Source organism: Leptosomus discolor, chromosome Z, assembly GCF_034619465.1.
Source record: "Leptosomus discolor isolate bLepDis1 chromosome Z, bLepDis1.hap2, whole genome shotgun sequence".
Classification (NCBI taxonomy): Eukaryota; Metazoa; Chordata; class Aves; order Leptosomiformes; family Leptosomidae; genus Leptosomus; species Leptosomus discolor.
Window position 1 is genome coordinate 2,254,137 of NC_141419.1, and position 70,996 is coordinate 2,325,132.

The window sequence follows — 70,996 nt, forward strand, 5'->3', positions numbered from 1 at the left end:
ATTTTTGTAGGACAAAGCTGCACCCTGCTTCAGATCCCTCCTCTCCCTGTATACCTCACTTGCTGGACACCACCTGCCTGAAGCAGCATTTGTGCTGACATTTGCCATCTGGGATGTGCAAGCAGTCAAAGATCTGTTAGAAAAGCAACACAATTTTGCTTTCCTTATTATTGAGAAATCAAAGACCTCATGTGACTTTGTAGATGACTTAACACATTTATAGACCAGGAAGGAAGTTGAGCTGCACTGCTCGCTTCGCTTTTCAGTGGGGCGGCTGCTGCAAGTTCAACCTCATTAACTCACAGCCGTGCAGAGGGATCAGAAAATGACTGCCCAAACGACCACCGAACCCCCCAAATGTTGCTTCTTCAACATCAAGACAGCAACAGTCGCTCTAGGGATCTTCCACGTGGTAAGTCGCAGGACTGAAAGGGGGGACAGGGAGTGGGAGACAAGAAAAGAGAGACGGAGGTGTAATCTTTACAGAAGGAGCAATCATTGCAGATCAGAAGGTTTCATGACTATTGACTTTTCCGTGTTCCCAAAAGAGAAAAACCAATGATTTAAGAGGGATGGACAAAAGAGGAGAAAGTGGTGGGGGAAGGGGGGGGGCAAGAAGAAATTTCTTATACTGGGAGGGGTTTTTAACTATTTTTTTCCCTGTCTCTACCAATTGGAGCTCATGCAAACTCACTCTGCTTTCCCTTGCAGCTTAATGCAGGAGCTCCTACCCATGCAGGGATGCGTAGCTTGGCCAGGGCTCAGCATGGCTACCTGGACATGTTGGTTAGAAACTGGGCAGCCCATTGGCAATGGAAACCGTGGGAGTGTTGAAATTATGGGTCACTGGAGGGAGGAGGGATTGGGGCCCCAGGCAAGCAAAGGGCGGGTGGGCCAAGCTGCCTCATTGCTCTCTTCACGGCCAGTTGGACACTATACGCACCGTTTCGGTTTCCGTTTGGATCTGTGGCTGCGTTCAGCTGCCAGGCAGCTGGCGTAACTGCTCGGGGGTGGGCACAGATGGCAGCGAGCAGAGGCAGCAGAGGCCAGAGGAGCAGTTCTTCCACGCCACCCAGCTGCACAGAGGTGCTTTCAGGTGGCTTTGGGTCACACTGAGGATGTGGTTCCTTGCACAGCGCAGGCACTTGAAATAATCCCATCTGTTGGACTCGGTGTGCACCGTCACGGGTTGGGAGCCTGCAGGGTGGTAACGGTTAACGGGGGCTCTTAACCCGCTCCTTGCACAGAAGTGGAGCGAGGGGAGTTGTAGCCTGCGAACACGTGCTGGGCATGGCAGCTGGGGCAGCCGTGCCACGCATGGGAAGGACGTGCCGTGGTCCCCCTGCAGCACTGGTCTGCTTTCCTGGGGCAGTGGGAGCAATCCAAGACGCCTCAGCAAACCCTCACTGTGCCACAGCCCCCTCCTCACTCACACAAAGCCAAGACAGCGGTCTGACGTGCTGGCTTAGTGGTCTTGACTTCCACGATGCTATGCCTGCACACGTTGGTGGAGGATTCAACTCAGGAAACGAAAGGCAAAGAAATCTGGAGATCGGCTTAGTTGCTTTTTTGGATAGTAAGATAGAGGGGAAAGCATCCAGTGAATGACAGGATTTTATAATCATGCCAGGAGTCAGCAGCGATGTGGGTTGCTGGAGGCAGTGAGCAAGGGGGGTGGCTGTGCTTGGGTGCAGGGCAGCATCTCTGCACCTCCCTGGTTTGGAACAGAAGATGGTCCCGTGCCAGCCCAGAGCAGGAGAGCAGAGAAACTTGGGTCTACACCATATCTTCACGCAATGTAACTGCCAACATCCTTCCCCGGCATTACTTGAAAGCCAGTAGTGGCGTTTCCATGCCCTATTTTAATCATTTAGGGACCTCAAAAACATTATGAGATTGGTTAAAAGAACCATGCAATTTTATAACCCTTTTTGCCTTCTGCTTTTTGAGCATGCAAATTACACCCTGGGCAGGCTACTCTGATTTTGCCACAAGATCAAAGCTTATAATCTTGCTTTAAAGCAAAAGACATTGCTCATAATCCCAAGACACAAAAATTGGAACCTATCAAAGCTGAGAGTTTGCAGCAGAACGTAAGTGATTTCTGACAACAATTAAACATACAGCCATTACAGAGGGTTGGTCATGAACTGTTTAGAAATGGGACCCTGGTAGGAAGCATAGCCAAGATCTGAAGAGGAGCTGTCAAAATTAAAGGTCTGTGCAAGGGTGGGAAGCACAAGACAGGGAACTTCAACACGTTTTCTCCAGAGAGCTACAAGCACGTCATGTGATGTGAGCTATCTGTTATCAATGGTGAAATGGAGGTGCAGAAAATGGATTATTTTTTCCTAGCTGGGAGGGTGAATCATAAAAACCCCTCCTTTGTCTTTCTCAGAAGTCAGCAAATGCTTTGAACTGAGGTGCATTTTTCTTGTAAGTGTTTCACCGTGATGCCACTAACGACAACAGAGATTGTTGATTTGCACCAGTGCGTGATGGAGGAGAGGAAGACCTTACCTTTCAGTGCCGGAGGCTAACAGGGAAAACTTAGTTACCGGTGACATCACATGACAGACATGCAAGGCCAAAAAAGTTTTGTGGGTCTGTTGAAGACACCAACTGAATTTCGAACAGCGAAAGGCAGAAAGCCTTCACAGCGCTCATGAGGAAGAGTTTGCAGAAGAGGTTCAAAGGTCCACCCAGGGCAGGCAAGAGGAGCTGCTTTTCTTTGCAAGCCAGCAAAGGCAGAAGTCATAAGACACATGTCCTGAGTCAGCCCCGAAGCCTGGCAGCCTCCCAGCCTACCTCCAAGTGCAGCCAGCAGCAGCTGAAGAAGGTGTTGGAAGCAGGACAGGTACCAAGTGATCCCTGCCCTGTGCACCCTCTGCAGTCAGTACATCAGAGACTCCTTGAGCTTGAGGCTACACAAAACCTATCATGTTTACTAGCTGTAATGTTTAATAATCTCCAGCTCTGTTGTGCTCACATTTCCTTTTCAATCATTTCTTTTCCATGTTTGACAAATTCTAGTGTAACAGGGCTCTCTATGAGAAGAGCCTGTTTCAGAGTCTTTTATTGCTGTGAAAGTTATCCCTCTCCTGACTGTTAGCAGTGGAGACATGGTTCAAGTCAGAAATTATGTGTGGTATACTTAGTGGTGCTTTATACCTTATCTTCTATAAATAAAAGGGTAGGTATCTGAGACAAAACTCATCGATTATCTGCATTGCTAACTAAAAGAGGGTAAAGGACTGATCCTGGGCCCAGAAGCCCAGGGATGCTCCCTGGCTTGGGATCAGCCCCTTCTGGAGCAGATTTGTCTCAAAAAAAAGTGGTTGGAGTGGTTCAAACCAAATCTGGGAGCAAGCTAAGTATGGCAGCATGGGCAATCATAGTGCTGGAGCTGCCCATTGACCCTCTTTTATGTGGGACAAGTCTGCACTGAGTGTGAATGTGACCCTGACACCATTTTTAAAACAGACTGCTCTTAAGCACATTCACAGGAAAGGACTTAGCAGCAATAACTCGGCCTGATATTTTAATGAGGACCAAACTGTCACATTGCAGTCACAGCCAGCTGCATGCATCCCCTTTCTTCTCTGCCAGGGCATAATTTGGCCTCACCCCGACAACTTAGCTTGGGATCTCACCTTGCTTTTGCAGCGGATGCTGCAGAGCCACAGCTGGGTCCTTGCTCTGCTCTCCCTTTGCCTACCTTGGTAGTCCCCAGGGCCAGGGCTCCCTGGATGGGAAGCAGCCCCTTGTCTCTAAATGACCATTCTCGTGCAGTTCAGCCACCGTTGCAGCGACCAGCTGGATGTGGCTGGTGGTCAGGAGGGTGTGGGGTCATCCTCTGAAACTGTGACGTGTCACTGCAAAACCAGAAGGGTGACTGCTGTAAGATATGCACAAGCATGATGTAGAAGATCAGCGCAGGGCATGTGGTGCCAGGGAGCATCAGCAGCTAACATGCGACTTGGGTTTAGACCAAGGAGCCAGAGATGCTTTTGAAGACCAGGGCTGGTCCAGTAAAGGATATGGGGAAGGGGCAGGGGCAGCCTGAGCCCTCAGCTCTTCAACCCTGCTGCTGGCTCCTGACAGACTGACCATCACCGCAACACCAGAGCATGTAACTCTGCAAGTCTCTGCGGGTCCTACTGTGTCTGTACCTACTGTATCATCTCAGTGGGTTTCTTTTACACAGAACCCCTTGGAAAACAGTTTAATTTCCAGAGAAGGTTGTCTTGTCTTACTTCTGTAAGAGATAACACAGAATAGCAACCATTTTTCCCATACCTCTTCTCCACCTTTTTGATCATGTAGCTGCACCTGGGCAGAGAAAGGGAAAAAGAAAAGGGGATTTATAAATTGGCAGTGACTTGTATGATTTGCTACATCAATACCGTTGGTTTGTATCAATATAAATCATTGCTGTGGGTCCTAGTGATGAATCATAGTGATGCTGAGTGATAGTAAAGCCATCAAACACAAGCTCTCATGTTTTGTGGCGATGTCTTGGCCTCCTGTAAATCAGATTTGTCTCGCTGCTGATCTCTGCATAGACAGTTGAAATAAATCGTGGGCATTCTCAAACAAGTGCAGAAGGAGGAGGAGGGGACAGAGCTGCGTGATTAGCAAAGCTTCATTCATTGCGAGGCGACTTGCAGGTGACTTTCAAGGAAAGCATGGAGGAATTCATCTTTCTGCTGATTGGCTCCTCCCAGGAATGAACAGACCTCGAGTTATTCGACATCAGATTCAAGAACAAGGCTGTAAAGGTGTTTCCACGCATACAGAACGGGCAGAAATCCTACAATTCCTTTGCTACTCATCCTCGATTAGAGCCAAATACGTCTTAGGAAGCAGCATGTCTGTACCTTGGTCTGGCCTCAGTTGCAGACGAGCTCTCCACTTCGGCAGCTCTTTAACTGAAGGAGCAGAGTCTCATCTCTGGGACCTTCCCCAGGTCCAGTCCTCACCTGTGGATGTGACTTGTGTTGGCACAGAGCTGCGAGTCATTGTGCTTTCACCAGGCTGTGGCTGACCCAAGATGTTCAGCAGACCTTGTGCTGCTCTCTCGTCCTCCTGGAGCATCTCTGTTGCACAAACAAGAGGGGGAGAAGGAGGCAGCAGGAAGAGAAAGATAAAATGTTTTGAAAGGAAACCAAATGGGAACTAAAACCACTTCTCCCTTCATCCTACCCTGCCACAACAACCACTTTTATATTAAAATAAGAAAAGGCAAAGCTCTGAAAATACAGCATTTCTATGTGGTGCTATTTGCCTTCAAAGTGCCGGGTGTCACCTGCTTGCATGCACCGCTCTCAGAAACCTTCACAGCACCCCAACGCACTGTCAGAGCAGCATGTCGCTGTCCCCAGTGACCCCGGTTCACTATGGCTTCAAGCTCTTCTTGCAGAAACCCTCAGTGTGAAAAAAAAAAAAAAAAAAAAAAAAAAATGAGCAGCCGTCACACCGAGGCCATGTGCATAAAGATAAATTATTTGGAGATTAGTCAAGCTGCACATATTTCAGAAAAAAGAAGGCACATGACACAATCTCTAACAGCAGTTTAACCCTACTGCAGTAAAATTATGCACCAGAAAATGCGGGCTGCGTGCGTCATGCTGTTAAGATTCTGCCTTGCGAGACACCCCCAATTTAGCTGCCTTGATTTAAAGACTGGCTCTACCTCAGTCCTACACTATTTGGCTAAGCCACTTCATTTCCTGGCATTACAGGTCTTTTACCAAGAAATTCGAAGCACTCCTTTTAAACAGAGACAGCAACAACGTGAGAGGTGGTCTCCAAAAGTTGTAGCCGTAGGAGATAAAGTAAGAAGGGCTGGCTGGATGGGAGACTGCAGCACACCAAGCAAGCTGCAAATGGAGTGCTGGGAGGTGAAATTTCCTATTTTAAGCCTGCTTCTCTCCTGTCGTGACATGGTAATAAGAAAGGGAACTGGATGCTTGTCTAAGCAGTCCTGTCTCTCTGAAATGGGAACTTTTTGGTTTCTTCTGGAGCTGAACGGTGGATCTCAAGTGAGAACATACACAACCTTGTGGAACAAGGGGTGCTGGGCAGTCATCACATCAATCTTCTTCTACCTTCTTCTCAAATTGAGGCAAGGAGCCCACTGTAGAGGTTTCATCACCTTGTATGTATATTGTCTACAGGAATAAATAAGGTTGCCTCATGCCAGGCAGCAGCATGTCCAAGCCAAAGTCAGGTGATGGAGAGGTACCCTAGTCCTCATGTGGCACTTGTGACGAAAAGCCAAGGGAAAGGCCCAGAGATCGTTGTCTGTTTTATCTTGCTGCAGTTCAGTGGCTCATTCTTTCGATGCTAAAGTCCTTCTAAACGGAAAATTTAAGCCAACTTTCACTTTAGAAGTCTTCTTCTTAGACTTTCAGGTTGGGCTTGAGTTTCCTATCTGATGCACGCTTATTTTATGTGACTGCAGTTGGCCTGGTTGTGTGGCTCATTTCGACACCTGCAAGGAAACCAGGACATCTTTTGGTCTACTGTTCCCCTCTTTGATAGACAGTAGAGATGGGTCTTCATACTGAAGTCTAGCCTCTGCCTCTGCTCTGGTTGTAAATCCATCTGGGATGGGAGCATTTGGGATTTGACGTCCTGCTTTCACTCACTTGTCGTTCAGGACTGCAACTGATATTTAAGCTCAGGTCACTCATTTTGCTCAGGCCTCCATTTAACAGAAAAAGCAATTTCTTCCTATATTTCCTGTGTTGACGTTTGAGGGGTTTGACCAACAGTATCAATAAGGGAAGTGAAGTCTCTTCATGAGCATGTACATGAAACCTCTCAGACAAGTTAGGGTGCTTGAAGTCAGCATGTGATCTTCTGGAAACTGCATTTGCAGTTTGTGGCACAGAAAGTTGATGAATTCAGTTTCGAAAAGTTTCTAGGTCTTCTGCAGCTAACACAGAGGCAGTGGGAGAGTCTGCATTCAGTTCCTGTCTCAGCCACCGGCCATCGCTCCCAGCCACGCTTCCCCATTTCTGGGGCAATGCAAAGCTTTTCTTTCTATGCCTCTTCCTTTCGTTTGCTTGCAACCTCAGCCCGCACAGCTGACTATATGTTACTCCTGCCTGAAGTCTGCCTGGATCTCATCCGGCACCTCCTGCCACTGCTCTGCAAAAGACAGCAAATATTCTCTCTTCTGCTGACTTAAACAGCTGGGTTTGCCTCACCTCCCTGCAGTTGCTGGTTTTGTGCTGTTTCCCATACATAAAGTTCGCAAACATGAGCACAGACCACAACGGTTCCGGTTCCTCCTTGCCTGCATCACTTCTCGAAATGAAGTTGTTGAAACGGAAGGCTGCTATAGCTATTGTGGAAAAGTTGTTTCAGCTTTCAGCTCTACAGTACCTGAGTTTGTGTTGATCCTGGTGGCAGATACAGATTTGCTTCCTGCATCAGCGTGGGGTTCAGATGGCTCACAGACAGAGGTTGTGCAGTCCGGGTAAAATGGCTTCTCCCATTCAGCTCTTCACGACAACCTCTTCTCGGCTGATGGCTCCTGTCCCTGGTAGTCTGCAGAATGGGTGCTCCCAATGCTGGACCTGGTGCTGGTGGGGTGGAGGTGGAGAGGCCTGTTGGCACAGGTTTCCCCATTTGTTTGCACACCCTGGGATTTCCTCTCCTGCAGGCTCAGTTCCCACGTCTCCAAGGAGAAAATACACAGAGCATGATGGTCCGTGCGGTTCTCCTGGTCTGACTCCTTCTCTCTGCTCTTGGGCTGTGCCCTGTTGTTGTGGCAAAAGGTCCTCCTGGACAGGGGTAAGGCTCAGGCAGAGAAGAAGTGGCAGCTCTTGGCGCAGCAGCAGAGAGATCAGAGAGCTTGTCCAGACAGTGAGACGTAGCTGTGGGGTAATAAGCCCACGTTTCTCTCATCCTCGGGGAACGCAGCAGCAGGCTGCCTCCCCAGCCACCCACACCGTTAAGCCAGTTTTAAAACAACACAGCACACACTGTGCTGCTTTTGGAAAGCGCGGCTGTAGGTATAGGGCTGGCAGACCGTGCTGTGCTCCAGCTTGCTACAGCCTAAAAATGCTGAAGAAATGAAAGACATACCAAGCATGAGGGAGGACAGCAGAGATTGGAGAACCAGGAAGAAAGTGATGAACAAGATGGGACACATGGTGCAGTCAGAAATATGCCATCTCTCTACATAGTGCTGAAACTGTCAGTAAGGTGATGGAGGAGCAATAAATGGCATCAGAGTAGTCCTTTACCCCAAGAGGTGTTATCTGCTGTGACAAGCATGGGCAGTGACTGATGCTCCATTGTGGCCTTGGATGTCTTGGTTTTGGATCCACAATGTTTGGTCTCCTTGGCATGTGCTGTCTGTAGCCTACACACTGGGGTGGGATTGTCCCCAGGAGCGATGTGGCGGGGTGTCCAGCCTTGTGGCTACTTGTTTCCTGGTTCTACTTGCACGGAAATACCCTGGGCCTGCTGTCTGAGGTGCTCCATGTTGAGGTCTCCAGCCTTATGGAAGTCTTCTGCAGCCCCTGACTGCCCAGCGCCCCAATGCAACAGGAACGCTCCCTAGCCTGGGGGTTAGAAATTGATTTTTCGCTGCAGATCAGCACTGTTTGCACATAGAAGTTCAGCGTTAGGACTGAGACCAAAGCTCCAAACCTCACTCCACCTCGCAGCTTGCTAAACTCAGAACGGAATGAACCCTGGAGTCTGGGGTTTGATAGTCCAATTTGGAAACTTGGAGAAAATCATTTTAGTTCAATGTGAAAAAACATTTGGAGATTTTTCTCAAATAAATAAAAGAAGAAAACATACATTTTTGTCAATGAAGTAGTATAGCTAGACTTACAGAGAACTCTTTAACCTTTTGTGTTTCTTTTTACACTTTAAAATACTATCGTTACATTTAGCCCAATTCTGAAGCAAAATACCATTTCAAAATGTAAATCCAGGACTTTTTGGATAAAAAAATGTTGAAACAAAGCTCATGAGCTTTGTAATCTCTCCATCCTCCTTCAAAAGCTGGCAGAAAAAGACAGTTAAACCCAAACCATTAATAAACTTGTAACTTTTGCCTCAATATTTCCTGGTATGGAATTTTAAACCCTTCATGACTGTCTCACTTGGAGACCCATCCTGCATTTATGACTGTGGCCACTGCGTGCTCCCTGGAGACAAATTTGTTGATAGGAAGTTGGCCCAAGGCCCATTGAATTGTGTCTTTTGCTTTTGTTCTCCTAGGTTATGAGCGTTTTGCTGCTGATCGAGTACTCCCTGGAGGTCGCAGGTGGGAAAGGCTTTTGCAAAGACCTGGACAAGGATTACTACAGAATCGGTAGGTCACCACGACGCTGGAAAGCAGCAACGGTTTGTGGGGTGAGAGGGAGCCCAAGGTCCCACATGGGTCCCTTTTTCTTTTTCATCAAAGAAAATTGGAAACTGGTATTCAGAGCAGATGGGCCAAAAGCTCAGACCCAGAGACAAAATCTAGGCTCTAAAGATTTGGATCTTGGTTTAGGCCATGGCTATGTTGACTTTTTGGAGACCAGTGTGGAGCCCAGAGAAGTTTTCTTTATTTCAGTGGATCAGGCCCTCAGCCCAGACTCTGCAGTACCCTCATATTCCTTCAGCCTTCCCACTCCCTCTGCAATACCCTTCGCATTAATCTGACAATCCTGGTTTCCCCTTCTCTTTCTTTGCACCAACCGTAGATCATTTAAGCCTTACACACGCTGTTAACTTCCTTCACGTGTTGGGCATTTTCCAGGAAAATGCTGAAGTGTCTGACCAGCTCCTCAACGGACCTAGTCTGTCCAGTGACCTTGGGGTCCCAGAGTGGGGAGAAATTTTAGCCCCACACTACATCCCATGAATGCGTGGGCTACCTGACATTGCCACCAATACCCTGCCCTCTTTGCCATGGAACCAACCTCTTCTCGTCATCCGTCATGTCACGCAGGAGTCTCCTACCTCACAGCTGCAGGCATTTCAGAGTGCCACACCAGCCTACCTCACTTTTCCCCCTGTTCCTTTGGTCCCCATCCCCAGATTTTCCCAACTCCTGGTGTTTTCTGCAGAACAGTGGTTGTTTGGAAGAAGCAGCCAGGCTGTTTCATATCCCACAAATAGTCACAAGCATCACATTTTGGAAGCAACAGATGCAGGGTGCTTTTTCCTTTTATTAGTCACTTTTCAATATAAAACCAAAAGTTGAGATAACCTTTTTCTGCTGCGTGCAGAAAGATGGAAACTAGGCTCCCACACCCTACATTGTCTCTACCTACAGAGAAGGCTCGTAGTCAGAGAAAAATGCAACTCACAGCAACAAGGACTTGACTGTTCCCTGCTTTTCCAGTATGTCCTTCCCCAGGCTGCAAGCATGCACACAGAGACCCCCCTGGAAGTGGAGGAAAAGGAAACCAAGTACAGCAGGTTCCTGCACATCCCAGACTCATTTGTCCCCAGGGTAGGAGTCAGACATAGTGGAAAGCACCAAAACAGGCATAGTCACTGTCTGGGTGAAGTTATTGCTAACAGATGAGTTCACATTTTTCCAAACATCCAGCTGATGTTTAGGAGGCACCACTGCGATCCACCAAAGCTGTTTTGAAAGGCACCAACAGTGAGTGGAAAATGGAAATTTTGGACGAGTCCTGCTAACAGGACACCAAACAAGAGTCTGCCGTCATGGTTCACCTCTTTCACACGGGGCATTATTTCCAAAGGAGTCAACTCTGGGTGGGTTGGAGGCTACTTTGCTTAGCTGTGGTCCAGAGAGGTCCCTCTGCAGCTGTGGTTCAGCTCAACACCCAGTGTAGACTTGCATGATGACTGCTTTGGAAAATACTTTCTGCAGAACTTTCCCATTAGGGCAACAGGCAGTGCATCCAACAGGAGCTAAAACCTGGCTGTTTTCTGGGATCAGCACCACATGGGTAGGAGGAGCCAGTTTTCCATTTCTGTAATACATCTTTCTAGTTTCAGTTTTACAGATGAAAACTGAAGAACATGATCTAAGTGTGACCTTAAGGTCTTCCTCCTTTTTTGGATTTGGTTTTTTTTTTTTGTTTTTGTTGGGGTTTTTTTGTATTTTGTTTTGTTTTCATGTACCAGGCTTGGATGTGGGCATAGTTGGAAATGTTTTTCCCTGGTGGCGGAGAGTGCACATGTATTCTCACTAATACAGTGATCTGAACTGCTGAAAACTGAACATGACATTTGCAGATCAGAATACTTTCCCACAGATAGTTATGTAAAAATGACAATTGTTTTTCATTATCTTTTGCAGAAATATCATCCAAGGCCAATAATTTTTACTTTTCTTTAAGTATCTAAGCAAAATATTCTTTAAAGAAAAAGAAATAAAGCATTGAGACAGATTTTTCAGATAATTTCCATAGGAAACCACTACATGCTTTCTAAGACAGACACGCATTTCTGGAAATCTGGAGGGGTTTCTTTAAGAATAGAACTGTTCTGAGCTAAATTGGCCCCATTTTTAACAGCCCCCCCTCTTCTCACACAATCAAAATGACAGGTCTTCCCCCTCCCCCCTCTTCCACGGCCTCCTACACAAAAAGGAACATTTTATAATGAAATCCCCAGCACTTCCACTTGGCTTCTCTTCCCAAGCATTTCAAAGGGCTCTGCTTGGGAGATTGTGTTTTCTGATTATAGTTGGAATAAACACAGTGCAACCTTCTATTTCCAGAAACTAGCAGGGAAGCAATACAGCAGAGCAGCACAAAAAGTTCAATTTGACTTCAAAACCCAGATGGAAGAGTTGGAGAACAATTCGAGGAGAGGTTCTGTCAATGCCCTCAGCATCTGCTGCTCTATTTGTAGATCCTGCCAGATTAAAGCACGTCTCAGAATGTATAATGCTAATGCTGTAGTCATGGCCCAAGAATATAAACAAGGCAAAGTTTATGGGAAAACGCTTTTCACATGGTACAGTAGGAAAAAAATACATATAGGAGTTTTTTATAAGGCATCAGAGCTCCCTCAAAATTTCCTAGCAGTATGTTTTGCTGCCTTAAAAAGAGGGTATGGGACGGGCTTGGACTTCCACTGGGGTGGTCAAGGAGGGGAAGGAGAGTTGGGATTGTTGTCGGTTTTTTGCAATTGCCAGGGTAATGGGAAGGGTGACTGGGTCAGCTGCCCTTAGAAGAGGGGTGCTCTGTGCCTTGCAGCCTGCTACTCCTTGCTGTCTTGGCTTACAAGAAGCCCCAGGCAGCACAGGACTGAGAGGGCTCCTCTGAAATTTGTTTTTCAGTGAAAGTTGACCATATAAGACCTGCTGAAAATGTAGGATTAGAATGGGAAGAAGACCCAGGTTCCTCTCTGTCTTTGGGAGCCTTGAAGATGATTTTCCCATCCCTAGTGGGGCCAATGCCAGGATGTTGGCCAATCTAAAGTAGATCTAAATTTACTACCTAGATAATATTTAAGAAATAACACAAGATTAATTTGGCCAGGCAGAGGAAACAGGAGAGCACCTGCTGCCTGGTGATTCGGGGCATTCAGCTGCTGTTTGGAAGAATTAGGTTCACATCTTTATGCTCTATCTCGTGTACAGCAGAAATTCGGATGTGCATTTCCCATGCAGCCTCTCCTATTTCCACTCTACTAGAAATCTTATATTGGAGCTGAGAAGCTTTTCTTGCAAAAGTCTTATTGGCAGTGCTTCATCTCTGAAAGCACATGAGCTTTGGCAGACTTGCTTTTCCTGCTGGAAAAATAAAACCAAAAATCAATCCCCCCCCCCAACATTTCAATTAAAACCTCCTTACCAGTTCTGAGCTGCTAACATGAATGGTTTTCTGTCTTGAAAAGATTACACCTCACTGCTTGCCGTAAGTCAGATCTTTAGGATGTCTTCAATTCATGCCTGTGTACAGGCTGAGTGTTAATCACTTTTCTTTTTCATTAATGACCATAAAAATTGAGGCTGTGGACAAAGTACAACTGGAAAAGTTGTTTCAATTTCTGTCCAGTCAGCCAAGAAAAATACCTCAGTTATGCCTGAAGATCTGTATGCACAGCATATACCATATCCTACGCATACCATTTCCTAGGCAGAAAATATTCCCTCTTTCTCTGATGAGAAGCGAATCCGGCTAAAGGGACTGGGATTCATCTTTCCCTTGCTGGTTCTGCCCAGCCTTTGAATGTGGCTGTCCAGAAACAACTCCCTGCAGCTTTTCAGTGACACCAAATCAGACACTGCATCCTTGACTCTCTGTGTGTGCAACTGTCAAACCGCAGCTTTACGGGCCCTGTTTATACTCCCCATGCCAGTTTATTGGTCCATAAAACAGGAAGGGGTTTCTCTACATTCATGGGAATTATTAGGACTCGTTCAATGTCCATCCTGGCTACATTCAGGGCAAAAACCCCGATGTGAAGTCAATAAAAATTAGACAGTTTGCAACTAAATGCTCTCTCTTCCTGTGGGGAGGGTGGGGTTTCTGGGCACTACTTGCTAGCAATGCAAACGTCTAGTGCAGCTCTGCGGAGGCTCTGTCACATGCCCCTACTCTGGTTACACCACCTCCCCCAGGAGAATGGCTTTTACTTCACAGAACATATATATACCTTACTATTAAATTCCCTGGGATCTCTGGGAGACTCAGGTAGTCTCAGAGAATTTAAGTTAAGAAAAACTGTAAGAAAGAGCACATTTATTGATTTGTTGCTGCTGTTTTTTTCCTGTGTGCTTTTGGAAAAAGGTGCACCTCAGAGGGGGGCAAGCTCTCACCACGCTCTCTGCCAGCAATAAAGTACCTCTGCAGCCATGGAGGGGGCTGCAGAAATGGAATATTCTTGCAGGCAGGATATTCTAGGGCTACAGGAGTGAAGCAGGCTTTGTGAGGAGCAACATCCCTACCCCTTTCTGATTTTGTAATCATTGAATCAGAGGAAAAGTACAGTGGATCCCCATGCTTAGAATTCCACAACCTCTCTGCACCCCTGTTCAAGACTGTATCACTTACTGTAAGATTTTTCTTCCTTTTCTCTGGAATTTCCTTTATTGTAACAATTGCCTCTTGTCTTGCATTAACAGCCCTCAAAGAGCCAACACACCTTCTACAGGGACAAACGCTGTTGTTCTCTGAATGCTCTTGTATTTTTAAGGTGCTGTAGAGGAAAACAGGTTATTCCTGAGACAGGCACCCAGACAAACATGTGGGAGGAGCAGAGGGGAAAACTGTGGAATGATGCCCCGATGATGGAGATTATACAGGTGCACAAGTTTGGTTCAAAAGTCCTATTTTCTGCCCTTTTCTCAGAGTTTTTAAGTACAAAAGAGATAAATATTCATCCTACAAAGGCCAGCTAAGCACAATGGGAAATATTGAAGAGACTTAAAAATTAATATCTTATATTTTCAGAGAACAGATGCATGAAAAGAGCCTCACAGTAATCCAGTCTCTAGGGTCTGCTGTGGCTGCAAGTGCCTCAAACCCCAGGGATCCCCAGGGATCTACTGCTGGTTCTGGAAGGTAACTTGCCACTCTGCCAGCCCTTGCGAAGTATTCCAGGGGGCATTTGGCCTCTCTATGACATGCACCACCTTCCCATCTCACAGAGTTTTTGCACAGACAGGGCTAAGAGCCAGCAGTTACCCCTATCCAGGGGGGGCACTCCTTAACCCATCTGCTAAATGTGCTCCCACAAAGGAAGAAGACACTTTGTTTAAGTAAAATCTTTGATTACTGAGATCAAATCCGTTGGTACTAAAACATCCCTGGAATGGAGAGATCTGCTGCCAGCAGAAAGGATGACTGCATTTGCTGTGAACAAACAGGAGGCAGACAGTGCGTAGAAAGTTGTTTTCTCTTAGTTTTTCTTTTCTTTCCATCCCTTTGTGCCTGTAGGGTTGCAGGCTTTTTGTTTCTTTTTTATTTTGTTTAGGGATTTTTTGATCTAGGTTCCGTTTGGAAAATTCAGCTGAGTTCTGCCAGCAATTAGCCTGCAGAAGCAACGGCCAGTTGCCCAATTAATTAGCAAGCCTGCCGAGAGCTGGAGCATGAGACCATGTAGAGAGAGGCAGAAAAACACAGCTGTCTTGAGTCTGAGGAAACATCGTGCTAAAGAGATAAATCCTCTCTGGGGTAAACTTCTGATGGTTGGTTCTGGGAGGAAAACCAGGGAAAATGGCTTCAGGCAGTTTAGGGTTTAATGGGACTGGGACTGTCTCCTTTTATGGCTGTTCCTACAAAGGCTGAGTTGGTTTCTTTGTTAAGCTCTTTTTTGTTTTGAGTTTCTTCTGTCCTCATGTTAATCTTTGGTTCTCTCTGCATCGGATCACAGCCTTGCCTCTACTCCCCTGCTTCTGAAACTTGGGTTTGGGTTTCTGCCTTGAAAGGATCTTCTCATGACCCTTGTGAGCTGCAAAGCTGTGAGCAGCCTCTTCTGCAGTAAAGCCCTTTCTCCATTGCCCTCTCTGTTCTCATTTGGGGTTTGCTGGATGTGGGTTTTCTTTCTTTGCTGTTTCCTAAGACTTCTTCCTCTTCTGCATTTCAATTCTCATTACTTTGTGGTAAATAGATCCTGCATTGTTTTGTTTTTTTTTTAAATCAGGTTATAAGTCAAAGCTACTTTCTTGTTTTGTGCCATCAAAACTCTTTTTCCTGATGTAGGTTAAGTGTTTGTTGGGTACTTTTGATCACTCCCTTAGGTCTTGAATGTCTCACACCTCCATGTGCAGCCACTCATGTAGTGCTGCTCCCTCTCTTGAGATCAGCTATTTTTGCTTCTTTGAGGGATGCAGTCTCCTCAAAGGGTTTTTCCCTATGTGCCCCAGAAAGGAAGAGGCTTCTGATCCTCAGGGAAGGAAGTACTGGTCAGAACTTCTTTTAACAAAATCACAGAATGGTAGGGGTTGGAAGGAACCTCTGGAGATCATCTAGTCCAACCCCCCCGCTAAAGTAGGATCACTAGAGCAGGTCACACATGACCACATCCCATCCAGGTGGGTTTTGGATATCTCCAGGGAAGAAAAATCCACAACCTCCCTGGGCACCCTGTTCCAGTCACCCACAGAGTGAAGAAGTTTTTCCTCATGTTTCACACTAAAGGTTCCTCATCAGCAAATATCATTTCTAGAGGAGACTCAAGTGTGTTGCTAATTCTTGAGAAGATAGTAAGGGAAGTTAAAATATCTTCTGTATTAATGCATTTAAAAGAAATAAAGTGTACTGCCTGCTAGGTGTGAGGAGTGTTGCTGTTGGTGACACCTGCCCTTGCTGCCAGATGTGGCTCAGCCCAGCTGTCAGGTAGCTCCTCCACAACCCTGGAAAGGCTCCAGATCTTCTCAGCATCATCTTTGGTCCTTTCTTCAACTGGCATTCATCCATAACCATATTGCTTAGCAGAGCCTGGATGCCAGTACTCGATGGTTTGCATATGCTGCAGCTGCTGCATCTAATGGGCACCCACCTCCTGCCAGATATCATGGGCAGCACTGGGTGGTAGGTCTGCCCTTCAAACAGGGGTGGGCTTCTCTGCCTCAACATCTCTGTAAATTATTGTATTTTCTTGTCAGCAAAGCCAGGAAGTGAGTTAAGGACACTTTGACGTGTGCCCAAGCACTGAAATACTCCCCCACCCGCTAAAAATGTGGGGACCAAAGCTATAGGCAAACACTCAGAGCTAGGGGAGATGAGGGGGCACTTGCATGGGGAAAAAATGGGTAATATGGAGCAGCAAATGCTTTCAGAGCAGCTGGAATTTATCAGGGATCTCACAGGCTAAAGCACCATTTCTAGATTTCTTTGTGAAACTAAGGGAAAAGGGTAATGGAAAAAATAGGATTAGGCACTAGATTTATGTAACAGCCATGGAATAAATGGGGCAGTTGGCGTGGGGGGAAGCAGACCAGTAATCAAACATGTCTGATGTTCGAGAAACATACCTATGGAAAGGATCTGTTGCTTTAAAAAAAAAGTCAGAAGAGTTAAAAGTTTGACTCTTCCCTAATAAAATTAAGCCCTTTACCCAAGCGCTTGGGAGTTGGAGACCCCAAAGAAACTTGATATTTTAAACTCAGGTAAAGCAGTAAGAAAGAAATCAGAGAGTGAGTTGGAGGAGGCTCTGTGAAAGACAGTACAGTATGCAGGCACAGACAAAAAAGTATCAGCGTTTGCCTTTGGAGCGAGCTACCTTTTTTTTTTTTTTTTTTTTTTGAGAAGCAAACCAACTTTACACTAGACTGCTATGAAGACCAAACGCATGTACTGTACAGTGCAAGCAAGGCTTTGGTAGTCATCATCAGGGCAGGCTGCAACACCAAGAGGGAAAATTGCTCCCTGGGAACTCTTCAGTAGGAAGCTAAGTGTATGTAAGAGATCACCCTCCTGCACCCAAAGCATCTGACAAAGTTACCTTCAGCTCTGTAAGTAGAATAGCCTCATGTTGTTCTCCTCACACATTGATTTTTAATGTGTGCGTTGCATCCTACAGCTACAGAGAGTAGAGGTGATATATTTCACCCTGAAACTCTGCAGTCCGTCAGCAGCGGGTGGTTAAAACTCATGCTTTTTTTCTGCTTGCAAATCTTGCACATCTTTCACCAGTTTTCACTGTTGGGTACTTTGTCTGTCTTTGAGTATCAAAATAATTTCCAACTCAGAGTTATTAATCATCAGCTAAAAGCACTCTGCCTTTTTTCCTACTTCATTTTGCGTCTTCTCCTTCATATTGTCACCTAGAATATTTAAAGTTTCACTCCAGGCAATAAAGGCTTTTGGGTCCCACGCGCCAGCCTGCTCAACCCCACGGCTAAAGAAACAGAAGTTTCAAAGACAGACGAAAAAATTGGTGTAGAAAGGGAAGAGAGGGTTACCTTCCAGCTGCATGGCATTCATTCCACCACATACACAGTTCTTTCCACCAGGTTATCACGCTTCAACTCTTCCTTAGAGGCATGATTGAATTGGGACTTTAGGCTCCAGCTTTTAGTGATGTGGTAATTACTTTTATTACTTTTAGCTGATGTCATCACCAGTTTCCTGTTGATCATCATGCTGTTTGTCATCAGCTTCAACCTCCTCCTTGGTGTGGTGAAGGTATGTTCTCCACAAATCACATACAGCTGCTGGCTGAGGCCTCTCTGAGTTAGGAGGTATTAGAGGAGGGCACTAGAGAATGCACACCGAAAATGCTGAAATATGGTCAAAAAAGCAGATAAATCTGTCCGCTCGCTTACAGAGTGGAAAGGCGGCTGGTGTGCAGTCTCAGGCTCATCTGCAAGGCTGCTAACGGCCAGGTTTACCTAACCTGGGTGACATGTCCATCATTATTGTGGTTTATGTTAAAGAATAGAAATGTTATGATTTGGAAATGTTGTTTTATTGCCTCATGTCCTTGCTCTTTCGCAAGTCAGATCCTGGAGGGGAACTGTAACTCCCCTATTACACTGGGGATTCATTTCCCATTTCAGGAGAAGAAATGTCCACGCGTTGGTGTGGGAACCCAGGTTTCTCTGTAGCGGTAAACTTTGGGGATGGCTGAATGACAGCTCTGATGAGATCAAGTGCCAATGTCACGTAGTGAAAATTCACAGAAACTTTCCAAGGGGGTGAAAAAAATCAATGTTGATGGCCCTTCGTTGTTCCTGAATCAATTGTCACCACAGTATGTGGAATTAGATGCAGAAATTGCAGGAAAGTATTTATTCTTGGAGTACCTCAATATATGTCCCTTCAGGTATTGATAGCTGGTCTCATTCTCCCATTCAGAACAGAAATAACTGGCATTGCTTTTCATTCTCAGAAGAGGGAACGTCTCCTGATCCCATTCCTTGCTCTGCAAGTCATGGACTTTCTCCTCAGCCTCCTAACAATGTTCAGTTCCTACATGCAAGTCCCAGCGATCATTTCTGTGTCCTCCCTTAGCCACACGGTAGGTAACAGCTCCCTTCCAGGGTGGTCTTCTCTGTTCTCCATGAGATGGAGACTGATGCGTAATGTAGGAACGAAGGATCATTATCTGCTCATGATGAGGTAGTTTCTACACTGGCTGGAGAGAGGATGCAATCTTGGGGGATAGAGGGTGCATAAGGAAAACTAGTGGCAGCTGGGACATTGCTTAGTTTCCTATGTCTGGGAATCTTCCTGTTCATTTTCTTTTCTGTCTCATGGCTTTAGGGGGGTTGTTCCGGGTGTGCCCATGCTAGGAAGGGTTTGCTGGACATAAGCTAGGAATATCACTGCTCCAGCTAGAGGCCTCTTCTGTGGAGCTTGTATAAATCAGCCCAAGAAGATGGTTTGTTGACCATTTGGGCTAGTATAAGTGAATTAAATAGCTTAGGCTGTCCCTGTGAGCAAAGCACAGTCCCTGTGTAAAATGTGGGAAATCTATAGAAGTGACACAATCCTGTAATCATAACCAAACTCCTGTTCCCTGCTCTTCTTGCAGCAGGGACACTCGAAGATCCCTTTCCTGGCTCTGCAGCTGCTGGATTTCTGCCTGAGTATTCTCACTCTCTGCAGCTCTTGTGTGGAGGTCCCCACCTATCTCACCCTCAAGTCTTCAGACAATGGGGTAGGTTATGAGCCAGCTCGGCTGATCTTTCATGCTGCGAACCCCTGTGAAGTTTCTTTCAGTGGCTCTTAAGATGGAGTAAACTTTCTCTGATCTCTACAGTACACCCAGAACTGCTCTGTTTGATGACAAAAGAGGATTTTCCGTATGTTCTCACCAACATAGCGTTCTTGACTGACAGCTTGCTTACGCATGTGTTTCTTAAAAGTAAATCTTGTTTTTCTTGCAAGAATCTTATGGATGCAAATTGCAGAGCAAAATTATTTGGATAGAGCCTGTCTGCATGTGTTGAAAATGCATCAACTTTTCATCTTTATTGAAGAGTCACACTTTTAGTTCTCATTTAAATAGTCTCCTGAGAATCTTTGCCAAAGCAGTATAAACAGTAGGAGAAAAAAATATCCCCGTACTCTTTCTAATGAGGAAAGGAAGGTGGCCTGTCCCACCTTTCTGAGAGGCATGCGGAGACAATTCCTAAGATCTCCACCACTTTGTGTGACCCTAGTAGAAGGAACATGCATTTATGACTGAAACCCTCTCCCTCTTTTCACAGGGCTTTTTGCCAACCCTGGACAAGTTACCGACAGAGGAATACTCCAAAGTGATGGTCACCTTCACCATCGCGTTCATTGCCGTCCTCTTCCTGAAGGTAAATGGCTGCAGGGTCTGGTGAGGCTGGAAGGAAGCTCTCTAGCCTAGTGGATAGGAGGAATTGGTTTTACTTCTCTCTCAAATCTGCCAGGGCACTGGAAAGCCTTGTTGGTCTCTCCTTGAGGATGACAGGAGCTATGCCTCAGCGTAGTGTTGAGGCAGGTCTAATACTCAAATCACTGGTTTTATGCTTCTGCAGGTGTGGGTTATAAAACAAAATCTCTCTTATATCTAGAAAATTTTACTGCCCATTCATCTCTAGAAACACAAGATGTTTGCAAACAAATATAGGAAAATCTTCTGCTATTGTGTGCCAAAATAAATCAGATCATTAAGCAGCAGGTTAGATCTTCCACTTGAGTAAGTCGCTGAATCTGCACTAATGTAAGTGGAGTTATGCACACTGATACCCTGAAATCTAATTAAAACCCCTGAGCTGCTAAATCCTGCTTACATCTCAGAAAACTCCACTGTAAGATAGTTTCTATTCTTCTTGCTTCAACGGATCAGAGAACAGGTTTTTCACTGAGGGGTTTCAGACTAGCTATGAAAACCAGATCTTTCCAGGTACTTGAGCAGATTCTGTCATAGTGAAAAATGCTACTTGTTAGTTGGAAAGAATTTTTGATTCAGACTCTTCCTAGGTAGCCAGACAAGTCAGCGTGGAGTGGAATGTCTTGTGTGATTGCACTGCAGACATGACTTTAGCACATCTTTTAATAGTTGCATAAATGGCGCAGTAGGAGTGGAGCTAACCCTGAAACCCAGCTGGCAGTGTGGGTCTTCAGCAGAAATCTCACTGGCCTGGCAAATTGGTTGATTTGAATTTTCCACAGGGTTAGCTACAAGACTGCTTAACTTGCAATGCCTCCTTGTGCTGGAGTTTGTAGGAGGAGGGATGGAGGGAGGATAATTAAAAAAAAAAACAACAGGCAGGCACAAGTACTCCTTGGTCTACTAAACTCCCCAAACTAGTCATTACGAATGCCATCCTTTACACTTAGTGACAATCTCTCTACTCTTCCACGCGTAGCAAAACCATTTTCACGAGAGAGTTCCTTCCAAGTGGTAAAGATCTGATGAGGAATGTGTCAACAACATGAAACACTTTTGACCTAAAATGGCCATTTGGCCAATTTAGGGCATGTCGTTTTCAATTCACTGAACAACCACACCAAGGTTGTATCTAAGTATGTTGGACAAGACCAAGATCTTTTTGCATAAATTGACTTGCTTAATGACCCATCACAAGCGTTTATTGCTCTTACACTGAAATGTTGTTTCTGTGTATCTGGTGCTGTTTGCCTGCCAGCTTCCAACTACTGCCCCCAAACAGTTATCTGCATCCCACGCCACAGCATAATTTAGGTAAAAGGTGGTTCGTCAGATGGAGAAGAAATGGGACACCTGCCCCCCTGACCACCTTGTGCCAGTGACCTCATCTCAGACCCGTAAGACTTCGCTCGCCCTTTTAGCAGGAAAGATTTCTCTGACAATGCTAGGGGGATGGTAACGCTCCTCTCCCTCCTTTCTGTCACCTAACACCACCCTTTGCAGGGAGCATATCCTGTTGCAATGTGGAAGTCTCTCCATGCAACTTCACAGCTCCTTACCAGTGTGGTGGCTGGTTGTGTGTTTACTTGTAGAGCCCCAATGGTGATATCATCATTTGTTAAAGCCTAAGTTCCTTGGAGAAGCAAAGCATTCAAAGGGCAGAATGAGTGAGGGATGATGCTCCCATAGCACCATCAGGGCAGTCTCCCTTGCTGATATTTGCATCCCTCCACAAGTAACCTTTATCTCACTTCAGTATCATAAAGTCATCCCCCTCCACCACCACAGTGAAAAGAATGCAGAAACCAAGGGGAATGAAACATTTCTGATGGGAAATGAAAGAAAGGGTTTAACATAATTGCTTCTGAAGTAGCTTGCTTCCTGACCTCTAGGACAAGCTTCCCATCCACTTACTATGTCAACAGCTGCCAGAGAAGTTTTCCCTCTTCAGTTCAGGAGAAGGATATCCTACAGTGACTCTTGAGTGCTTTGAATTAGCCAGTAACGGGATGATCCCAAGGTCACTGGCTGTCTTTACATAAGCCCTGTGTACTAACCTAGTCTGCTTGAACCTGCTGTTGCTTGCAGCAGTCTTAAGTGAAGTCAGCTTCATTGAATTCAGTGCAGGTATTGGGTTGGTACTGCAGCAAACTTCCAGAATCAAAATCAAATAAAGTGTGGTTGTGTTGTATGATTTTCTGGAGGGGGGGTTCTTCTGAGGATGAGTGGGGGGTTTTGTACAGTTTATATGACTTCAGTGACTTGCATGTTCGCTCTCTGTATGAACAGGCTTTTGGAAGAGGCAAGGTTTTTGCAGCATTCCCTAAAGGTGGTCAAAGTCTGGATTTACCTCCTCATCTCTGGAAGTCTGAAGTTTGTTTGAGGGATTAATTCCTTCAGCTCAGATACTTCATTCCTTGTTCTCATTCTTTGTCTTGGCTTTATGTCAAGACAAACAGTCTTCATTGTTCTAGGAAATCCTAAGCTACATGGCTTGTTCTCTGGGCATATAACTCGCTATGTTCCTTTGAAAATGCCAACTGTTTTTAAAGTAGACTCTTAGGCCAACAAAAATAAGAGGCACACGACTTCGCCTCTCTGCACAGGATAGGGAAAATATTTATTTAATATGGTATGTTTCACAGGCCTTGCTTATTTTCTTCTTGTGCCACAATCCCGTCAATCGATCCCTTTTTCTCAGAAAAGCTCTATTTATTGCATCTTGTAACTCTGTGAGGTGCAAGGCAGTCTTGTCAGAAAAGTGTAACTATTGCAAAGATAGGATTTTGTTGAATGAGCTGACCTTTCAGGTCAGTCCTAGTTGACCAGGGAGCCTTGGATCTCTGGAGGATGATGTTGTGCCCAAGGTGCCTTTCTGAGACATCCAAACTTTTTAGCCTACTCAGAAAAATAACATGAAAAACGTGCTTTCCTTTCCTACCTGATGACATTGTGCTCTCAGAGGGCTTAAGCATGTGCTTTTTATTTAGGTATTACTAGTCCTATTGATTTCCCACACCAGTGTACTGTCCCGAATAGATGGAGTTGTCACCTTTCTAGTGAAGGATCAGGACAGGCTGATTTAAGGCCCTGGGACACGTGGTCCCAAGCTTCTACCTCCAGAGACGAGAGTAGGACAACAGCAGGCTGATGGCAAAAGTGGAAATACACTTGTTGACTTGCAATGCAATGGCAGACTTCACTTACCCTTTCCTTTTCAGGCCTATATGTTCAAATGTGTCCTGAGCTGCTTCAAGTATATAAAAGCCAGCAAGACAGAGGAGGCGAAAGTCGACCCACAAGCAGTTGAAAAGGTAAGTAAAGACTGTTTCAGATCTACTCCCTGAAAAGGTATGGCTTAGACTGATAAGATGCATGATGATCCTTACTTTTGCTTCTTTGGTGGTCTGAGAGAGAGTTCAACAGCTGCATTAACAGGTAATCAGTGTCCAATTGTATTATATTGCTTTAACTTTACATCTGTATAAAATCTTTCAAAGTCTGCAAGGAACCTGAAACTCAGGCTTCAGGCAAAGCAGATAAATGGGAATACATCACTTGCATTCTCTGATCCAGAGACATGTTTTTAATTTCAGTTGACCTTTGGTTTCTGTGCCTAATAGTGCTACCCTTGTTTAAAATTAAGTTTATCTTCACCTTTCTTTGGATCAATGTCTGAGAGATTTGGCGCACTGCACTTCATCTTATCAGTTTGCTAAATAATGAATATCAATGTCCTTCCTTAGATTACTAATGATCTCTTTAATAGTAGCATACAGCCACTCTGACACAATGGAAAGATACTGAAGAGCTTCCAAAAATAAGAGATACTGTAAAGATGGATGAGAAGTAAAGAGGAAGAATATGGAATGCTAAGTGTAGGTATTTGTCGTGTTGAAACTTGGCAGATACGATGAGCCTTGTCTTGCCAGCAGTGCGTGCCCCTGCTGTGCATGCATCATGGCCCTCTGGAATGATCTGAGCTTAGCTTCTTCGCTTAGGCAATGAGGCTTGTATTCTAGACATTAAAGAGCCTTGGTCCATTTATTGCAACCATGCTTTGGGAGAAGGAGGTGGGACTGGCAGCAAAGTGGTTATAAAGTGCTGCTGACACCTAACACTTCTGGATTTCTTTCCTTTACATCTTACAGCCCATGTGGTTCTTCCACCCTGCTTTGAACTAGGGAGAGAAACACATCCAAGATGGAACCTGCTTGAAACACTTCATGTGATCCCCAGAGCATAACTAATGGTCTTCTCTTTCAGGCTGTGCTGCCATCATATGAGGAAGCCTTAGAGTTGCCTTCCAAGGAATCCCCACCACCCTACGTAACAATCTAAGCTCCACTCATGGAGAGAAGACAACATCTATATCGCTGTTGGTGCCTCTTACCCCCTCTGTCAGATAGTCAGCCTCATTGAGAAGTCCTTACTTTATAGCAGTATCATGCTTATTAGAATCCGGATCACTTTATGAGCCTACAAAGAGTGATGGTGAACCACTGGAGTTGGTGCCTTATTCTACACTGGCAGTTTTGACTTGGTACTACCAAGCTGCAGTGTTAATTTTAATAAACTTGGCATCAGGCACCACAGAGGTTCCCATAACTAGCCTCTGACATCTGGCTAATGTGAAGTGTAGGCACTGGCCTGAATCCCTTGTCAGGCTTTCTTTATGCCAACAAGGTGCTGTTTCTCATCTGTCTCGCATCTAACTCAGCAGCTGAGACATTTAGGAAGCGGAATGGGGGAAAACGGGCAAGAACCTTTTCACTGAGATAGTTGAACCCTGGAGCTATGCTAACCAGCATCTTTCACTGAGGACCCTACAGGAAAAGGATCAGCAAAAGAATGAAGATTTCAAATGAACTATGATGCAGCTCTCATGCTGTCTGCTTATGATGATTAATAACGTGTACTCCAGAATATACAACATGTTGGAGTTGTCACAGTACTGCTCTGCCATTTTATACCCGAGTGTTTGCAATTTTTTGCTTTTAGTGTGACGTGAAAGATGAATTTCAATTAAAAAATGTTAATGGCTTCAATACTTTGCTGTCTGATTTCTGAACGATGCTGTCCTTGCTGTCCGAAGTATGTTGCAAGGAAGCAATAGTTTGCTTTCTAAAAAAATTAGTTGGCAAAAATGGTACTTTGGCCTTAGGCTGATGTTATCTCACGTGTGTGCTGCTCACAAAGGAAAAGATGGTACTTCTAACAGCCAACCTGGCAATTTCATCTAAAAATCTAGCTTGTTCCTTCCTCTTGTATATTATCACCAGCAATGAAGATCTCGCTTTCCATGGCACATTCACAACCGACTCTGATTGCACAGGTCAGTCTCTGTACGTGTTAGTGAATAGTGTTGCTGATGACAGATGAGAGGTTCTGGAATTTAGCATCTCTCACCTTCTTGGATCGTTGCCTGCTTTCTAAAACAACTCAGTATCAAAGTGTAATTTGTTCTGTAGTATATTCCAGCATCATCCACAGCGTGGACCACAGCCCGAGGTCTTTGTTCTGCTCTGAAACAAAAAAAACCAACAAGCTCAATGGAAGATTTGCCAAAGTATAAACAAGAAATGTCAGTGCCGCCCTATGTTCTTTTCACTGGATGGGTATTTATGTACCTGGGGATGAAAATAATGGTGTTGGTCATACACTTATGAGCCAGTTTTCTCATCACTGAAAAGGGGCGATGATTTCTTTTCTCTGTGCTTCATCTCTCATTATGGGGACCAGGATACTCAACAACAGACATGAAGTCTGGAACAGTGTACCTCAATGACATCTTCAGGTCTCCAATGCTTTTAAACATGCTTAAAATGAGTCACAAAAGTACAAACCCCTCATGGGGTGGGGTACCTGGGTGGAGCTTCTCTCCTTGTTAGTTTAGGGAGATATTTGAAAGCACAGTCCTTCCCTTAAGATTCCTTATCAGCTTCTGTAGGTGCTGAGATGGTATGACAACCACCACAGCACTGGGATATCTTCACCAGGCTGCCTTCCACTGGCCAGGATTGACCAAAAGCCCATTAACTGGGTCTGCCAACATATCATTAGGATAAATTCTAGCAGTTTACTTAGTTTCTAAACCAGAAGAGGGTTCTTCAGTGTGACCCAACTAAATCATGTTTAAAATCCTTTTCCATCTCTTTAAATAGTTCAAATTCTACCTCTAATTAAATTCCCATTAATAATGCTCTTGGCTATTTAGTTACTGCAGCAGGGTTAAACGTTCCCTAAGCCACTTGGTTTAATTGACTTTGATATTACAGCTAAAGCAGCTGAAGAATGTTCAACACATCTCTTGCAGAGATGGGGTTTGTTTCAATGTTTATGAGAAGTCGAGCCTTCAGGTACACACCTGATCTTCTAAATGAACCTGATGTTTCGAGGCTCTTAGCAAGCCCGATGATCCTTCTGCTTCATCCCGTATTTTCTCTCCAGGGCTCAGAATAGTTCCCATGAAAGACTGGGTCAAAAACCCCTGAAATCTTCTAAAATGTGTAGATTTATTGTGAGTTTCCAGCCAGGTCAGGGGCTGAGTTCTAGACGGGAAGTGGTTTTGGTTTTCTGAAATGTTAGATGATTTGGCCAACACAAACTGAACACAAGCTATCCCAAGCCTGTTAATAAGTCAGACGATGGTGCTATCAATGCTGGTTTTGAGACTGATAAAAGACTCTTTTTAATATGCTACTGTTATACTGTTTTTTCTTCTCTAAACTGATTTACTGATGTGAGTCTCTCCAGTACAGGCTGAGAACCAATTCACACAAATATGCTTAATGCTGCTCCCCACATTGCTTTTTCTATTTCCAATGCAGAGGAGAAATGAGCAGCAATTCTTTGATGTAGAGAATAGATTGAGCTGATGATCTCGGCACTGGCAAAACAGTCACGTAAGAGGGACTTGACCACCTCCAGAAACAGCAGCATGCAGGTGGAGATGCTCCAGGACCCCAGAGATGGCCGTCAGATTACCTGACTGACAGTGGCTTTTTCCCCCCATCTGACCCAGAGCAAAAGCTCTAGTGGAGAAAGGGCTTTTTGCTTTGAGTGTCTGTGTGTTGCTTCGAGAGTTTCTGTTTTGTTTAATTTCTTGTTCCTCTCTAGGCATCCTGGTTCCTCTCTAGGCATTCTGGTGCCTTCTGTTGGAAGGGACATGCCTCTCCTTCTGCTCTGAAAAAAGAAAAAACCAAAAGCACTTCACCGGTCTCCCTGTTCCACAGAAAGGGAAACCGAGGTACGAAGGAAAAGGAAATAACTCGTGGAATATCATGGACCCAGTCAGAGGAGGGAGGGAAATTGCAGAATGGGCGACAGTGATTCTGGTCTGCTCTGAAAACCAGGCTCAGTATCCAAGACTGCAAGCAAAGCCCCTGGCAGTCTAAGTCTAAGCAAATCCCAAGAGACTGCACGCAGGTAGTCCTCACGGCTGGGTGAGAGGGAGTTGTGCTCTATGCCATTGCAGAAGTGTTTTGTTTTATTATCCTTGAGACTCCTCCCCTCAGCCTTGGGCTGGCCCCAGTTAGACAATGCTGCAAACTCCAGTTACGTGCTGGAAGTGCTCCCATGCACCACCACAGCCTTTTAGTCAAACGTTTGATAAACCTGTCCACTGATGGGAAATGGTTTTTGGTGAGGGTCGTTAGCACGGGTTGCTCCAGCAATCCAAGCCACACCATTTTGTAAGGGACTCTTTGACATAGAAACTCAGTAAAACTTGGATTGTACAAATCTTCCTGGATGTTAAACAGCACCAAAGCTGGCAGAAAATACAGTGTCAGTAAAGTCTGGGGAGGACTGGAAGCATTTTTCTGGTGCCAGCTTCTATCAGACTCTGAAATGGCATCTGGAAACATGATGGAGCTGCTAGCAACTTGGCAAAAATAATGCATAATGCAATAGGAACAACAGTGCTCAAATCCAGGCAGATCGAGTCATAGCGTCCACTATGATGGAAAGGTCTCTCCTATCCCAGGGGTATTCTGATGTCCATGAGTGGGTATAAATAGACCTTGAAGAGGGCAAAGACAGCAACTTGGCAGCATTCCCTGGCATCTCCTTCAGCTGACGTAAGCCAATGTGCTGACTGGCCCTGGAGTGGCAGAGGGAATCCCGGGTGATGGATGTGTGGTGTTTCTCCAGGACCCCGTCACTGCAGACTGTCCTGCACCACAGGGACTGTACTGCCCTTCTTGTTTTTCTTGCTGCCTTGGCTCCTACTGATTTGAATGACACCTATAAACCCAGGATTCAAACCCTAGAGCCTGGGATAAGCGCCATTATAATTGCATAAATCAAACATCATAAACCAGCCGGGCTTTACTTCAGCTTTTCTGCAGACAGTTCATTAAGATAATTACTCACTTGTATCAGCTGAATGAAGTCGCTGCAACTGCTGTCGCCGGTGGTGGGCCCAGAATGACAGAAACTGGCAGCGCGGTCATGCATCAGCCCAAATCCTTTTGCTGCCATTTGCTTTCCGTCTGCGCGCTCATCCATCAGGCCAGACGCCCCCATGGACTCCAGCTGAGGATCTCTCTCATCCATGTGTCTGCCCACAGGAGTTTTGTAATATTTCTGCTAGTGAAAGTTATTTTATGAAGATGTTCCTCCTCTTGGATGATCCCAGAGTCTTTATTACTACATCTTCCTACCCTAGTCCTTTTGTACGGTTTGCCTTGATCCAGCCGGTACATCGGCTCGTTCACCTTTGAGAAAAGCAGCTGCCCGCACAGTGACCTTCATCTTCACAAACTATAAGTCTTCAGACTACTGTTTCATTCAAGCTACTTAGTAATACAGAACCTTAGGGACTTCTGGGCCGGGCTAGCACTGTCGGTGACACCGTGCAGGTGGAGAAGTCAAGGCACGGAGGGAGGACCTGAGCTGCCCAAAGTTCTGCAGGTGGTCAGCGGGTGAGCCAGGAATAGCGCCCAGGAGGCAATTTGGTCCCGGCGGGAAGATGTGGTCCAGGTTAACACGGCAAATAAAAAAATGATCCCTCTGAAATAAATGTGACCCATAAAACACATAAACATTGACTAGCCATAAACAGCATTTACTATTTACAGCATCAGAGCACAAGGATATTTGCCAGCCATTTGCAGCTTAAAGGATAAACAGCAGTTCTTTTGATCCAGAGTTGTGGAACGGGTTGTATTTAAAGCCATTCATTTCTCCCCAGTCTTTCACCCTTTTCATCATTTGTTTTATGCTTCGCTCTGATCCCACTGCTGTAAATATCCCTTTCGCAGTACGGTGGTGGTGCAGTAAATATCCTTTCTGGTAACGAAGCAGGCTGGGAGGGACTCCTTCACTCCCTGTAACAAACTGAATGGAAACACTGTGGGGATAAAATACAAGAATTGGAGCCTTGACTAAATGGCAGCTTTTGTCACCATTTCTCTGAGTATTTGAAAAATGGAGGCTGTGAATTCAGCTCAGAAACACTCACATGGGAACAGCAAAGGAAGCCTGAAAAAGACTGAAAAATTTCTGAGTATTTTGATACACCTTGGAGTTTTCTCCCAGGCTTTAGGGCAAGAAAGTTGTATTTACTACAACTACCAGGTTTGTTTAGAATGAAATAAAAATCAACAGTAAACTACTCAAGATTTGGCTGCTTGTCCCTTCTCATCCCTCTTCTTGCTCTGCTGCCTCAACTAGTGTGACTTAGCCACATCTCCAGATTCTTTCTAAGAAGTATTTACGGTCCAGGGCTACATACACGGTGCTTTTTTTTAAAGAAAACCCCAATATTTTAAATGTCTTCTGCTTGAACTCTATTGGAAGTCTGGAAATGTCTTAAGTTTCATTTCTTTTTTTCCCACAGAAAACCTTCACATTGTTCTGGGTCATTTGCATGGAAGCGCCTTAGGGACCGATTCATTTTGATTTTATTATTTTGGTTCGTTGCAGTGTGAAATTTATACTCAGATATTAAATGTAATAATGGTATGTTTATTGGAAATATGTAAATATAAAACTGAAATACTGTTTTAAAATAAAACTTGAGCAAAACAAATCGGAAAAGTAAAACACCAAATCAAAACAAAGCATGTCTGCACTATTGAAACCAAAATGTCATTTTTCTTGGCTTTTCCCAGCTGATCTACATTCCTGTGAAATGTTACGCATATAGTGATAGAGAAAGAATCTGCATTTATATGGTTTATGCCATCAGACTTGCTTGTCTTATGACAAAGGAGAAGTTACCACTTCTCCCAGCTGTAATACTGCCCGTACAAGCATGTGCTTGCTTTTTAGTACCTTTAGTACTTCATAAACTGGGCTTTGCTCTTTCCTGCCCCATCCCAAGGCTAGCAGGTTTGGCAATCCAAAGAATGAAGGCATCCAGCAGGGAGGTGTTTTAGCACTGGGATTTCACGAACCAGGAAAGGTGGTTAGAAAAACAAGGGACGATAGGAAGGAGAATGCAGCACAGTGAGCAAACCATGAGTAAGTTTGGGGCATCGTGCAGAGCTTTGAGGCACCAGCCACCAAAGGAAAACCTCTCTCTTGCCTGGGTGGAAAGGATGGCACTGCCTTCCCTGATGGGTGATGCTGGGGAGAGTAAGCAGCACCTCCTGGCTTCACCCTGTAGTCTTCTGCTGAACCTGGCTGCCTCTAGAAAGCCATTTATTTTAATTCAGTCTTATTCCCCTGTAGGTAGAAGCCTTGGCTGCAGTTAGGCTGTGTTGGTTGTTAGGGCAGTGCAAAGGCTCTCCAGCCCTGCTAACCACTTCCAATGTTATTATTTTCCAGCTGAAGTCTCCCAGCAGTTTAAGCACTCTGATGGTGAGCTTCACGCTGCCATGTCGTTAAAGGGGTCTCATCCGTGACTGTGACATCCAGACGCTGCAGACAAGCTTAGTGTAGCCAAGCTCATCCCAACCGAGCTGGTCAACAACGGGCATCAGCAACCACAACCTCCCATCAGCAACGACAAGAAGGCCCCAGCAGCTCCAGCCCCTCTGCCCACCCACTGGTGGGAGCAGGGAGGCTGCGGCTGTGGGCAAGCTGGTTTTACCCATAGTGCTGGTGGAGCAGAGCAGATCATCTCATTATCTATCAGAGATTTTTCAAAAACATTGTATTTGTCACCTCCATCCAGAGAATAGTCCCGATGGTCATAATCTGAACAGGGATGTGGGGAGCAAATGGCCACAGTGCAAACCCAGACTGGAAAAACACGTGTGGGTGCAGGCCTTTCTTTCACTATCCCCTTCTTTGCCTTGATACAAAGCATCTACGTGCCTTTTCTCCTCCATCTGCACTCAGGCAATAACACAATGGAGCCGTTGTTTGGGGAAAAAGCTCCCTGGCTATACACACAACAATTTCGCATCAGTCTGAAGCATTTGATTTCAGCAGGAGCAAGGTGGGACCAGGATATTCTGCCAACCATCCAGCAGTGGAAGGAAAGAGGGCATCTGGTATTTAAAACAAGCACTTTTTTAGTACGGAGACATGGAGGTGAATGTGTTGGAGGGAGAGGCAGACCTTCCGTGTGCCAGGACACGTGAAGCCTACAATAGCGGCTCTGCAGAATGGCAGGGCCGCGCTGGGGCCAGCATGAGCTGTTAATGGTTTGTCTGTTTACGTTGCAAGCAGGCTCGGGAAGAGTTTTAAATGCATATTTTCCTCTTGAAATATTGAATCCAGTGTTTTCATTTTTGGAGGCCTGGGGAAAAATTATGTTTCATATTTTAAAAATAAACACTGCTTTTACAGAGGTATAAATGCAGACCTAGAGTATCCAGAACACCTTTGCCTCTCGCCTTATTTTCAAAGCTTTAATGTTACTTGCGTGCCACAACCTCTGCTAGTGAAAATATTCACCTGAAATGTATTTATCTTTCTTTGCTAATTAACAGCAAAATGACACAGAGAAACTTTATATTTTCCTCAGCAAGAACAGCCATAGAGACTTCTTTTACAGAGGGCTCTGAAAGATCCCTATTCATGGCAAGCAAAACCTGTCTGCACCAACAGATCCTTGCATGCATGGCAGGGCAACAGCAGAAACCCCATCGTAGACAGGGCTGGAAGCAAAATCTCCTGGATTTTATGCTTTTATTTCACTTTGTTCCCTAATATTCATAAATGTATGGGTGTAGCTATTCTATATATTGGGCAAGCACATGCAGCTATGTGCATATAAGCACACAAGGATATCAGTAGAGAAGTAGTTACGCGTACTAGCACTGATCTGAATCCATGCGTATACAAACATCCATGAAAAGCACGCGTGGAGGAGAGTTATGTGTCTGCATGTATGTGCACACATACATATTTATATACATAAACATATACATAAATATATTTATATACATAAATATGTACGTGCAGTCATGTTTCTATGCAGGTATGGTCACGAGTATATATTTATGCAAATATTCACAGGCGTCAGATTTATACAAGTTTTTATACTGGGCTCTTTGTGCATGCACACGTGTGTATGAAGGTCTGCATGTGTTTTCTATGCTACTCCATGGTCATAATCTGCAGTTTTCACCTCCTGCATGGAAGCTCTTTTAATCCCAGGGGCTCTGAAATAACAAGCAAATGAAATAAGATGACACCAAGCTTGGAAAAGTGCCTCAATGACAGAAAGAGGTGAAATGGGAGCAAAAGAAAGCTCACCTGGAGCATTTGCTCCTTCTGGCTAAGAATTTCCAGCGAGCTCCAGAGAAGATCGAAAGTCTGTGATCGATGGTCTGTGCCTGGGAATATTGCGGCGGGACAAATCCATCCTGATTTTGCATGAGAACATAGCCATCTTTTAATATTTTAATTAACACTTTTAATGTTGAAAGAGTTAAGAATAGCCTGGCAACTTCACTAAGGACAGTTCCTTTTTTTCCTAATCAAAGAGCCTTTCTCCGCAGGAGCTCTCGGTCTCTGTTGAAGCACTTTTGGAGTAAAGAGTGACTCTGGACAAGGGAAGAGAAACTGGGCTTTGAATTACAGGTAGTTTGCCATGGCACTGCACTAACACAATGCAGATTAAATGGATGAGTGCTCCAAGGGTGTGCGGCTGGAAAGGTGAGCAAAGACTAATCCATCAGAGGAGAAAGGCTTTAATCAACTGACAATAGTATAATACAGTAGTTAAAAAAAAAAAAAAAGGAAATAGATGCATTGCTTTGTGATGAACCCATCACTAAATTCATCTTACTCTGGTACCAAATCTCCCTGCTGCTCTTCCACAAAGAAAACATTGGATTTCTGCTCACTTGCAGCATCAACATCAGTCTTATTTGTTGATTTAGATTATTGGTTCTTTGTGGCAGGAGCTGTATCTCCCTCGTGTGTACAGACCTGAACGCTACACTGTAAAAAAATAAATCAAACTTCTAATCTGTTTGTCTATCCCGAGTTTCTTGTCTATTTATCTAGTTTAGGCTACTGAGTTCTTTCTTTCCCTCCCTGCTCTCCTGCACAAGGGGCACAGCCTCACAGAGAAGTACCTGTTTCCCGCAGGAAGAAATTTGTTCTGCATCCTACGCTGTCGCCCGTGCTTCCCCATGCCTTGCTCTCCTCTTCCTCTCCCCTCCTCCTGCCACCGAGCATTCGCCTGCAAATTAAGCCAAGGAAGAGAAGCCCCCCGATCCCACAGGCTTGTTTCCAGCCCTGCACTTGGCAGACGTGGGGAATGAGAGATGATTTGTGTGACGCTATTCCCACCCCCCTCCTCGCACCACCGCCCCCTCCCTGGGCTTTGCCAGAGGAAGGACACAAGCCTGACACACCGCAGACCGTTTGCTTACTGGGGCAAAGTCCAGGATTTGCAGACAGGACCTGGTGATTGACAGGTTAACCCCAGTTCCCTAAGGCTGGTTTCACTGGTCCCACTGTTACGGTCCCAGATTCCCCACATACCATGCCGTTGCGGGTCTCTTTACGGCTTCCCATCCCCTTCGCCGAGCAATGAAGCCATTGTGGAAGGGATGGGGGCCGGCGAGGCTGGACATCCTCCGCCTCCCCACCCTCATGCAATATTTTCTCCTAGTGCTTCTTGCTTGTCCCTCTCCCCTCGGTGCCCACCCCTCCCCGGCACTTCACACGTGTCAGGGGCTGGCCCCATGCCTCCCCGAGGAAGGGCAGGTTAATACCTCTGGGCCAAGGCTCTTGCTTGCCACTCTGCATCCAGCCTCCAGCTCCTCCACAGCCATGGACAGGATTTTCTCTGCCTTGCTGCTCTCTTTGCTGCTCCTCCTCCAGAGCTATGGAGTTTGCGGGTCACCTCCGCAGCCGAGAGGTAAGCGGGGAGCTCAGCAGCGGGATGCATAGTGTCGGTCCTCTGCCTCCTGGCCACCAGCCTGCCAGGGGACTGGGAATGAGGTGAAGGAAGAAGAAATACCCAACATCAGTCAGGAAAGCAAAGGAGCTTTCTCAAATATTTTCCCAAGGCAGAAAAACCTGGAGATGTGTTTGCTTCTGCCCGTTGCATTGCTTTAAAGAAATAGTGGGAGGTCTGTACAGAGGCACAGCAAAGGTGGCATCAGGTCAGCCCTAGCAGAGCAGCAGCCTCGGGGCTCACTGCTTTTGTCTGGAGGAGGCCCAGGCAGGAGAAGGGCTCTCCTCTGCCTTCCAAACCTGCTTCTCCTCTCCACAGCTCTGCAGAGGGCTGGTTTTGCCCTTGAGGAGGTGTTGGCCAGACACCCCAAGCTCTGGTTAACCTCACTGAGCAGGAAGGTCTGTGTCAGGTTGCTGAGGATGGGCCTTTCCTCAGTTTTACTTCTTCCATTCATGAGCAAAATCCTGCTCGGTTTGTCTCTCTGAGCGAGGTGTAGCAGTCAGACGGGAGATGAGCTGCCTGCTCTTCTGGTTGCACGATCTCTAACTCCTAGTCCGCAATTAGTGTCAGCAAGTACCGAACACAAAGGGAAGGGATGGAGAGTCTGGTGACGAGGAAGCATCTCTCCTCTGCCAGGGGCAGGATGCTGCCAGGGGCTCCAGCCAACCTGCGGAACTCACCGCAGGAGAGGCAGCCAAGGCAAGAACTGCTGCTGGGTTTTAAAAATGTTTGAATGATCTTATGACGATGCATAACACATATACCTGGGCAGACTGACAGTTGTAAAATAGGCGTGACAGTGACTGTGGTGTTAGCTGCTGCTTATGAAGGGGAGTTTTCTGGTATGCTGACCAGTTTCTCCTTAGTAATTTGGAAAGGGAGAGTTATCTTTGCTGCAGAACCACTAAGCGCTACAGGAGTCAGGAAACTAAACAGACCAGTCATTCAACTCAGCCCTACTGTGAGCAATTGCTATTTCTATAATAAACACCTTTTAATTCTGAGTTACTAGGCAGGTTTCCTATTATTTTAATGAATATGGCAAAGATGCCCTAAGAGATAATTTCTGCTAAATCAGTGAATGATGTTCAGCTGTTCCTGAATAACTTCAACTGCGACCATTTCTTTAAAATAGAGAAGGATTTTATTTCTGATTTAATTCTGTAAAATAAACTATGCTGAGTCAAAACGACAATCAGAGCAAGCATGCCTGTCTGTCACCTCTTGGATATAGCCAAGGCCCACCCTGCGGACCCTGAAGTATGCACAGTGGCTGTGATCAGACAGGCTGAAATCCTAAATCTCCCATCTAATATCTCTTCTTTTCCCTTAAATATACTTCACTCTCATAAAAAGAGGTTAAAAATGTTACTTAGGGCAAAATCACAGAGCTTCCATGCAAAAAAGAAAATATACTTCAAAACTTCTATTGGATCCAACTGTTCCTAGGGAAAAAAAACAAAAACAAAACCAAAAACTTTTCTTCCTTGATTTGTCACTAAAAACAGAGGTGATTCATCAGCTGCAGTGGCAAAGGGGATTCTGAACTTTATTTCTGGAAGAACTGATTACAAGACTTTGAGCCTTTTTCTGTACCTTCATTTCTCACCTGTAAAATGGGCATAACCACCTGGTAAAGGGATTTGCCATCCTGTAGATGGACTGCCAACTGAGTTTTCCCTTCTTCTGGGATGAATTACGGTGGCAAAGTGAAAGTCACCCATATGGGAAAAGGTTACATTGCATTTTAGTGGAAACTAGAGCATCTGACAAAGTAACCACTGCCTGCTTCCCTTGTACACGCAGCATCTTTTAGAGAGACCTTTCTGGGAGCCAAAAGCAGATTCAGCATTAGCGTCTCTCAGGAAACTAACCTGATTATATTCTTTATGGATATATCACAGGGTATTTATTTTCATCTGTTTGAAAGACTGAAAGCTCCATTAGATTTCACACTGTGGACTAGCTATAATATTTATGTCATAATTTGGAAGAGATTTGTTGGCCCAAGAGCTCACATTTAAAAATCTGTCCGCAGAAATATCCTTTATGAGAGAACCTATATCGTCCCTCTCTGCAGAAATCAAATATTAACAGAGCACTTGATGCCCCTACAGAGACAGGCTAACTGATAGGAAAAAATCAAAAGAACAGAATGCTATAGATCTGGTGGGGAAAATGGGACAATTCATTTAGAAAATCATAAAAAATATCAGTCCTTTTTTATGTTTTGTCACAGTTGAAAATTAAGATGGAAAACAGCATGAAAATGGGAAATTAAAAAAAAAAAATCACTCAGCTCTTTGCATTGTTAATGCTTCCTGTTTATACTAGTTGCTTTCTACATCGGATATTCATGTCTTACTGTGGAGTTGTAGAGATTAACTATCAATTACACGGTTCTACATCTCTCTATTGTATTCCCCCTCACCAGCTGACAGAAATAAAACAGCGCTGGTCTTTGCTGTGTTACAGTATTTCATTATTAGTGCCACTAGCTGAAAAACGTGAGACTGGTTCATGCTATGTTGGTTAGTTAATCTGGGCATCTTGATTCACAACTGAATCTGAACTGCTGGCTTTCATGCTTGCTTCTTGTCATGCATGCCGAAGATATAATCTCGTTAATTAACATCCATGTGGATTGCCTATCCATGTCCAAAATGTAGTAACTCCTTTTGAGACTTTGTTTGATGCAGAAGCGCACGCACAGGCTTCAGTTCACAGCTTTATTCCCCCCTCCGTGCTGCCGTAAGTGAATTAAGTTTCATGTAGGCATTAGCAATAGCCTGGGGTGACAAGTGGGTAACCTGCTCCCCCAAGTGCAGTGCTGGTATCTCATCAGCTCGCTCCCTCAGAAGTACATGTTGTCAACCAGTAACCGTGCTTTTCTTACAGATGCTTTCCTATAAAAGGAAAAAGAACATTTAGAAATATTAGGTTAAAGTGGTCTCATTGGGCCTCTCTGAGACAGGCAGAGAAAGAATTGAAGCTTGCAGGTCTTCTACCCTCAGCTGCTACTCTAACAAGACCGTTCTTTCCCTCCTAGGATACTTTCCTCTTTTTTTTCTTTTATTTTTCTCCTCCCTCCTTATCCTTTCCAGGCACCCTGTGTAGAACCAAACCCACCGACTTGGTGTTTGTCATCGACAGCTCTCGAAGCGTGCGCCCACACGAGTTTGAGAAAGTCAAAGTCTTCATGTCCCGCGTGATCGAGGGGCTGGACGTGGGCCCCAACTCCACCCGGGTGGGTGTGATCAATTATGCCAGTGCCGTCAAGAACGAGTTCTCCCTCAAGACCTACCAAACCAAAGCTGGGCTCCTGCAAGCAGTCCGAAGGATAGAGCCGCTCTCCACTGGGACAATGACTGGCCTGGCTATCCAGTTTGCCATTAGCCGGGCTTTTAGTGACTCAGAAGGGGCCAGGGTGAGGTCTCCCAATTTTAATAAGGTAAGCAAATTACCTGTTTCTTGGATGCTCCTTCTTTCTTGTGTCTCATCATGGAGTGGTTGGAAAAATCAGAAAAGGAGGAAAGGTGTTTTTCTCTGTGATTGGAGTGTGTGGGGATAAGTCAGGGTTAATTGTCAAAGGTGGTAAACCTTTGGGAGGTGGAAACATCTCAAGTCTTCTTGAAAACAAAGGTCAACATTAATTTGGGCAGAGCTGGCCAGTTGTTGGGGTAAATTTAACCCAGCTTCACTAGCTCTCCTCTCTGCCTCGGATGTCTGTCCTTTGGGACACAGTTCCCTGCTTCCAGCATGCCTGCAACCACATACCACCATGAGACAAAGATTTCAGCCAGGTTTGCTGGGCATGAGCAAGGCTCATCTACCCAAAATATTGTAATGAAAATGCTTCTGAATCCACCGCAGTAAAAAACAAGGCAAACTTCTGGAAGTTTCCTTTGAAATGGCCCCTTTCAGTTGCAAATATAAAGCAAAGTGCTGTTTCAGTGTCCTGCATCGCTCTTCCAGTTTTCCAGAGGCTGGCTGATGACTGTGTTCTCCATTCTGGATATTCTCTTCAGGTGCACAGACTTTATTGACCATTTAGCATTTAAGGCTATGGTGGAGATTACCATAATTCTACATGTGGTTGCAATGGGCATCGCCGCTCCTGACTCACATTGCCTGTCCAGGAAGCTCAGTCTTTATCCCTCAGATATCTCATTCACCCTGACAGATTTGACCATGAACCCCAGCCCAATGACCGTCACCAGGAAAACTCTCTTCTGAGCCTGCGGAGAATGTATACACTTGACAATATGTATTTTAGCTAAATCATAGAATCACAGAGTGGTTTGAGTTGGAAGAGACCTTAAAGATCATCCAGTTCCAATCCCCCTGCCCTGGGCAGGGACACCTCCCACCAGAGCAGGTCGCTCCCAGCCCCATCCAGCCTGGCCTTGAGCCCTGCCAGGGAGGGGGCAGACACAGCTCCTCTGGGCAGCCTGGGCCAGGGTCTCACCGCCCTCACAGGGAAGAATTTCTTCCTTACGTCTCATCTCAATCTCCCCTCTTTCAGTTTGAAACCGTTACCCCTCGTCCTGTCGCTACCCTCCCTGATCAAGAGTCCCTCCCCACCTCTCCTGCAGCCCCTTTCAGCACTGGGAGGCTGCTCTAAGGTCCCCTCAAGAGCCTTCTCTTCTCCAGGCAGAATGACTCCAACTCTTTCAGCCTGTCCTCACAGGGGAGCTGCTCCAGCCCCCTGAGGATCTTCATGGCCTCCTCTGGACCCACTCAAGCAGGTCCATGTCTTTCTTATGCTGGGGGTCCCAGAGCTGAACACAGCACTGCACTCAGCAATTGTGGCATCGTTTTGTGAAAACTTGCTATAACATTTGATCTTAGTTCGTCTGCTTTGATCAAGGGATAAATAATAAGTTAAAATTTCTCTTGGCTTTTTACATAATCTAAATCGGCAAACTTGCTGAGGGTGCACTCAGTCCCACTGTTTATGTTGCCGACAAAGCTATTACACATCACCAGTCCCAATACCAACCTCCGAGGAACGCCACTTGTCACTGGTCTCCACTTGGACATTAAGCCATTAACTGCATCTCTTTGAGTGCCACCATCCAGCCAATTCCTTATCCACCCAGTGGTCCATCCGCCAAATCCATATCTCTTCAGTTTAGAGACAAGGATGTTGTGCAGGACAGTGTCAAATGCTTTGTACAAGTCCAGGCAGATGGCGACAGCTCCTCAACGTTGTGAACACACTTCTTAGGCCCTTATGTCCCATGCCAGCCCCACTGGCTCTCTGCTATATGAGACCAGACCAGAAAAATAATCAAAGGTGTTAGCAAACAGCTAGAGCTTTCCACCAGCTGAATAAAAGCCCAGCTGTTGAAGTGAGGAAGCTTGGGATTTTTCTCCTGATGTCAACATTTTTTGGAACATCAGTCACTTTCCATTTGTCTCATGGCTAGTAATGCTCTAGGGAAGGCAGAGCAGAACATGGAAAAGATGCTCAAGGGTGGAAAGCCAAAAATGATACTTAAAAGTGAAAACCAGGCACTGGTAAAGGTTTGCCAGCTCCAAAAATCAGCAACCTGAAAGCTCTGCTGTTCCGGAATTCACAAGATATCCCTAAAAATGAGATCGTCACCTACAAGGATGATCTTATTAGATGCCTTGTGTGCCCACTCACCATGTTGAAGGATAAGCAACTTGCAAATATGAATGAGTTCATTCTCATACGGTCTTTTATTGTGGGATTCACAGCAGGGAAAATTCTATGTACCCTTAGCCTAAATCTGGTTTGACACAATAGGAAGAAAACCAAGTCTGGTAACAGGAGAAAAATTACACTGCAAGAAACTTTCAATAAGTTTCATCCACAGTCAGCTCCAGAGAGAGAAGCTCACCTGATGAGCCATCATGATGACGGCACTACTCAAGCTTAGGAGTCACCTCATGCAAAATACAAGCCCAGGCATCGCAGGGGAACTCCAAGACCTAATTGCAATGTTTTTTATTGAAAAGGAGTAACATCATTGGTTTGTTTGTCAAATTCTTTGAGGTTCACTGAAAGAAGCCATTGCAAAATTGCAAGGCACTATTAATATTATATTGTTGCTATCATTACTTTTTAGTAAAGAGCTTAAAAATCCTTTATGTGCAAGACTAATTGTTTTTCATTTGGCTGAACTACTTCAAAGAGATTAAGCGTGGATTCAGCCTGTAGCTCAAATCTGCTATTTTCTAGAGGTTCAAGCAAACCGCCTGTTGCTGCCAAGGTACATTTTGCTTTTCCTCCCTTTTCTAGCAGCAGTAAGTCTGCCGCAGGGTCACAGAAGAGGCAGCAGCGACCCATGCTGCCCACTCCCACCACTCCCAAAAGGCTTTGGAAAAGATTCATTTCTCAGACAGCTCAGGGCTGCCCAGTTTCTCCACGGATGACTTCCCTGAAGAACTGTTTCAAATATGGCATGGGAAAGTGTTTCCTCCGGTGAAACCACTCCAGGGGAGCTGGTGGGAAGGTGACGGGTCTGCCACCTCAGCCTGGTCAGAGCACTCTATGGCAGAAAAACATGAGCAGAGTGGCAGCTGCATGTCTCCTCTAAGTGGGATCATCCATCACCACAAACAGTGTCTTTCTGTCCAGAAGAAAAAAAAAAAAAGTAATGGGAAGTGTTTGTTTTCACTGGGTATTGTTTAGCACAGACAGCTGAACTGAAACAACAACAAAAAACTTATCTGGATGATAATCTCTGTTTCTGCTTTTCAGAAATTTTTACTCAGATTGAAGTGCAAAAATTGCTTAATAAGATAAAAAAAATCCCAACAGTTTGAATGCCAGACCACAGAAACATTTCACTTCTTCAGTATTGATAGGCAAAAAAGACATTTACTTCTCACTGCTTCCAATACGCCCTTGCAAAAAAAGCTTATTTCTCATCTCACTCCATGAATTGTTTCAACATCCAGAAGTTCCAGAAGCTCCAAGCAGGAGAGAGGTTCAGATGTGCTTGTCCTGCCTCCTACAGTGTCAGCAGTAGCTGCCCACTGTGTAACAGTAAATGCAGTAGCAGTCAAGAAGGGGGTGGATGCTGCTCCTTTCCTCGGAGACAGTTGGCTCTCACTAGGGGAATGACTACAGCATTCATTTCCATGCCTCACGTCACCAGACTTCCATCCAAAGCTGTTGAGCACCTTTATGGATGGATAAGGGTGCTTGAAGGCTGCCAGTCAGTGCACAAAGGTTTCTTTCCAAAAGCTGGGAGCTGTCGCATGGCTGCACAGTAGCACAAATTGCAGGCGGTTGCTAATTTGCCATTAAGTGGCCTTCGGGATGTGACGACTCAAGGTTGTCGCTGGAGAGGAGCTCTTCCCCAGGCTCCGCCGCTTCTACCCTCATCAGTCCAGAAGATTTACTTGTAGGGAAAAACAGTCAGGGGCACCAAGGTGGCTGAAGCCATTCTCCTCTTTTTGACACTTGTCCTGTGAGCAAAGGAGGGTGGTGGAGGAACAGCAAAGGGAGTCAAGACTGTTCCGTGCATCTGCTGTCTTCCACTTGATAAGCTCATTGCTGGAAGAGCAATTCCAGGGCCCTCTGTGGCACCAGTGATCCCACACTGAGCACAACCCTGATGCAGCTCCAGCGGCACGCACAGAGTCCTCAGACCTCTGAGCTGGGCAGACATCTTCACCCAGTAGATGGGGGAAAGCAAGAAACAGGAACCCTACGGCCAGTCATTGCACCTAGAATAGTACCTGGGTTATGAAAGCAGGATCCTAAAAGAGGGGTTTGATGTCCAGTCTTGTGTGAAGGCAGCTCCCATTGATTTCACTGGTTTTCTCATTATTTACCTTTCAAATGGAACAAGTAATGGGATCTTTTTAGATTTGCTTTCCTCCAGGACTGCTACTCAATCCATTCACAACCCTCAGACATCTCACCATATTTCTTTATTTTCACATGTCTTTATCTAATCCCTCAATGTCTGTTTTAAGATGAGGTGGCCATGTGTAGGTCAGGACTGGGACACAGTCCTAATTTATGTAATACTATTATAATACTTTCAGTATTAGTCTCTATTTTTCTCCTTAATACAGCCTGACACCTTACACGCAGCATTGACCATTACTGTAGATTGAAGAGACATTTTCACTGAGCCATCTATGAAAATGCCTGGATCTTTATCTAAATAATCTCTTCCACACCATTTAAGTAACCCATTTCCTTGTGCACTTTTTCCCTGCTCTTGTCTGCTCTGCAGCTGGGCTGCCAGACAACTCAACATACTCTTGCAATCTTTGTGGTTTGCTGTCATCTCAATACACATAAACAGGAGCTGCCATGTCCTGCTAATACACCAAACAAGCCTTTAGTTTAAATATCAGAACACTTGAAAAAAAAAATCCAATTTATTTAGTGGCTTACTGCAGTAGTGGGGCTAAAGTATCAATGTTTCCGTGCACAGTGGTACAAAGAACTCTAAAGATGCTTTGTCTGCCTGAAGAGTTATTTCCTGAACATCTAAAAAAGCAGAAGAATGGTAATTGTCTTTTTCATTATTTATATTAGACATTAAAAAAGAAGAAAAAAAATTCACTCCAGGCTTTTCCCTCTTTCGTTCCATTTTGGATCTGGTCAGAGACAAAGTCACAGAAAGGTTGAGGCTGGAAGAGACCTCTGGAGGTTGTATTAACCAACACCCCTGCTCAAACAGGGCCATCTAGAGCTGATTGCCCAGGACCATGTCCAGATGCCTTTGGAATACCTCTAAAGGGAGAGACTCTAAATCCATTTGCATTCCTTGATTCCCTGGTTGAGAATTTTCATGATGCCTTGAAGTCCAGCAAACATTTGCCTTCTGTGACCCTCATACTGTTCATGGTGGCCTCACCAACCGCCTGGGAGGATGAATAGGTCATGCACTAATTTAGGGAGATGAAGCTTCCAGAAACATTGGACACGGTCCTTGCTCCTTCACACAACAGAAGTCCAGCAAGACCTTGTGAAAATCTGTGCTATGATTGTCAACCATGTGGAACAGTGGTCAAAGCATCACAAGATTGTTTGATCTTGCTGTGCTCTAGGCAGTAAACGTCACCCCAGGACTGGGAAAAGCACTATTTGTTGCTGTAGGAGCTCAGAGTAAAGTCTGTTTATACCTTTATCAAACACTACAGGGGTGCCCAATTACTTTTATCATTCTTGAGGAGGAACACAAATAGAATGTCAAATTGCTGAGGAAATCAAGGGCTTATTCAACTTTCTGCCCAATTCCCCTTTCAGTGCTGTTACAACATTCATGTTACACACTGCATAATGAGACACAGCTACCTCATTAGCTGCTGGGTTGCCTACACAAGGCAACCCTGAAATATAAATACCTAGGGATGCCTGTGAATGCGCTGGTGTCTCAGTTAACCAAGAATAAATTGTGTCATGAGAACATGGGGGATTTCTATATGACAGAATTAACACAAGAAGGACCTAGAAAGCTAGGAATTCAGGGGAAAATGAAAGGCGGCAGCTAAAATGAGTAAAAACTTTGACCTTGAAAAGCAAAAATTTCTGAGTTTCCTTAGAGCAAAACTGGAGATCCCGTTCAGCTATTTGAGAGAGCAAAAGCGTTCGCCCTTTCTTAACTTTCCTCACACGGCTACCTGCTGAGTCCAGCACAAGCCTTCCGCCGCAGAGCAGTGTCAGCCTCTCCAGGATGCAGCAGTTGCTCCTTTCCTCCAACCTGTCTCTTGGTTTTTACCAAACAAGGCACATACCAAGGCTCTCAGCTTTTCAAGTGAGACATTGACCTTGTCATAACAGAGAATTACAGAGATCCTGGGACTGCAAATAATTTGGAGGTAGATTTAAAAAAAAAAAAGGATTTTTTTTTTTTTACTGGAACTCACTGTCTCAGGCAGTCAGGCAGGGTGAATGTCTTGAGGGGGAATCCTAGGAAAGAAAAAAAAAAAAAATCAGGATTTCCTGATTATCAGAATAACTACATATGAGAGCAAGGTGACTTTACACTTGTTCCATTTCTTACACTCTTTCTGTAAGCACCTGGCCCTGGTCACGGTCACAGACTGGATCCCTGGCCGGTTGGTGCTTGGTCTGACTCACTGTTATGTTCATTTCGGCCATGGGTTCACTGATTAATTCCCGATGCCTGATCCAGACAATTTGTACCCAGAAGTTTTGTTTTCTTCAGCAGCAGGTCAGAAAGCAACATGAATTTTGAGTGCTCTACCGTGGATTTTCACGTAGATCCATTATGAAGTTCTTTCCCATCAGATCCAGATGTGGATGCTGCTGCCAGACACCTCCTGGGTCATACCTGGGGCTCAGGCCTGTGTGAAGATGCCACCCTGACGTGAAGAACAAAAGGAACGGATTAAACTCGGAGAATCACTTTATTTAGACAGAGGAATGCCAGGAGGATGTGCAACACCTCCACCCTGTGACAAACACTGCGAGAAAGACACGCAGCTGCCGACAGAAACCTGTTCATAGGGTGGTGTTGCTCGCAGAAGCTACTTGATAATACATCTTGTTTCCTGACAGGCTGGCTTTTGATAAGCTCTAATTGGCAGCCCCCTTCTCAGAGCTGCTGGGTGTCTGCAGAAAGCAGAGCTGCTTAACCAGCTGCTGAGCAGCTGAGTCAAGGGCTCTCTCTCCTGGCAGAACGCACGATTGCATGGCTGGAGCTGGTCCTTGGCTTGGCTGCTGGTCCAGAAAGAGCCCGAGCGCTCCTTTTGGATCAAGCTTTGATTGCCGTGTTCATCACCCTTTACAATACGCACCGACACCTGCCACAGGTGACATTTATCCTTATCTTGGCCACAAGCAGAAGAGAAATACTTGCATTTATTTATTTATTTTCCCTTGGAAGAGGCCAGTTACAGAATTGTGATGCTAGTAGGAATTTTTAATTTTGTAGCCCTTAGGAAGTGCAGATAAGCACCTGATCTTACAGATCTGCACCAGATTGAAAAGCTCTACATTTTTCCTGGTTCACCAATATTTTGCGTAGAAGCAAAGCTCTGAATGGGGCAGCAGATTACTTTAGTATTGCAGTATTACTCTGGGGTAGATGACAGCAGCATTCAGCCATCCCTCAGCTGAAGGGTGGTCAGAGGGGGAAGGAGCCACTTCATCTGCATGTCCAGCACCCCTTGGACATGTGGGGCAGGGAACCCCACTCCTGACCTTACCCGAAATTATTTTTTTCCACCTGAGGATGTAGACCAGCTGTCACACTGTCCTAACTGAGCAGCTGGCGGGTCTGATTTTATCTTCAGAAAGATGAACAGCATACATGACGTAGAGGAGAACAGCAAATACTGCCGTAATGATCAGATGATAGCTCATTCAAACCCACCGTTGCTGCCAGATAGATTTTTTCCTGTGTTTTTCATTTGATGTTTCTGTACTTTCTATATTACTAGGGTATTTGTCTGCAATGTGGAGTTTTTTTCTGCTTCACCTGCTCCTGCTTATTATATTTCTCCATACTGCATTACATCCCAATCCCTTGCTCTGGAGTTGACAGTGGTGTCACAATAAAACAGTGGTAAGGAAAAGTGGCAGGAGGAGGTGAATTGGCAAAGAGCAAAACTTAAGGTCTTGTGGCAATGTCACTTACCAGAAGAAAAATAAAGAAGAAAATGGACAAACTAGCAACAGGAGCAGGACCCTTGGAGGCTTTCCACTGGTTCAGAATTCCATCTAATCCAAGGTGAAATCCAGTTCACACTGAAACCAGCTGTCATTTGAATGCTCGTGTTAGTAGGGGTAGGATTTCATCTCTGCTATTTACTGGGAATCAGAAATCACAGCAGGCACTGACACACAGCGTGACCTTAGGCAGATCTCCTCCCCTCTCTGCTTCAGCTTCTCCATCTATAAAATGGGGAAAACTCTTCATCTCATGATGTTTCCATGACAGTACCTGAGATTCTTTAAAGTCCCATACCCAGTCAGAGTTGTCCTTACTGTCAGCTGGGGGTTCGTGAAGATAGTTAAGAGTCTGTCTTGAGTATTAGTTCACATATGAAGAACGTAACCTTTACTTTGGTTTCCTTAGGGGCGAGATGCACCAGTTGTCCCTTAATTAAATCAGTCAGGTCCCTGGCAGTTTAACCTTTCCAGCTCAGAAAGAAACAAACCCCACATAAAAGAATGGCTTCTGTGATCTCAGGAAGAACGGGAAGAGGGGGAAGAGGGAGTTTCATTTCCTTTTCCTTTAATTTTAGAAATGTGAAACCTGCTTTACTAACCCAGCCCGCTCCACAAACAATAGTGATATCAACGCCCATTCAAGCATACACCTTGCCTCTGCCCTCCTTTGCGTAGGTGGCGATCGTTGTGACCGATGGGCGTCCCCAGGACGGAGTGCAGGACGTGTCAGCCAGGGCCAGGGCAGCTGGCATCGAGATCTTTGCCATCGGGGTTGGCCGGGTGGACATGCACACACTGCGGCAAATTGCTAGCGAGCCCCTGGACGATCATGTGGACTATGTGGAGAGCTACAGTGTTATAGAGAAGCTGACCCACAAGTTTCAAGAAGCTTTCTGTGGTAAGTCCTTGCCGCAGCCCCAGGGTTCCTAGCCACGAGTCGCAAGTGGCTGCCAGCGAGCTTTTCACATGGAACTTGCATGTGTGACCATCCGTCATCCATCTGCTTCCTTGTTCAAGGCCCTGGGTCTGCAGGAGCACGAAGCAGTATGGAAGACAGATGCTCTTTGAAGTTGCCTTTCAAGTATTTCAGGTTTTGTTTAGGGAATTTCAGGTTTCAGTTAAAGAAATCTCCAGGCCTCATTGGCACAGAAGAGTTTGTTAACGTGACCCCCCGTACTCCTTGAGGCATTGAAAAAGAACCTGAAAACACGATCTTTATCTAAAAATCATTGTCTTTATGTTTAAACCTATCCGGGCAGTTCTGAGAATCTGGCTTGTAATTTCCCCCTCCAGTATCGCCTTCTGAATTCCCAGTTAAGCAAGGGATGCTTTCACTTCCCTGCTAGAGGCTGAACTGCCTTTGCCTGACTACGCTGCTGGTTTTGCAAGCCTTGTGAGGCAGGAAGCTCTCCTGGCTGGTGCAGTATCTAATGCCTTTCTGCACAGCATATAAAAACAGTCTGACTGTCCTACAAACACATATTCACTCCTACCTGAACCGGTGAATGGAGTGAGAAAGCTTTATTACTTTCAAACGTACCCACAAGACTGTAGGAGGTGGTCTATAAATATCCGTTTTATGTGCCAGCAAGAAGGGCCTGGGGGTTTTGCACGCCCATCCTGTCAAACCACAGACGTGTGGCAACATTTTTCCAAAGGTGCGATACACCGCAGTGCCTACGGCAAGGCACTGCAAACACATACACCCCGACGGACCTGTAAAACTCTCCGAGACCAATTTCTTCAAGAGGTGTAAAATTTCACAATTCAACTTCCAGGCTGAAAATGATGGGGGTGAGCAGCTTTTTGTCAAGGAAAATCTCCTCCTCTGTAGGAAGGAGGAAAATCTTGAATATAAAGTGAGTCATGTATTATAATCAGGTGTCAGTGCACCAGAAGCTCATGAAAGAGAGGAACAAATACTTCACACTAAAGGCGGGATAAAGACAAAATTTAAGAAGGTGGCATCCAGGCCATGAATATTTGTGGGAGTTTGTGTTGGCTGCCCTGGAGTCAGGAGTCAGCCAGAGATGGAGATGGAGACGGAGAGCCCTGACAATGCATTTTGAAGTTCTAGCATTGGTGTCATTCAAAGAGATAAAAAGAAAAAAAAATCCTTTCTGTGCCTTGCTTTTCAAATTTGTAACATGCAGGTTTTTTACCCCGTGGTAAAAACCCTCAGAGATGCATCCAAGGGAAGCACTGGGCTAAGGATTATTTTAGCTAACAGAGAATAGCGCCATATTAACTGCCAAGTGGGCTGTGACAGTGCTATGCAAGCAGCTGCACAAAACCGTCCTTGGAGATGTACCCAAACACCACCTGCTCTTGCAAAGCACGGTTTGTGGGTACTGGCAGCAGGAAGAACTGTGCAGCACTGTCCAAACTGTTTCCCACAGAGCTCAACAATCACGTGGGGAAAAAGGGACACCCTTGACGATCCAGCCACTAGTTAGACTAATAAATTCTCAGAGAACTGAGCCTGAGAGCCCAGTGTTACAGCCATCTGCATGATTAGTAATATTCCTAATGATACGACCTACATATATGCTGGAAAGATCTACCAGTGCTGGCACAACATGCAGAAGTGTGAATTGAAGGCCAGAAACTGTCAAAATACATGCAGAGCAGAGCGCAAACAACTTGAAATAATGAATAGAAGCCCCCTAACCTTGAAAGACTTTACACCACCTCCTATCATTCTGATAGAACTCAATGCTCAGTTTTCTACACAGATTTCCCTGGTATTTGTAAATTAATTTGCTTCAACCAGAGCTGTTTCCTTTCAAGTTTGTTTTCCATCATTATTGCTGTAGCTGTGACAACGTTGTCAGTTACTGAATGTTGCTGGCTGAGACTGCTGCAATTCAGCTTCTGTTTGCTCAGCATCTCAAGAGTCAGATCCAGGTTAACATCAGCAGGCAGAATTGTTTGTAGAGAGAGAATCTAAAAGCTACACATGTGAGGGTATCTCTGAAGTGAATTCCAAGTATGTTTGCACATGAATCCCATCCAGGAAAGACAACTGTACATGGGGCTGAACTCACTAATCGTAATTGTACTACCTAGCTGGAAAAAATGGGTATTGGCCAGCCCAGATGGTAGGTTGGAAACAAAATCTCATCCAGTAGCTTTGGAGGGTGAAGTATATTGTGATATGCTTGACAGACAGATGGTTTTTGCCCTTGGTATGGAGATTATTTCTAGTCCTGGCTGTGTCTTGGAGTCAGGACACTTGTGAAAATTTCTCCTTGCCTCTTGTATCTCAGTCATTATCCCAGAGTAACGACCTCTTGCTGCAGAGCGGATTTAGTTATCACTGAGTGTATGGGACAATTATCACGCTTTGTGCATGAGCTGAGCAAGGTCCGGGTTGAAAAGCCTTGGCACGGTCTCTGATTTCAATCTGCACCTTTGCTTACAGTGGTGTCAGACCTGTGTGCCACTGGAGACCACGACTGTGAGCAGATCTGTATCAGCACCCCAGGAGCATATAAGTGTGCTTGTAAAGAGGGTTTCACGCTGAACAATGATGGGAAGACCTGCAGTGGTATGTAATGATTTCCATTTGCACTGAGCCGAGCTGTGATTTGCAGGGGTATGGTGGGGATAGGATTGAGACAGGGTAGACGTGTTCTGTTCAGAAAAGGCAGAAAAGGAAACCATGTATTTATAACCAAGAATTATTTTGAAAATGTGTGAACTGTTGTTGAGTTTTGATTGATTAAATCTATTTCATTAGTGATAAAATGACACTATTTTCCTACATAACTAATCGGGGTCTTAGTTGCTGTCTTCTTTTGCACTCTCCTCATGTTTTGCTTCAGCTTGCAGTGGCGGGTCAGGATCTGCTCTGGATCTCGTTTTCCTGATCGATGGCTCCAAGAGTGTGCGGCCTGAGAACTTCGAGCTGGTGAAGAAATTCATCAACCAAATTGTGGACTCGCTGGAGGTGTCAGACAAACAGGCCCAAGTTGGCCTGGTTCAGTACTCCAGCTCTGTCAGACAAGAGTTTCCACTGGGGCAGTTCAAGAACAAGAAGGACATCAAAGCAGCAGTCAAGAAAATGGCCTACATGGAGAAAGGAACGATGACAGGCCAGGCTCTGAAGTACCTCATTGACAGTTCCTTTTCCATCATCAATGGAGCTAGGCCTGGGGTCCCCAAGGTGGGCATAGTCTTCACTGATGGACGATCACAAGATTACATCACTGATGCTGCTAAGAAAGCCAAAGAATTAGGTAGGTCTCCTGAATTGCCAGTGGCTTCTCCCTTGGACCAGGTACTGCATCTGGTATCAACCTAGGTATGACCCTTTCCCTGGAGATGTCTCTTACTTAGGAAAGAAACAGGTTACTATAGAGTGACTTTGTTGAGAAGTTGCCTAGCTGTCTTTGCACGCTCATAAAGAACTTGGAACAACTCCGGCTGGGGCTCAGACAGATCTTGGTTTGCCAGACGATGGTTTTTGTTTTCCCACAGCCCCTCTGTGTCTTTGATCTAAGTCTGCTGGAGGTAGCTCTGCTGGGCAGGATGGGGTTTCACACATTTGGTACAGGACACACGCTGGTCTAGCATGCTTCACACAAATGTGAAGGAAACGGCAGGGAGAAGCTCAGGATCTGTCTGATGTTGGTAATGAAAGTCAGGTCAGCACCACTGGTACTCATGGAGAGGCAAAGACAACCATCAGAGAGCCCTGTGGAGCATACAGGGAGCTGTAAGGCCAAATGTGTCTTGGCTGTATCAGCCTAGAGGCCTGGAAAATAAAAAGAAAACGTAAAACAATAAACAAAGCAGAGTAAGGGAGTAACTGTGGACTCATGTCCGAGTCCCAGACACAATAATAAGAAACACTCTTCAGCTTCTACTGGAATACCAAAAGGCACGGTGGCTACATATTGATATCTTTATATGTCTAAACACTGCGAAGTATAAATATCTTGAGATCTGCCCCTTTGCTGACCTGCTGAACGAGTTGCCAGTCTCCTGACATCTCTGTGTTAAATGGATGCAGCCCATGTGAATAAGCTCATGAATTGCTAAATCCTTGACTTCCTTTTAACTTCGGTTTCGACCACTAGATGGGACTAAGGGCTAGCACATAACAATAAAGGTCAGGTACGAGCTCACCAAAAGCTGATGTTTACAAAGCAAGTTGACATCTTATGGGGATGTTCAGCTTTTATAAAACCAAAGGTCCTTATAAACAGTATCTATAGATATATAGAATTTATTCCTCTGTGATGATCAAAATTTATGCCTTGTTTCTTCCTCCTCTCTTGTTCCTACACAGAAATCTCCAACATCTGTTCATAAGTTATTTCAGCGATAAATAGCTGAAATTCAGGGATAAACAACAAGATGCTTATAACTGGACTCCAAACATGTTCCTTGAGCTGAACTTTGAAAAAGACAAATACTGGGTACATCCAGAGGTAGAAAAACAAGGCAAAAAGGGGAAGAAAGGAAAGTAGTACCACTGCCTAGACATGGACAAGTAGAGACAAATATTTTGAAACAGGATTTAACTAGTATCACCATTCCAGTCAATGGCAAACCTGCAGTTCTGTTCAATAGAAACAGGTTTAAGCTAGAGGTGGCCAATCAATCTCTTGCCAGTGAAGCATAGTACCTGGACATGTTCTCAACTCACAGTATGGGGTGTTCTTGACGGATATATGAGTTGTGATTTTAGAAGGATACTCAGCTACAAGTTTGCTGAACCACAGGTCTCCATTGCACAGGGGACTTTGCCACTAGGCTGATTAATGGTGGCTGCAGGCTATTTTGAAAACTTGTGCTGTTTCCTTCTACTGTATTATCTCTTCCATATTAGTTGGATGCATGACCCTGTCAGGGTGTTATGATCTACTGTCCCATCTTGTATCTCCAAAATATTGTTCTTGTGGTGATAGTCGTCATTGTCTGGATAATTCTAGTAAGACTTTGCCTGCACGAATGTTTTGGAACCCTGGTTGACCCGGCTGAAAGAAATCGGTAATAGCAGAGGGTAAGTGGGTTAATTTCCCACTTAACTCTGCAGAGCTGTGTGGAGAGCAGGGGTCCAGAAGGTGAGCAAGGATGTACAAACTGACAGGGGGTGGGTACCATAGCAGCAAGGTGCTCCATGGCTGTCCGACTGACAGGCTCCCATTGCTCACAGGCTTTAGGATGTTTGCTGTGGGAGTTGGCAATGCCGTTGAGGACGAGCTGAGGGAAATTGCTTCAGAACCAGTAGCTGAGCACTACTTCTACACAGCTGACTTCAGAACCATCAGCAAGATTGGGAAGAAGCTACAAATGAAAATCTGCATTGGTAAGAGTGGGGGATTGGGGAGAGGGGGGATTTAGTCACAGCATTAGAAGGTTGGAAGCAGAAGGACAAAAATGCCCCTTCAGATGGATGTTACAAAAAGCTCTCTGTTCTCAGCGTATTGAATTGGCAGAGTATGTGGAAGGATCATGAGACATCAACATTCTGGGCTGTTACGGGAACCACAGCCACCCCTACACCTCAGCCATCTCTCCCTCTTACAAATTGCCTTCTCCTTCCTTTTTTCTCCATCTTTCTCCCCTTCTCTGCCTTCCTTTTCAGAAATTATTAATTCACGCTGTACCAGGTCCTGAGAATAGCTAAAAGCAACATAAGGAAATTCTTAATAATTATAAAAGAGAAGGTAAGGGTTGATTTATTTAGCTTAAGTTGAAGATCATCACAAAATTGGGCACCTGAGTTTAAGCTCACTAACCACTGGCTGCTTCTACAGTCCAACAGGCACCACAGGGACGACACATTTCAGGTCAAAATAAGCAGCTAGTATCTTCTACATGACTTGTAGGTTTCTAAATTTGGGCAACATGAATGCTAAGTTGCTCACGTTTGGATAGCCTAGTGAAGCAAAGGCTGAGAGAGGACTCAGTGGGAGACAGGCACGACAAGAGGAGGTAAAGAATAACATAAAATTTAAAGAATATTGACCTGTAAGTAACCCGAGTCTAAAAACGATTAAAAAAAGAGAACTACCACGGTTATTTTAGGTTTTTGTTTTAAAGGAATCATATGCCTCCTATGAAATATTAGCCCTTTGCAATCAATCTTCTTGATCAGGTAGGTTACAGTGAATCCCAAACACTCAGGCTTCATTTAAGACATTGAACACCCTGCGGCACTTCTGAGGCTCATCGGGTACTCTCTTGCCAAGCCCGGGTGCTCAGCCTCCTTTATCCTGCTAGGGGACTGTTGCAAGATACATTGCACACAGCCCCGATGGGCTCATTCAGTTCCCAAGAGAGCTCTGCCAAACTCAGCTCTACTTCCCACCAGTGTGAAGATCTGCACTTGAGTGCCCCACGGCCCCATGTGATGCAGAGATCTCCGTTGCTCCCACGGCATGCAGAGACACTCTACAGCTTCAACTGGATGAAATAATACACATTGCCAAATCTCATTTTTCCCTTTCTTTGCAATTTCTAACATTATTTATGTCAAAACAGAGAGATACCCATGTAAATATTACTGGATTAGCAGTAGGTGGCTCATCTGTTCTTCTCCCTGAGTGTACCCCAGAGAGCAAAAGTACTCAGGCAGTTAGAGGCCTTGCCTCAGGAAAATCAGGTTCAGTTTCTTGCATCCTTACAGCTGTCCTGGGTCATGCTCACAAGTGCCCTGTTCTCCAGATCCCTAAAGGTGGGACCTTCCTTTCCTCCTGGAGAAGTCTGAGAGGGACAACACCCTCCAGGGTCTTCTGTCTGCACAGCCTGGTAGCCAGGCTTGCAAGACAGAGACTCTCTTTGCCATGGCTACTTTAAAAAGTAGGAGTCAATCCAAGAACATCATGGGAGCTGTATGAAAATCCCCAACATATTGTATTTAAATATCTTCCAAGAATGTAAATACATTTAGGCTTCGGCATTCAAAAAAAAAGTAAAAATAATTTTTGGAAAAAGTGTTTGTTTGTAAAAATATCAATTTTGGTAAATATCTTAACATATGAGTTTAAAAAAAAAAAAAAGAAAAGAAAAGAAAAGAAAAGAATTATTTGTCTTTGTTTGATTTCCAGTGCCAGCTTGTATTTATCAACAGATGGCTAGAAATCTTCTCTTAATAGCCAGCTTTAATTTACTCATGACTGGTTTAATCCTGCTGTGGCTTTTGTGCAAGTGATGTTCTTTCCCTTAAAAAGTCCTTCTCCTATCTACTCCTCCAATTTGCTAGGCAGCTGAGCTGACTCAGTGTGGTCTTGTAAACATCTCCTTTCTTTTGCCAGTCATCTCCGTACCCTTTTTTCCTCCTATTCCAGTTTAAGTTAATTTTTCTTGAAGAACATATGTAAATTATTGACATAGATTAGCAAACTGATTAATGCACATTGCTCCACCTACTCAAGAAATGGACTACTGAAGCAAAGCTCAAACAAGTCTTGACTCTCAGACAGTAGACAGTGCCTCCAATTTTTATTTCGCAAAATAAGAGTATGGCCCACCACGGTGATGTTATTGAGAAGACAGAGGTGGTTTTGAGCACTGTATTTGGTCAGATTCAAATTTTTTGAGCCAATTTTAAGCATCAGTAGTAAAGCTCAGTGGTTTTTCAGGAAACTGGAAATCCAGGAAAGACTTTTTGTGCACAGAACCTGGCCTACATAACAAGAAAATGTGAGATTCTCTAGTCACCCCAGGTTAAAGCCAGAAGTGATCAGTCAGATAATTAGAAAGAATGATATTTTTACTTCCTTCCTGTTTCTGATAAACAAGAATTGCTTTATTTCACTTGTCTCTGTGATTTTGATGTAATCCTTTTTTTGTGACAGTTAACTCATCTTCTTGATATTCTGATCCACAGAGGAAGATCCATGTGAATGTAAATCTATTGTGAAGTTCCAGACAAAAGTAGAAGACCTCATAAATTCATTGCAGCAGAAATATATCCTTCAGAAACTGTCTTTGTTCTGAACTCAGTGGGTTGGTTTGTGCTTTTCTGGAGGGACCAGTGGGGAAAGTCTACTCGTGGGGGAGGGAGGATGAGTAGGTGTTCACAAGACACCTGGGTTATGAACGTGTGTAAAAAGAAAAGTCCCTGCACCAGAGTGAATAGCTACTTGTCTGGCACAAAATAAGTAGACCAAAAGCTACAGAGCCAAAGTAGAACGTGTCAAACCATTGCAAGACAGCAGTGAGCTGTAGGCACCAAGGCCTAGGCCAGTTTTTAGAAAGATGCCTCAATGATGCCAATGTCACATGTGTGGAAGCGTGGGTCATGCATGAGGGGATGCTGCTGCGTCTGCAAGCTGCAGGTCCTGGGAAGCAGGCCAGAATGTGAGGGCTGGAAGCAGCAGTGGCTAACACTGCACGGTGAGCAGACAAAACCTCTGGTGCACACGTGCAGCTATTTCACTCAGTCGTTAAAGCTCCATGGATGGGATTCTTTTTATGACAGTAAATATCTACAATGCAAACATCTGAGCTGGCTGCCTAAATTCCTCCACAGCACTGAAGGGAAAGAGGGTCTTCTACAGCAAACCACCTCCTACTGTACAGTTGGTGGTCTGGATAAATTCAGATGGATAGGTCCGAGAGTCAGACAGGTAGGTCCAAGTTCTCCCAGGTGGCTAAAACTCAGCTCTGGGAGACTTAAGTCTCAAGCAATCATCTCCAGTGAGGTGAGTTGGATCCCATCCGAACTGAGTTTGTGGGACTGCCTTCTGCCATGCTGGGTCTTGTCGTGTCGCACAAAGACCATGAATAAGTGGCTGAAAGAGAAACAAGAAAACCGAAAAGGTTGTGAATAAAATTCAAACTTCTCATGGGGAGAGGAATTAGTGAAACCTTGGGGTGGGCTCACGCAGAGCCCTGGAGATTTTTCATTACTGAGAATAAGGAAAAGAGTATAATTTTAAAAGCCATGTTCTAATTTATTCACACGTTTCTGCGCTTTGCTATGTCAATTGCACAGTGTATTTTCTACTCTTTAACTCAAATTGAATGAAATCCATGACTTAGGTTATGCAAAAAGTCAGAGTAAACCAGTAGTTCTCACACAGTGGGTTGCTGCTCCCAGGCACACCTTGAAAAGCAATTAGTGAAAAGAGCAGAAAATTGCCACCCACTGTATAACTCTAAGAGAAGCACTCTGCTCCACTCTTCATGCAACCCGTACTGCTCAAGGTCAGGAATTCTCTGTCAGCCACTCGAAACTCCAATCATTCTCAGTTTTTACTCTTCCTTTCATAATAAATGTATAGGTGCATGTGAGTATGTGTACATGCATGAACATGTTCTACTTTCAATAAAAGCTCATCAACCTGAACGTTTCTGGAAATGCCAGAGCAGATGATGACAGCATTCCTCTGCTGCCTGCTCCCAGCAAGGTAGCTCCACTGGTCATCTGTTCTGCAAGCCAGGGGAGGACTTGAGCAATGAATTGCTAATGTGCACTGTCATTTTTTTTCCCCTTAACTCTTGCTCACTGGAAGCTGTGGCGAAAAGGATCGAAGCCCTGGAGAACAAGATCATCTAAGACCCCCAAACAATATTAGTTCCCTCCTTCCTAATGTAACAAAACTGGAACTCCTTCACTTATAACGGAGGGCAGCTCAGCCACAGTGCTATGGCCAGCTTGTGTTTTTTTTAAAGAGTCTAGTCTACCTGCATTTGTTTAAAAGGGAAGAAGTATAACAGTAGAGCAGACATTGTATAAAGGGCATATATTAAAAAAAAAAGGAAAGATTTGTTTTTGATTTAAAGCTTAATATATATATATATGTGTTAATAACTACTTGATTACGAGTTCTGTGAATCCTTGCTGTGTTCTTCTGCATCTTTTGTTTCTAAGCATGAGATAATTTAATTTAAAAGTCAAAGTGACTTAAAATCAACTCAGAAGCTGAGTGTAAAACGTCAAAGCCTCTGATCAGCTTATTATTGTAAGCATGACGCGTTTGTCAGTAAGTAGGTGAAATGTAGTAATGATCTCTCGAGTGTGTGCTGCAGACAAGATAGGATAGGATGCTGCTGCTAGTCGGGTTTATCCATAGCTGCCGTACCACATAGAAAGAGAAAAAGCTCAGCTTGCCGAGCCAGCGAATGGCCTCACGATGTCTCAGTGAACACGCACCTGAGCTAGACTTGTGCTGGGTGAGTCCTGATAACGTGCAGTGAGCCGACAGCTGGGGCTCTGTACAACGCGAGGCAGTACCGTTAACGCCAGCCCCAGGAGATGTGCCCCTGCTCCTCAGCTCTCTGGTCTCCACGTCCTCAACTGAAGCTGCAAAATGTCATTAGCACCTAAAACACAAGGAACTGCTGCTGGAGCTGCTGCCGGTGGAGGCGGTTCCTTCATTACTGTGTCCACCAGAGGCTCACTAGCTCCTTCCTTCTCCCACACCTCTAAGCACCTTCAAAGACAGTAAGGTCACCTCAACACCTTTCAGACTCTTCTGATCCTGGATTCCCCACACTGGCAAGACAAAAGAGCAATGTGGATGGGAAGCATCTAAGGCTGCCTGTCTCCTCCAGCTGTAGTCTGGCTGGGCATGGAGGGAAGAGGCCGTGTTCATTCACGGCACGATGGTGCACCACTGAATGTGAGCACAAGGGGTTGGTTTGGGAGGGTTTTTTAATCTTTTTTTTTTTTTTTTGTATCAAAATATTTATACTTGAGACTGTGTGAAAAGCTTTTCAGAATATCTTGGCCTGTTCAGAAATGTCACCATAGCAGATGTGTTTTGGGTGAATATTAAAAGTTTGCTGAAAATTTTAAAAGCCAATGCAACTTAACTTCTTTGCGTAACCTTTGAGGTAGTTGCCTGACAACGATACCTCTCTATAGTCTTGTTAGCGGGTGGGAAAGCCTCCATCTTATGTCACAACCCTTTATTTCAATGCAAGAGAAGAAACAGGTCCATAGAGAAATGGAGATCCTTCTCTCAAAACATAAAGCTTCTCTTACAATTGAATTATTATATTCTTGGACTTGCAGGAATGCGTCAACATGTTTCCAAGCATTAGCTCAAGGACTACAGTCAGTTCTTCATAGCAAAACCTCGTCCTCTCTGTCAAATCTTGTATACCCCAGACTCCACAGTAACCCCTATAAACTCCTGAACTTCTAGGGATAAGGTTTCTGTTGTCTAATTTTACACATATAAAATCTAGACCTCTAAGATTGAGCTTCTCATGCTAATTTGTTTCTCAAAAGAAACAGATACCACAGAGTATGCTTGTCAGCATTATCTACTGTGCACAATTTAGTGCAACAAAGCAGCCTATTTCTCTTTACAGATTATAACAAATACTTGAGACTTCTGCAACTGCTTGTAAACACCTCAGGGCAACTGAGTCTCCTCTACTGCCACCCATGGAATCCTTCTCCTGGTTCTGTGGAATCACTTTGCATCACAAAGCTAATGTATTTGTAATGGGGGAAGAAAAAACTCTCCATTAAGCAGAAGAAAAGAAGCTTCTTCGTGCACTGGTTCTCAGCTTCTCTTTTTATCAAGGGTTATCAGCGGCTGAGCTCCTGACACAGTGCAGAATCTCACCTTGCTGTTGAATGACGTTGCATATCAGCACAGGGTTACAGCAAATCAATACTGAAAGGGGGCTTGTAGGAAAGATCGGGACAGACTCTTTAGCAGGGTGTGTAGCGATAGGACACGGGTGACGGCTTTAAACTACAAGAGGGAAGATTCAGCCTAGATATAAGGAAAAGACTTTTTACAACGAGGGTGCTGAGACACTGGACTAGGTTGCCCAGAGAGGTGGTAGGTGCCCCATCCCTGGAAACATCCCAGGTCAGGCTGGACGGGGCTGTGAGCACCCCGATCTAGTTGAAGACGTCCCTGCTCACTGCAGGGGGCTCGGACTAGCCGGCCTTTGAAGGTCCCTCCTAACCCACCCATTCCATGATGCCGTGATCCTGTGCTGATGGGAGAGGTTCTTCCTCCACCAAGTCCGAGTTGTGACCCCTGGGGGCGACATTTATGGCTTTGCCAGCTGCAGGGCTGTGGTTATCCCCAGCTCTGCTGCAGGACGGGCAGGAGAAGCCCAAGGGTGCTCCCTGCAGCCCCGCTGCCCCTTGCCCCTGTTCTGAGCTGGGGCAGGAAGGGGCACGGACTCTGGAAGAGCTCGGAGGGCTGGGTTGGGTTTGGGTGGCCATGGGGGCTGGTGCAGCTCCTGGGTTGGCCCCACGTTGGCCTTTTGCTGGGTTTTGCTGAGCGCAGCGCCGGCGCCTGGGGCCTTTGGCTTTCGCGGGCTGGAGCCAAACCCTTCGTGTCCCTGAAGGCCACCCCTGGCCCCGGTGTCGAGACAGCGACTGTGAGACTGCAGAGACAGGACAGGGCACCTTGAAAACGTTTATTATTCAGAACAACAAACAACATTTTGTTCCTTATTCCTACACTAACATGTTTCTACCTCTGTGTCGCTCACTCGCTACCTATGGTCGCCGCTATTTCCAGTCCAGCCCCCACTGAGGTCCAAGCCCGTTGCCGGCAGCGGCAACCGTGGCCAGCCATGGAGAGCAGACTGGAGGCCGGCCAGCCCCGGAGGGTGGCACAGCGTCGCGTGCCCCGATGGGAGCGCGGGGAGCCCCACGGCTGGCGCCAAGGGCCCGTCTGGGGCAGGAGGCGTGACACAGCGGGGTTGAGCCGTGGCTGGAGCAGGAGCCGCCTCCCGGCTGCCAGCGGGGCTGAGGCTGCGGCGCCGTTTTGGTGGGGAGGGAGCGGCGCTGCCCGCCTGGGCGGTCGTGCCAGCCTGTGGCTCGGTCGGCGTGGAGCTGGGGCTTGCAGATGGACGGGGGTCGTTCTCCTGCTCCGCAGCTCCTGCCGCCGGCTGAGCATCGGGTCGTCTTCTCCTGCGGCCTCCCTTCCCCGTGGGGCGCAGCAGGGGTGCAGCTGCGGCTCTCTGGGTCTCGCCAGCCCCTTGCATAAACCTCCTGAGGCAGCCGGGGTCATCCCTTGTGAAAAAGGGGTTGTAGTAGAAGAGCAGCTACAAAATGGGAAGGAGAGGAGTTAGTTGCCATCGCTGCAAGAAGGAGAAAGGCAGAGATCCGATAACTAAGCATTTGCTTCAGCAAGGACGAACACGGGCAGGAGCAAGGACTCTCTGGGGCATTTTAAACCTCGAGTTCAGGCTGAACAAAATGTTAGGATCGGGTTTGTGCAGGGTTAACCACCCTTGTGTGTTTGGCAAGCGGGAGCAGAGAAGTGTTGGGTTTTCAGAAGCTGACCAACCGATGGAGAAACCCAAACACCCCTAGTTTTCAGTTTTTCAGGCACCTCCTGAGAGTGGAATGGAGATGTTGGGAATAACGCTGATGCTGATGCGTATCTTGTCAGCATTCAGCAGATGCCCCAAGAAGATTTAAATGCTTGGTAAAGGCAGATGCAGAGGAAGCACAATGGATGGGACGATCTGTCCGTTTTATGAGTTCAAAGAAAGCAGAAATAACCAAAACCTCCTTAATCAGCATTTCTACTCCTCCACAATCCTGTCAAGAAATCCTGAAAATGCCCTGCAAGACAAAATCAGGCCATTTGCTGCCATCCCCATCTCCTCCCTTGCAAAAGCTCATTTTATCTGAACATGAACCTCTCTCCCACCTCGAATGTCCCGAGGGTTCTTCTGTGTGCGGGGGAAGTGATGTACCTTGCCCAGAGCAGACCCTGCTGCTGCTACTGGTGCAGCTCCTTCTCAATGTGTTTACTTCACTTTTTCTGTTAATTGGATAAATTCACATGAAGTAAGGGCTGGACCTTCACCTCCACAGAAAACTGCATCCATTCAGCCTACTTTGCCCGTTGCCAGTTTAATCCAACAACTTTCATAAAACTCAATGCTGTTAATGTCTTTAGGGAGCAAAACAATCCCCAGCCCTTTCTAGGGAGGCTGATCCAAGTAGGACCATGACTAGGGGCTAGTGACTCAAATTGGGTTGTGAAGGGCTGCTATACTAAGCATTGCTCCTTCAAACCTCTGCAAGCCACCATGGGGAAGGACCTAGGAGACAGTGTCTTCCTAAATCACCCAAGTTCCTTGTTTCAGAGCAATAGCCCTGCATGCTGCAAAGCAACCTCCCTACATGCAGACACGGCAGCTCTTGTTTTCAGTTTGTATGGAGAGCATACCAATATACCTGTCTTTCCCTAGCTATCTTTCCTGGAGATTATCTGTCCATCCACCCATCCATCCATCCATCCATCCGTCCATCCCATCCAACCAGTCAAGTAGTATTCTTTATATTTCTCTACGCTATGGTCCTTACTGATTGAAAACCTCAATCCAAGGCAAACTTCTGGCACCACCAGGCCTACTTCACACAGTGAAATCCTCCGCAAGGAACATAGCATAGGAGTGGGCCATAAATAGTTTGCAGGTGTAAACAGAACAGACTGCTTTCCCAGGGCTTTGCAATGGCAGGAGGGCCAAGATACATTATCAGGCATAGAATTGCTTCTGTAACTAATATTTTGTTTTGTGTTACAGATAAAGCAGAACTAAACTAATTAACAATTATTTTTCCTCCCTTCTCGCTTCTCCTGGCTTAAAACAACAAAAGAGCTCTTGCATCTCCAAAGTCAATTAGTCACTGGGCTAGAACATAGGCTTTTGACATTGTAATTAGACTTCATTAATGGATCGCCAACGGCAGCAAGATGGAAACCTACTAGATGAGCCTCTCTTTGCATTTTCTTTCAGCTAATTACATGCTTATCTTGGAAACAAAAGACGCTGCACACAATGGAAAAAAAACACTTATATGCCCCGAATTGTGGAGTGATGGGCTTCTAAGTGACAGCCTCATTGCTGGAGGTTGTAAAACGATCCTTCTGCAGGCGTGGAACTTCTTTTCCCTCTCTTTGCTGCTGCATCCTGCATCTCACTAGTCCTTCTCTCCACATGGCCACCAAGTCCCAAATTCCCATCTTCTGGCAAAATGATTTATAAAGTGCTGTCCTTTGGGGATGGAAAAAGTCCTTGACCACTTTTCCTTTACCTCCCCTTGGGTGCTGAGCATGTCATTGAAAGACTGAAGCCTCCACCGCTCCCAAAGGCAGGAGGAAAGCTCTGGCTACCAGCAGAGCTCTTTCGCCAACAAGATTCCTCTGGGGAAGCAATTTTCTCATGCAGGTCATTGATATTATAACACAGGGCCATTAGTAATCAAATAAAAAAGTGCTTTCAATTAAACTGAGGGCTTCTAGCTTGGTAACATCTTTCAATAGCAATTTGTAACACTAATACAGTGTAATTGCTGCTAATGAATGAGTAGGTAGCAGACCCGTTATTATGATTTTTCTCCAAGCAACATCAGGCAGTGAAACCTGTCTCAGGCTGTATGAATTTACTGTTCTTTGTGAAAAGCAGCGAGCTTCCTCTCTCTTAGTCCTCTGAGGTAATTCAGTGAACAGACAGTTTAAGGTGCTAGTAAATTTATGTTCTGCAAATTATTATTTGTCATTTTATGTTCAACTTGGGAAGAGGCTTCAACAAGCCAGAGCACACTACCCTGTGTAATTCCTTTAGTGATGAACTTGCTAAGGATCAGCTCTGGCAATAAATTGTAAGTGGCTTTATACTTCAGATAGTCATTTGGATTTATTTATTTTTTAATCACCAATCATGGCAAGAACTGTTTTGCGAGTTTTACAACTGTTGTGGTATTTTAGTGTTCTGTGTATTCCCACTATTATATACTGCATAGATTAGACTAGAGATAACAATAAATGCTGAACAGTTACATGTCCTCGGGTAGTGCTATGTTCTTTGGCGGAGATCAGATTGCTACCCCTCTCCTCTGGATGGAGAAACTGAACCCTAATGACTCTGAGTAGGCGGCACAGTAAAGTGCTTGAGGCGTGGTAGAAGGAGCTGTAGGGATGGATAGGAAGGGAGAGTCCTTGCTCTCCGTCCTAAGGCAGATGAAGGACAAGGCTCACAGGTCATTTTACAGCTGAACAATGAGGTGCGTTACTTCCTACACCCCTGGGCACACTCACACACCTCTGATTCTTCATCTTGGATGACGGAGACCTGTCCATAATGAATAGATGGCAGCTCCTGGCAGAGCCTGAGATGGAAGTGATGTCTCTGGGGTCACTACAGACTGCCCCCCACACCCTGCTCTCACACCGCACAGCTCTCTGTGTGACTGGTGTGAACTTCTCTTGATGAAAATGACCAGGTTTTGGAGAGACTGAAAATGGTAAAAAAACCTGTTCTCGTGCTTGGAGCTGAACTTTGCCACGCACAACTCTGCAGGTTCATACTACAACCAGCTCTTTCTCCCTGCCTTACAAGGGGACACAGCAAGGGAAGAAGGTTCCATGTTAACATCAGGGAAAACTTCTTCCCTGTGAGGGTGGCAGAGCCCTGGCACAGGCTGCCCAGGGAGGCTGTGGAGTCTCCTTCTCTGGAGACATCCAAAACCCGCCTGGACGCGTTCCTGGGTGACCTGCTGTAGGTGACCCTGCTCTGGCAGGGGGGCTGGGCTGGATGATCTTTCGAGGTCCTTCCAACTCCTGACATTCTGTGATTGTGTGAAGAAGCCCCAGATACTGTGGGTGTAGGAGTTAGAAAGGGCCAACTTCTCCACATCCATCCGTCAGCTGGAAACAGGGACTTTGGCACCGCAGCACAACTTGACACGGGCCAGATTGCTAGCAGTTAGCAGGGAGCTGGCGTGGGCATGTCCTGTCCCAGAGCTCCCAGTGAATTAACGTGTACAGGCTTCTCTGCAGACAGCAAGGAACACGAATGAGTATTGCCGTGGTTGCACTCGGATCGTGTGCCAGGACTCCCCGGAGTCTCGAGGGCTCTGTTGCTAGACCTTTCAGAAAGGCATAAAATTAATAAACCACCTACGTGGGGGAAATCACTTCCTGACCTTTCATGCAGTCAAACTTCAGTGCAATCACCTGGTGCTTCTGGTTTTTATCAGGGTGCCCACAAATTAGCCACGGTGTCTCACCAACTAATAGGAAGAAAGTAATTACTGGCGCTACCGCTAGAGCTGATAGCAAGGGCTACTTTGGGAAATAAAGGATTAATTTCAAATATATATGTAACAGATCTTGATAGCAGCAGGTGTAAGAGGAAAAGAAAATTTAAGGTAGACATAAATGTGGGAAGACAGATACCGTAGTAGAAGTGGAAGTATATTTGGAACTGAAGTGCAATCTTTTTAGCACGTAGGACAGCGATGGAAACTTCTCAACCCCACAGGCCATTTCTTTCCAGTAATAACTGAAGAAAGTGAGAAAACTCACAGAGAGAAGGTAGTGACAGAAAGATGGGTTTTTTTTTTTCTTGTCTCAGGGGCCTGTCCCCAAAATCAGAATTAGGGGGAGAGAAGGGTGAGATGAGAATGGCATTAAGCCAACAAAACTCCATCTGCTTAAAACGGCCCATTTGAGGATGACACGGTGCCCCCAAATGCTGTGCTGGGGGGCGAGGGCTGGTGGCAATTTGGCTGAAACAGGATCAAGCCTGTGTCTTCCCGGTCACCAAGGTGTACCAAGGGGCCTGGGATGCTTCCCCTCTCACCACGCTGGCCGCTCAAGGTGGCTAGGCTCAGAGAGCCTAGTGCTCCTCCAGACGGGCTGTGGGGGCTTCGAGGGCAGGTCTGGGTTACCCCCTCACACTCTATAGGATCAGACTGGGCAAAATTTTTGTATGAAAACCTCCAATTTCTCCATATCCCCATCCTATTCTGGAAAGCCTCAGAACATCAGATGCTCAGAAAATAGGGAGACAGCTGCCCGGGTGTGTGAAAGGGAGCATGATAGACGTCAGAGGGAAAGGATCCATGCTTTAAAACGCATACGGCTTCCTGGCCTGGACCAGGCTGTCTGCCTTAGAGCATGAATAAAAGAAAAAAAGCTACGCTTGTTCTTTTCAGGTAAGTTTTCCTGAGCAGAGGACATTTGGGACAACAGCTACAGCAGAGAGGGGCTAGAAATGCCCCCTCAGCAGAGCAGCTGGTGGGATCAAAGACCCCACGCTGTGTGCGTGCAGCCAGGCAGCTGGATGCAGACCTGCCCTGCAGGAAACCTGGCTGCAGGTGACCACCCACGGCCTTGGCCATGCACTGAATGAAGAAACAGCCCTGCATGAGAGAGAGAGAGAGATGCAGAGCAGGAGACAGGTTGGCTTTTTCTGAACCACGGGGTGATCCAGAGGTGGACAGGGACTGGGAGCAGCCATTGCTCAGTGCCACATGAATTGAATTGGGAGCATTGGGACCCTGTCCCTCCTGTTTCTCCGTGCTACATACTGGTGCATTCAGTGGAAGATCACACAACACAGACCTTCTGGCACATGGGGACATCCCTTGTCACCATGTACATCCCTGGGCACCCAGAGGAGCCCAATGCTTGTGCTCATAGGGCACATCCCCTACCCCACACAGCGCTGGAGGGAGCCCAGTAGGGGACCTGTCGTGGTGACTTGCCTTCGGGGAAGCCCTGCATCATGGCAAGATACACAAGACCCTGAGGAAAAAACCCCACACATTCCTTTTGGAGGCAGCAGGATTAGGCCAGCAGGATGTCCCCGGGGACATCTCTGAAGGATGCTCTTCGCAGCGGCAGGTGAAGGGGAGGTGCGGGGGGAGCACCACCAGCAATGCAAAAGCGGCTTTCCAAGAGGGCGAGGAAGGTGCAAGCCAGGCTTTCCACCCCCCCTTACGCAGTGCCGGGGTGCTCAACCCCTGCAATATGTCGCCGTGGTCACTAGATGTCCCCATCTGAATACAAATGGCAACCTGCCCCCTCCCACCCCCAAAACCCAGACCTACACCCCCGCACCACTACTCTGTTATTCTCCTTGACACTGACAGTAATTAAAGAGAACACCATTTAGCCTTCTGTCATTTGCACTGAATCAGTAATGTTTGATTTGTTTAACCTTTGCATCAAAAAAAGTTGAATAAATAAATAAGCACAATAAGCGGCAGCCACGGATAACGTGGGGCCACAGGGAGGTTGCACTGACACCGTGCCTACTCCTTGGCCCTAGTTTGATGCACCCTGTTCGTATCCTGCATGCTCTGTGCACCACCAGGCCAGTGGGACTCTTCCCCTGTGCTGCCTTCTCATCCTTGTTCTTGGAGGGAGCAGGAAGGAAAAGATGCTGGTTCCTTCCTGAAATGGTGCTGCACTGAGCCAGAACTGGCAATAATGACAGCTCCGATCTCCCTTTTCAAACTAGGTGCCTTAATTAACCCTGAGGTTGATCAGGGTTGTCTGATGGCTTGCCAGGTAGCTCCAGGTGAGGGAAAGGAAGGCACAGAAGGGATGTGAATTCCCCAAGTCCAGGGAGCTCTACTGGAGGTAGGAAACAAGGGTGGCCAGAGGGAGAGTGACCGTGTGCCAGGGAAGAAGGGAGCCAAACTAATCAGCATGAACATGGATGTGAGATTTTCAGTTCCCAGAGGTTCAGCAGTAGGAGTCAGGGGAGGGACACCTGAAGTGTTCAGAGCTCCACTGGACACGGCCTTGAGCAACCAGCTCTGTGTTTGCCCCGCTCTGAGCAAAGTGCAGAACGAGAGACCTCCAGAGGCCCCCTCCTACCCACGCAACCCTGTGTCCTGACATCTCCCCTCCAGACCCCTTCCTGGCCTCTGGTCCTACGAGCCTGCCGTTTGGCTGCCGCTCTCTGGATCCCGATGTCACCCAGCTGGCTGTCACCACGCTGCACAGAGGACCTCGCAAGATTAACGGCATTACAGCATCCTCTGCAACCACTTCTGTCCTGACCCAAGCCTGGGCCAGAAGGCTTTCGGTCCCAAACCAGATTCTCTCCTCTCAGGCTTCGGGAGGGCTCAGAAAGCTGCGATCTCCCCTCATCTCCGTGTCTGCATCCCTTAATGCAGTGCGTGAGCAAGGCCTCAAGGGAAGAGGTTGGACGCCTTGCTGAACAGACTCTTTTCTCCATAAGGGCAACCCATTTCATACTCTGGGGACAGTCAGAACATTTTTGCCTGTGGTGGTGGGCTGGTTCCCAGACAAGGATGGCGACGCAGGAAGCTGGACTGTTCCTCCAGCAGAAGCTGGCCGTGGACGGTCCTTGTGGCAGCTGTAAGCTACCCCCTGCAGTCCATGCTCCTCCTTCCAGCTCCTCTGTCTTGTTCTACCTGGCTGCTTATCTCAGACTTACTTAATATTTCCAGGTCATTTAAGCTGCTTTATTTCCTTAAGGAGAGGCAAGTGGAGACTGTAACCGGAGTTGATAAATCCTTAGACTTTGACCTCACCATTTATCTGCTTAGGCTGATGCTCTCCATTTCTGCAGGCTGTGCAGAGGAGGAGAAGTAGCTCTATCTCCCCTGGAGACAGGCTCCTGCTTAAAGGCAGAGGGTGACTCCATGGCAGACCTCCCCACCTGCTCTTGCAGAGTGCCCTGCTTGGGGATGCTGATCTTTAGGCTCAGGCTTTACTCAGCCTGGGATCAGCTATTCCCTCTTCGGTGGCCTGGTTTTGTCATGCTAGCACACAACATCCCAGGGGGACGTTTTTCTTCTTTCCTTTTCAAAAGAGAGATCACAGAAGTGATTGGGCTGTGTGACAAGGCTGATCCCATAATATGCCCAGGAACTGCAAGACATCATTTCTCACATCACAGGAAAATGGCCCACAGCCATCAAAAGGGAAAAAAAAAAAGAAAAAAAAAAAGATGCTCTAATAGCAGGCCATTATCTCATGACAATGGCTCTGTTAACACATGCTAACCCTTCCGATGTGCTTAGAAATCCGAGAAATGAAATGAAAGGTGCTGTCGCTAAGGAGAGCTTGTATTTAGTGTTTCTGTCCAAGCGGAGAAATGGGAAGTGGAATTTGAGACAGCAGTCCTGCAGGCTTAAGGAAATAGATTGAAAAATGCATTTGGAGTGCGGAAACAGCATAAAACATGTTGCAGTTTGGCTCATTTGGGATTCCAGTCATACGGGCAGCGACACTGTGGAGGATTTAGCTTGCCAATCAACATCTTATTTATTTCCTCTGAACAGGATATCTTTATTCTGCGGCCGCCTCTGCCTCCGACATCTATGGAGATTGCAAAATCAAGCAGCTTGGCTCATTTTTTGTTGTTGTTGTTTTGTTTTGACCAGAGCGGCTCGAGAAGTAGGAAAATATCGATACTAAGGAGAGAGCTCCTTGGCACCGTGGGATGCATGCAGACTCATTCACCCCCGGGTCACCCAGCTGTGTCTGGCTCAGATATAGGGATTACATGGTGGTGAGGCTAGGGCTCAGCTTGCCAGGGATCATCGGCTTGGTCTTGGGTAGAAATACCCACCTAAGTGCCTTAGGCTGGGGTGGATGAGGAGAGGAGTGAAGCGATTTAGAGGACAAAGACAGACTGGAAAAGAAAATCCAGCTTTCCTCTCGTGCATACTCCCACCACTAGAAGTGGGGTCCCAGATGAACGGTTCAGGTCTGTCTGAAATGAGTAATGGCCCAGAGCTCAAACAGAAAGCTGCTCTCAGCTGGCTGCACCGGGGGCAAAAACCCTGGCAAAAGGCTCAGGCTACGGACCCAGAGCCTGGGGGGGGGGGGGGTCTTGTTAAAGCCCAGCCTCTTCCCAGCAAGGACTGTGGTACCCAATGCCATGGGGCCAGCACCCCCCGGGTTTCCAAACTCTCTGAGCTGGCACAAGAGTGTCCCTTTGCTCTTCTCCAGGACATCTTGGATGCCTCCTGCTTCATGGGGGCATCCTCATTGTCTTCCCAGACTCCTGGAGCTCCCAGAAGACAGAGACAGTCCTGGTATTCTGTAAACACGAGGGCTGCCCCAGAAGTCTGGGCAACCAGAGGCTTGGTATTGTTTCGGAAGGGAAACAAAACAAGCCAAACACTTTCAAAGAGAAGCAACTGTTTGAGGTTAGCTCTTCTTTTGTTTTGGTTTGGGTTTTTTTAAGGCTTTTCCAGAGCTCCCAGGGTGGGAGAGAGCATTCAGATTCTCATTTTCATTCTGCACAAGAAAGAAACCTTTTCCTGCAGTTGTTCCCTCAAAAATGAATCTGATTTTTTTCCACTAAACCTCCCCGAATCAAATAAAGGAAAAGGGTCATTTAAATGAAAGACAGTCCTCAGAAGGTTCAATACATTAAATTAGATAGAGTGAAATAAACGCACACTGGGCCTGTTTCTTCAATGAAGCATTTAGATAAAAGATGTCCCTATTAAAAATGAATTTTTGCCATTGTTTTTCCCTGAAAATATTTGAACTCTACTACAAAAGAAAAAAACAGTTCTAAAAAGAACCATCAGAAAACAACTCTGGATTCAAATTAATGTAACATAATGTTTCGTTTGGGATTTTGGAACTCGAAAAATAGACTTTTTTTCAGACAAGAATACAGCAAATGCAAGACAGTGGGGAGGAAGACCACACACCAAAACATTAGCACACAAAAATGTTTTTGCTTAAAAAAAAATCAAAATTCACAGATTAGGTTGAAAAGAAACAAATAGTGCCAACGTGTTGAAACAGCCAACTGTTTTCATTTGGGGGTTTTTTGTTGTTGTTGTTGTTTGGTTTGGGTTTTTTCCCCAAAGTTTTATGTTCCTCCCACTTAAAAAAATGAAACATAGCATAACAAAATAATCCCACTCACTTCAAACACTTCTAACCAAAGGTTTTCCTGCCTCATTTTGTGTGGGGAAGGTGTTGGTTTCCTGAGGAGCTCCGTGACGGCCCAAACTTCTCGGTGGTCAGCGGACCTCTGCCTTTTACACCTCCTGGCAATCAGCCTGTTCGTAACTCGGTTGGGGTGAAGGTTTCTTACAGACTCTAAAGGCTAGCTGTTTACAAAGATTAGCACTGTGAGCGCACACTAAAATTAAGGCCTCACGCTGGAATGCCGACGATCTTCATTCCTCCACATTCCTTCCCAGTTTCAGTCCATCACACCGCGGCTTCAGACAGCACCATCTCCGCTGGCACCAGCTCTCCTTTTGCACCGCTCTGCAGAAGGTCCCAACACGTTTCGCGTGCCAGGCCGCTGCGGCATCCCTTGCTCACATCTGGAAGACTGAGAGACATAAGCAGTCACAAGGCTCAACAGCATCACTGACGGTCAGAGCTCACAAAACCCCACGTCCCGGCTGTGAGGACGAGGTCAGCTCTAGCTGAGCACCGATATTGGTGGGTCAGCCACTCAGGACCCGATGGAGTTCGGGTGCTGATGGACTGGGTGCTGCCCTCGGACAGGACAGAGGGAGATGCTGTGCCTGACGAACTCACAGCTGACTGATAAAACACACTGTGTGGTAAAAGCCACACAGCAGAAAGATGATGGACCTGCCACAGCCTTGCCTTGCTAAAAAGGAATGGTCCACAAGGCTACTGCGACCTTCAGGGGAGCACTGAAGCCTACCCAGGAGAAGTTTCTGAAGGAAAAAAAAATGCCCTAGGCTTTTATTCAGGGGGTGAAAGCCAGCACAGGGCATGTCATGGTTAAAACGTAAGCACCACGTTGATCAACAGATGTTGCCTAGCAAAGCTAGCGTCTAGGCTTCAGCAGAACTGGTGTCACCCAGAAGACTCATTCATCTTCTCAGCATGGGAGTCAGTCCCACCCAGAACGGATACTTTTTCTCGCTTTTCTTTCACTCATTTGTTTCATCCTTCTGGAAAAAAACAAGATAAAATATGTCCCTTTTTAGCATGGGGCAGAAGGGAAGGGATCTTACTGATAATAATAAGTGCTGATGAAGAGGAAGCACATCTGCAGAGGATACTTTCCAATACATTATTGTCTGCTGGGTGTCGCCA

At 45.8% G+C, this 70,996-nt stretch overlaps 2 protein-coding genes across 2 annotated transcripts; both read left to right on the top strand.

Moving 5' to 3' along the window:
• Positions 1–266: 266 nt before the first annotated feature.
• Positions 267–25,171, top strand: LAPTM5 (lysosomal protein transmembrane 5). Its single transcript, XM_009961438.2, has 8 exons — positions 267–412; positions 9,253–9,346; positions 18,007–18,083; positions 18,790–18,918; positions 19,435–19,560; positions 20,114–20,209; positions 23,487–23,579; positions 24,532–25,171. Exons 1-8 carry the CDS (start codon positions 326–328, stop codon positions 24,604–24,606), a joined length of 777 nt encoding a protein of 258 aa, XP_009959740.1. The 5' UTR covers positions 267–325; the 3' UTR covers positions 24,607–25,171.
• Positions 25,172–34,452: 9,281 nt separating this feature from the next.
• Positions 34,453–56,736, top strand: MATN1 (matrilin 1). Its single transcript, XM_009961437.2, has 8 exons — positions 34,453–34,540; positions 37,684–38,030; positions 46,893–47,115; positions 49,642–49,767; positions 50,045–50,458; positions 52,384–52,536; positions 55,063–55,143; positions 56,687–56,736. The coding sequence occupies exons 1-8, from the start codon at positions 34,453–34,455 to the stop codon at positions 56,734–56,736; spliced, it is 1,482 nt and encodes a 493-aa protein (XP_009959739.1).
• The last annotated feature ends 14,260 nt before the right edge of the window (positions 56,737–70,996 follow it).

Excerpts from the sequence above, each read along its gene's own strand:
- MATN1 (XM_009961437.2), top strand. The coding sequence starts at position 34,453 with ATGGACAGGATTTTCTCTGCCTTGCTGCTCTCTTTGCTGCTCCTCCTC. Across the intron at positions 52,537-55,062 it reads ACAAATGAAAATCTGCATTG|AGGAAGATCCATGTGAATGT; the intron begins GTAAGAGTGGGG and ends TCTGATCCACAG. Across the intron at positions 55,144-56,686 it reads AAATTCATTGCAGCAGAAAT|TGGAAGCTGTGGCGAAAAGG; the intron begins ATATCCTTCAGA and ends ACTCTTGCTCAC.
- LAPTM5 (XM_009961438.2), top strand. The coding sequence starts at position 326 with ATGACTGCCCAAACGACCACCGAACCCCCCAAATGTTGCTTCTTCAAC. Across the intron at positions 18,084-18,789 it reads TCCTCCTTGGTGTGGTGAAG|AAGAGGGAACGTCTCCTGAT; the intron begins GTATGTTCTCCA and ends TTTCATTCTCAG. Across the intron at positions 23,580-24,531 it reads ACCCACAAGCAGTTGAAAAG|GCTGTGCTGCCATCATATGA; the intron begins GTAAGTAAAGAC and ends CTTCTCTTTCAG.